Raw genomic sequence first — 72,089 nt, 5'->3', positions numbered from 1 at the left:
AAGAGATGCCCGTTGAGGTTAATCCCCGTGACATGAATAAGCATACGAGTCGAGTTAGGGTTGTTTAACGTGTGAACTCAAATTCTTAACCCGTTAACTTAATGCGTGGTATGTAAAATATGAAAAAAATTAAAAATAAACAATTGCTTAGATGCAAAAGTTTTTGTGGTGATATTGGGGCCACATTCATCCTGTGACCACCATTCCCAACTAATTTTATGTCATTGTCTGATTTTACTCTGGGCCAGAGTTGTGGCAATCACGAGTCTTTGCCGGAAAGATGGCATAACTTTGGATGCTCTACCAAAGTACCAAGTACCCATATCTATGTCTTTTGGAAGTAATATATTTTTATTACATTTATGATGTTTACTTTTATTTATTTATTTTTTTTTAATTTTTTTTTTGAGAAAATATTGATCCTTTTATATATAACACAAACCGAACTACATCTGGATAATGGGTAAGCGAGTAACAAGCTGCGCCGCTATCCCCTTTTGAATCGCAAAGCCTATTCTACTAAATATAAATCCTTGGTTCCTCGGGCTTTGCGAGTCACTGTGGACCACTTTCTGCACCCGCTCCAAGAAGCGAACCGCCTCAGGATTATATTTTTCAGAAAGGCTCAATATATTATTGTTATTTATTTTTCAGAAAGGCTTTCTTTTATCCCAAATGATTTATATTTTAAGTTTGTCAATATACAATACCATTATTTATTAAAACTAGGTTTGTAGTTTTTACCCGTTGTGTTATGACGGCGTATTAACGTGCATTCGGTTGATATGGGTTAACTTTAATAACGTGCATTCGGTTGATATGGGTTAACTTTAATATGATACTGACACTAAATTGAAAAAATTAATCCATCAAATCATTAACGCAGAAAACATTATCGACACTCATTTAACTTATAATAAATAAATTAACATATTAAACAAAACAAATATATTTTTTTATCAAAGCAACAAAAATTCGTTTGGTACCGGTAAGCTTTATTACGATATTAAAACTAAACACAAAAACTATATTAGTATACGCACAAAAAAATAGTAGATTTAGAACGACATTTATTCGGTCGGTAAAACTCGAAACGATTACAATTTAATTTACATTTAATGATTAATAACCAAAAAACTGAATGACGTGGCAGAAAGAAACGCCTTCACGTAGACCAATCAGGTTGTTGGGACACCAACCATTAGCTATATATATAGTTTGAAAAAGATCAATTTATTTAATATTTTGAAAACACTAACTTTATTTTATTATTCACAAGAAAGCTAAAGGAAAAAAGACTAACAAAAGTGTTCTTAATTGCTTTGTGTTTAGCACTTTATCAAATTGATCATTTACATGGGATGACCACACCACTTTTTTAAAGTTTCATTTTCCACAACTTAGTCAACACGTGTTTTTGGCTTGGTCAACGGCTGAATATTTCCTCCGAAATCACACGCTTTAAAACAAAATGTGGTTCGAAGAATCATTCAATGTAAGTCTTCCTTATAACTATGCGTGTGTTGGAATTTTGTGAGCGGACAAGGGTTTGTAAGGTAAGGTTGGAGGAGACGAGAGAGAAAGGAGTAGTGATTATGAGGTGGTGACGTCTAGATCTTCTAGAGATGCTCTAAATTACGAATTACAAAAATCATATGCGTGTATTAGATTTATTGTGTACAAATTAAAAAAAAATCATGTTTAATTAAACCCATCGTCTACCAGTAGGGGGGGGGGGGTGTATTTTAGAGAGAAACGTTTGTGAGCATGGCATGAGAGAAAGTGAGTGATGCAACGTTACAATACACATTTTTTTAACACATCACTCCTTTGGTGGGCTTATGGAGTAGTAGTTTCACAGTCGGTCAAACTCCTTTAAAAGTTGCTTCATGCAACGTGAATAAACATGGAAGGTGTGTGTTGACCACCAACATATATTACTCCTTTTACTTTTGACGCTTTTGGTTTCTTTGCGCCTGAAGTTGTGGAGTTACTTAGTCGAGTTCAACGGGTTATACATACTAATGTTATGTCCCCAAGATCAACCAATGTTGTTTTTAAAAGATTTTTGCAATTTCAAAAGGGGGTAGTGACGCAACTTGTTGCTCGTTTGCCTTCTATTTTTAATATAATCACAACTTTTAAGTCTAATTAAATTTGAAGTAAAAGGATCTTATCTTAATATCTTTGGATTAGGCTTTAGCCTCAAAGTAGATTGGGCCGGACTAGACTCCCAAATTTCTAAGCCATCATTGCTTTGGGCCGCTGCGACCACATGATGTAAATCAAGCATGCAGATTTTTATGAAATTACACCGATTTTAAATCCAAAAGTAGAATGAAAAAATCCTGCTAACGTTCTGATCAATGGCCCAATAATAATTATGCCAACAATTATGTTACACAATTACTCAGAATTTTATGTAGTTTACAAATTACAAATCTTTTTTTCTACAATCAAGTACGAAGAATGATCACGTGGCACATATTTTTGGGTATAACGAAGTTATCGGTCATTATAATGTCTATTGTCTAGAGCTTGTTGATGATCACGTGGTACATATTTTTTTTGGTCTTGTTGTGTCAGATTCGACTTGTTTAGCCATATTCACGAGAAATTGGAGTCTTGCACTCTTGCTTACATCTCATCAAAACCGAACTTGTCCAATGATTCGGATGGAATTAATACATTAAGATTCACTTTGCCGTGTAAAATTCAAGAGAAGAAAATTGTTTGTAGATTAGGAGAAATTAGACTATGTTTGGGGTAAAAAAAAATGGGGTTTACTTATAGAGTTCAAAAAAATATTTATATTTTTTAATGTTCAAACGGTCCCTCCTTAAATCAGCTTCCCATATCCGAAATACATAAATGAACCCCCTACATAATCGATGCAACAACGGTAATGTACCCGATGATACCAATCAACTTGAACCCCACCAACCAAAGAACAACCCGCTTACCCTAACAAACCAAAGTTGTTCAAACACTAGCCCAAGACCCAAGTGATTAACCTTAACAAAGTATTATTTTCCTAGGACAAGTAATTAAGATGCTAGGCCTTATCTCATGTTTTTTCCTCTTTTGTTTTTGTCCACATTTAAATCAATTGATTTGACCCAACTTATAATCAGGAAATCTAATCAATGGTTATCACATATTTTATTCGTTGCAATCACTTGAGGAATCCACTTGGTTGATTACTTGATTATCCAAACTGTGATTAGATTTTGTGGCATTTTGCACTTAAATAGTAATAGTAGTAAAATCCAAAAAACGTGCTTGGCTGAATAGATGTATCATCACTTCAACTGCATGCCACTTTCCATATATGTTCACAATATCATGTGTCCAATTTTATTTCTAATAAAAGGATTTTAAAAATAAACCAAAATTTATTATAGTTAAAAAAGTAACCACTTTTATCATATCATGTCGTATGTAATGGATGGTGTTGAAGGACACCTTACCCTCGCGCCCCCAGGCGCTAACACCACACCACCAGGGCGCTAACGCGAAAAACAATGCAGGCGTGAGCCGGTTAGCGAAAGAAGAGAGAGGGCTGCACAACTTTTGATGGTTTTTTGACCGTTGGGAGCCGAACAAACCAAAAAAAAAATATTTTTCCTATATAATTATACCCCATTTCACCCATTTTTATACCAAAACTTCAAACCTTCACCCAAAACCAATTCATCTTCTCAATTTTTAAAAAAAAAAAATGGCTGGAAATTGGTTCCCAAACCTTGATTCAGATTATCTTGACGATGATTTATGGTCGTCACCGCACCAACCGATGTTTTATTCGGAGCCGCAAGAATCATCCGGCTTTCAACCATCCAACACACAACCGTCTCCTAACTTTGTTGTTCCGGAGATACAAGAATCACACGGTGAAGCTACGGGACCAAAAAGACGCGTCCACCGGAAAAAACAAGTTGCAACGGATGGGTCGGGACCGGCTTCGACTCCGAGGACGAAACGGAAAGCCACTCCGTGGTCATCGGATGAGAAGGAAGCCTTGTGTCGGGCTTGGATAGTCATTTCTGAGGATCGGCGTTGCGGTAATTGTTTTAACGTTTTTTAAAAATGATTTTTAATAAAAAAGTTAAATGAAAATCTAATTTATTTAGTCATTTTGCAGCCGACTACCAAAAGAGCAAGATTTTTTGGACAAAGGTTAGGGAGACGTTCTAATGCTCGTTGGGAGTACAGAGCGGAACGCCGATATGATTTCGGGTCGATGGTCCGAAATCAGAAAATTTGTCGGCTTGTTTACTAATTTTTTCAACAGGAACAGCGGTCGTATGAGACCAAGTGGCAGTGATGATTTGGCGGTTTACAATTTCACGGTCGAAGAGTGGAAGCAGGAGTGTTTGCGGAGGTATGGGATGGTGAAGACGTGGGACGATTTAAAGTTGTGGGAGAGGTTGAAAAGGTGTTCCAAGTGGGTGAGCTGGTGGCGCCGGACTTTGATGCGGAAGTAAGGCCGAAACGGACTAAAACTAGTTCGTCTGGAGCGTATAGCACTTCAACCGGGTCGGATTGCCGCGTTGGATTCGACCTAAACATTGCGGAGGAGGAAACGTCTTCACCGCCGAGGAGGTGGCCATTGGGAAGGGACGCCAAGGGGAAAAAACCGGCTGAGGGGAAAGCCGTAAACATCGTCAATCTTGTTGAATCCCTCAATAAATTCAACAAAACCATGGAGGTGGTCTCTTATGACAAAAAGGAAAAAAGTCGAATGAGAGATTTGGACTTTCTTACTAGAGACTTTAGTAACCTAAATCCGGTCGATCAAATGCTAATGGAAAAGCAAAAGGAACGTATCCGAAAGAGGTTGATCGAAGAAGACCAAGCCGAAGAATAAGAAGAATGTTTTTTTTAGTACTTTAATTTTTATTTTATTTTTAGATATTAATTGTGTTTTTTTATTAATGTGTGTTTTTTTTAATAATTTATGAGTTTTTTTAATAATACGTTGTTTGAATATATTTATAAAAAAATAAAAAAAAAATCGCTGGAGCCCCTGCTGGAGCCCCTCCACACCAAGGCCAGAGACTTCAACGGGGGCTCCAACACCCCCCTTATCCAGTTTTTCTCTCTGCCACACATCATAATATTATGGGTTGGAGCCCCCATTAAAGCCCCCACACCCCTCAGCCTTATCTCATGTTTTTTCCTCTTTTGTTTTTGTCCACATTTAAATCAATTGATTTGACCCAACTTATAATCAGGAAATCTAATCAATGGTAATCACATATTTTATTCGTTGCAATCACTTGAGGAATCCACTTGGTTGATTACTTGATTATCCGTACTGTGATTAGATTTTGTGGCATTTTGCACTTAAATAGTAATAGTAGTAAAATCCAAAAAACGTGCTTGGCTGAATAGATGTATCATCACTTCAACTGCATGCCACTTTCCGTATATGTTCACAATATCATGTGTCCAATTTTATTTCTAATAAAAGGATTTTAAAAATAAACCAAAATTTATTAAAGTTAAAAAAGTAACCACTTTTATCATATCATGTCGTATGTAATGGATGGTGTTGAAGGACACCTTACCCTCTAGTTCACATTGGATACTCGTAAAGATAGTCACGGATGAGCATTCTCTTTCTTAAAGAGTTTATGGCTACTGTAGACGTATGCTATAAGAGTATGTCAGTGTTGGTGGACACTATACTACATATGATCTTAGCGTGCAAACAATATGATTCATTCCTAGGCTCGGGCTTGACACATGAGTAAGCCTCAAAATTAGGGATTGACTCGTTTATTGAATATGTTATTATGTTATATATAGAATTATAATGTATACACACAACATGATATATTAGTCCAATGATTTTTATCATAACCACGTATATATGATATATATATAATGTTAAACGTGTCCAACACCAAATCAGATTAAAGGCTCCTAGAATCTTGGAGAATAATTAATATAATAATTAGTTTATTATTATAAGATAAGTTAGTCTTATTTTATTTAATCCTATTTGTTTTGGATTCAAATTGTGTATTTGAGTTAGTATAGGATTAGAAGTGTGGGTTTATATATACCCTAGGTTCAATGTGTTAGGAATTATTAAATTTTTCACGTTTGTCGTTTTCTTAATAAAAGAGTTGTAGTGAGTTCTACAAATCCTCGGTATCAGAGCTTGGTGAAAGAGATTGCCGTTTTGAGAGTCGTAACGTGGAATACAGAAGGCAACAGCCTTTGGGCTGCCGCGTCAGTTCGTTAGGGCGGTGATCAAGGATAAAAAAAAGGGAACCGAAAGGGAGATCGGTTGGCGTTACTGGTCGAACGAAAAGAAATAATAGAAGAAAGACTGTTGCTATTTTGTGGGCATTGGAAACGAGTTGAAGGTTTTACTGGTTTTAAATTGTTGCGTTTAAGGTTGTATCCTGCTCCTTGTTCGTAACTAGTTATAAAGCTTGCAAGAATTATTACTTTCTTGGTCAAAGTCTACCTTTGAAGGCTTGAAGCAAATTGATTCGTGGCACTAGTCTCCAAGGAGGAAGAATTATTTGCAAGCTTATTTGTCTTGACTTGCAAATAGCTCTGGAGTATTGATTTATTAGTTTAGCAAAGAAAAGAAATAAAAAGTTGTAAAACAGCCACTGATAAGGAGGTGAAGAAACCGATTACGGTAAATTTCCAATCTAAGGTGTGTCCAGGTCCCCTTCGTGGTGAGTTTCTAATCGAAGGTGTTGAGGTTTCTATTGCAGTTTCCGATCGAATGTATCCAGGTTTCTATCAAGTAATTAGTTTTCGACTTAGGTGTTCACGTTTAGTTTGAAGTTGTTTTTGGGCGACGTATAACCTATTCACAACGGTTCAGCGGTGAGCTGGTGACATGAGGGAGTTGCAAGGTGGTTCGGGTTTGCCGGTATAACGAAGTGTAACAAGGTTGTGTGTCAACTTTGTTTTTGGTGTTTGTTGAGTTGAAGGTTTCACTGATGGTGTGCCATCACCGTCTGTCGGGATGGTCATATCTCCGTGTGTCGGGGCAGTGATGATGTATCATCACCATGTGTCGGGATGGTTAAATCTCCGTGTGTCGAGCAATGATGTTGTGCCATGATCGTGTGTCGGTATGGTTAAGTCTCCGTGTGTCCGGATGATAAAATCTCCGTGTGTTGGGTAGTTTAGTGGGTTGGATCAATGATCCAACAATCCCGAGTGATAGCGTTGTGGGGTTGTCTAAACGAGATAACAACATCAGATTTTTGGGTTTGATTTTATGATCAAATCATAGTGTATAGAGCTGCAACAATTCGAGGTGTTCGGAAGTTGCATGGAACCAATTACGGTGTTGTAATCGGTGGTCAGGTGGTACCAAAGAGTAGCGGTTTTGGGGCTGTCAAAATAGAAGACAGCGGGCTCGATGGTTTCGGTTTCAGTTTGTATGAACAGTGGGTTCGTAGGAGACCACCGAAGATAAGGCATGCAACATATGTGTTTGGAGGTGAGTTGAATGATGTCCTAGATGATTTTGTGTAGATCAAGGAGTAACGAACTAAGACGCAACTTCGTGTGAAGGCGTGTGATGAGTCCAAAAATCAAGTTCAAAGAGATACGGGTGTTGCGGGCTGTGAAATACCTTGGATGAAGAAGTATGAATCTAGAGGGAGTGTTGGAATTGAACACTTGAGCTTAAGCCAAAATACGTGACCTATTGTGTTGAGTCGCGGGTTGTTTCGAGTCGAGCTGCTTCGTGTGTGTCACGGTTAGAAGAAGTTTGGTGTTGAGAGGGAGTGTTAAACGTGTCCAACACCAAATCGGATTGAAGGCTCCTAGAATCTTGGAGAATAATTAGTTTATTATTATAAGATAAGTTAGCCTTATTTTATTTAATCCTATTTGTTTTGGATTTAAATTGTGTATTTGAGTTAGTATAGGATTAGAAGTGTGGGTTTATATACACCCTAGGTTCAATGTGTTAGGAATTATTAAGTTTTTCACGTTTGTCGTTTTCTTAATAAAAGAGTTGTAATGAGTTCTACAAATCCTCGTGTTCGTGTTCTTGATTCACCCGCTAAAAGTTTAACATCTAATGTCTATTATGTAATTATTTCTTATATTAAATAAAAAATAATATATTTATATGTGTCATTTATACTTGCAAGAGTGCAAGACTAGTTAAAGTTATTGCATATTTGTTAAACAAAAGGGGTTTTTGAGATTTCTTATAAAAACTCCTTAAAATTTTCAACAAGTTAATAAGTTATGAAAGTATAACTTATTAGCTTATTACTCTAACAGCAAAAGCAAACCAAACACCTTAATACTTTTCAATAAGTTAATAAGTTAAAATAAGCAAATCCCAAACACCCCCTGTAGAGGTAGGGTATCAAAAAGACCCAAATACCCTTAAGTACCACCTGCGGGTCACAGAGAATGTTCTTATAAGACACCCGCGGGACATACGGATCACCCGCATATTACGATAGAGGAGGAACGTCCTCATAACATGCGCGGAAGCATCCAGGCATCCTCAAAAGTCATCCGCAGGACAAGACATCTGTCCGCATAAAACAACTGGAGGATAATGCCAGCGGGACAACTGTTACCACTCAAGTACTCTCTAGAAGAAGGCTCATGATTCTTACTTGGGAAATACGTGACATATTAGCCAATGAACAAAGGACACCTGGCCAGGTTGTTATAACCGTGCACATGGACATGGCGCGATCCATCCTATCAGCTGGCGACGCGTGTCCAAGTTGTTATACTCATGCACATGAGACATATGGCCTAACCTATCACAAGAGGACACGTGTCCAGGCGGTTACCAAAGATCTTCTAGAAGAGGACAGCTGTCCCAATCATCTTCCATCATCCTTCGGCTATAAATACCTTGTCAATTGGTATGAGGTATTCATTCACTCACATATATTCTGACTGCACTTAGTTTATATACTTCAGTACTTTCTCCATTACGAAGGTCACTGATTCTCACGCCGGAGGGTGGTTATAGGAAGACCCCCCCCCTCTTGTCCTTCCTGTAACAAGACTCACGGTGTCTGTTTTGCAGGTTCCGGTCACTGGACTTTGGGAGGTTGTACTCATATCTTGGTTGTAATTACCGTATCCTACCTTGTGGACTCATTGGATCCAGGATCCATACCCGAGGAGTGGATCCGTGTTTCTTCACCCCCTAAATGGCTCTAATTTAGGTCTGATCGATGGTTTAAACTTGAACTTTGTACTTTCTGTCGATGGATCTCTTATAGTATATAAGTTACTCAACGTGTTAACCCGAGGCTCGATATATGGACGGTTGCTAGAAGATTTAATAGAATATATCATTTTCTGATAGTCAATATCATGCGATATAATTTCTGTAAAGACATGATTTTTTAAGATTTTTTAATTGTTATTAGTCATGTTACAGGCGATATGATTATTAGTTATGAAAAGAAAGATAAATGCAATTTGAAATGTTAATTATTTGTCATGCATGTTAGATCTCGTAATCCCCTCCAATGGAGTTGTCACCATCCACGTGGGACAAGAGAAAGTGATAGATCATAACAAACAACAATGTCTTCATATAAACGAATCATCATATATTGTTGAGTTGATTCTCTTTGTTGTTAATTGTAAGCCTTTTGTACATATTACTTTTGAAGATGGTCATGATAAAAGTTAGAACAAGTTGCATAAAATGGGACGTGCATAATAAAAGATGGAACTCGGAACTCGGGTCCAACGACAAATCCAACCGCCTATGGGCATTAGTAATCTAGATACGTAATTTGGCTCGTCGAGATCTTACCACCCACTACTTATAGGCTCCATAACTCCATTCATTGCCGGAGTTATGATATAATATGCATGCTTGAGCCTTATTCGCTCTGTTTTCCTCTATTTAGATGGACCAAGTGTGTGTTTGTTAACTCTACGATCAAAGCCGTATCATAAACCCTAACTCGTTAAATAAGCAATGGTTGTTTACTAATCAACATCTCTCAGGGATATCCAACTTAGTCCATACAAAACATCCTTGGTTAGAACTCACTAGCAAATTACAAACACACGCACACACAATTACAGGTTGAGTCCTTAATCATTATCAACTATATTGTATGTCCTTAAAACACTTTATGTTCGTTACATCTAACTGTGTTGGAATTTTCAGTTAATTTGATGTTAAATGATCAACGCGTTCTTACCCTTAGTTTAATTAAAAACATCACATATAGTTAATAAACATTAAAAAAGTAACATGGAAATGGGTATATATAGAAAGAGAAAATATCTAATACACTAATCCTTAACATACATTAACGTACGCTAATCCATTTTTCATGAATCGATCCATGAAATCACATCCAAACATCTCGGAATCGTCAATACATATCCAATCAATCATTTGTTCTCCGAAAAAAAAACATTTTTGGATGGTTAATCGATCAATTTTTCATTTTTTTCATGAAGACCGTTTTTTGAACATTTGTTGAGCGTTATAAGTTTTCTGAGCGTTTTAGGTTTTTACCTTTGAACGTCTCGCGTACCTACCGTACGTTAAGAACTGTACACTATATAGAAAAACAGTACACTAAAAAAATAGTGTTGTAAAATTCACTACCTTTTAAATTTGTTAAATCAAAGTACTAAAGCCTAACCGTGACAACTCATAATTAACATGTTAGAATAGTTGATACTGAAATTTAGGCATATACTGTTTAAGAAATATATTAGGCTGAGGGGTGTGGAGCGTGAGAAAGGGCGCAAGAGGACAGCCGCTCGCGCCCCGGGGCGCGAGCACCACACCACCGAGGCGCGAGAGGGGCGCGAGCGCGGAAAAAGAGGCAGGCGCAAGAGGGGTAGCGCTCGTGAACGGCATGGGAATGCGTAAATAGAGCCGTTGGGCTCTTTGTTTATTAAAAAAAAAAATTTGTGCATTATTATTATTGTAGCCGGCATCGGAGAAGTACTTGGTCTTCCGGCGAGCTTCCGACGAACAAAAGAAAACCACCAGTTCACATCTTTCAACTGGTCAAGACCCCTAATTTTCCCGAAAATGGCCACCACTGCGATTGCTTGGACCCATCAAATCAGATATGAAATTCTTGGTCGCGGCACCGGATTTGAATCAACAGTCAGGAAGTACGAGTACAGAAGTTTAGTGGTGATGTCGGTATTGGGGTTAAAGGGGTATGTGGAAAAATGGTTGGTCGAGGTTGGAGGGTTGCCGGAGAACAGATTGCCGGAGTTGGTGGTGTTCTTACCGGCAGAGCGGTGCTTGGTCGGGGAAGAAGGTCTACAGTTTGTAATACATTTTTTTAATAATACGTTTTTTTAATACATTTATAAAAACCGCTCGCGCCCCTCCACACCATGTCCCGGGGCGCGAGCACCACTACCAACACCCATCTTATCAAGTTTCTCTCTCTGCCACACGTCACAATATTATTGGCTGGCGCCCCCACTCGCGCCCCCCACACCCCTCAGCCTTAGTGAGAGAAACAAAAATTGCCTCCAACAACATCCAATCAAACAAGAAAAGATGTCAAGGATTACAATTTTCGAAGCTAATATTATAATTAGCCAGAGAAGATCACAAGTACTGAAGTACTCATTCTACTTGCTCCTAAAGCGGTCTCTCACACACACACATGTACCCCTAATATCCTTCAAACTTTTGACCTTGAATATTTTAGTCTAATCTTATTAATCATGAAGCTGTGAATTAAAACCAACTTTAATGAATGTGTGACTCAAGTGTGTACAAGCTAGTACACCATAAACAAAAAGGGCAAAATGGTATTTCACTTAGATTATGTGTTGCGAAGCATGCTTGGTTAATAAAAAGTGATACCATGTGACTATCACATAAATAACCATAAATTATGTTTAATGGAGGGGGGTATTAGTTAACTAAGTTATTAAAATACAAAAAGAACTATGTATATTCTTGTATCGAATCACGTACAACGGTCTAATAACTGGAAAAAGGAGAATTGGCCGGCGTCATTGGAATTTGTTTTATTTGGTTGGGTTTGGGTGGGGGGGTGGGGGGACTTGATAGAAATGGTGTTTGGTGCCTAGAATGCTTGTGTGGTCATGGAGTGGCGCCCTCAAAGACTCCGCAACACTATGTCTTAGACGCGCGAGGATCTTAGTTTATGATTTATATATAAATATTAGTTTTTCTAAATGTGTCCATATATGAACTTTTTAGCTCTTTAAAAATATTACTTCGTACAATTTTGATAGGAACTAAACAAGTTTACAAGTTTAAATGCCCACCATTAACCAAACCACCCTTGGACTTTGGTCTAGAAACAAGTGTACAAGAACCACAATAAAATAACCCTTTCTACCTTGAAACACTACCAAGGGCAAACTGGTAATTGACTAAAGTTTTATTAAAATGAATTTTGATTATAAGAATTAGGATATGTTAGTGTTGAGATGTCTACTTCACTTATAAATTTATAAATGTCCAATTACATTAACAAGGTCAAAATCGGTGTATCGCTTGGGTGTACCCAAATATATAATTCAAGTTATACCCAATTATTATAAGAATGACCCACTTAGGTTTCAAGTTAGTGTAAAACAATGATGAAGAGAAGAACTAGAATAAAATATAGGGTTGATAGATTGCTTCCATCCAAATTCAAAAGTTGTAAATGCGAACTGCCCAAACTACCCCTAAAAATTAGACGTTGAAACAATTGTGAAAAGACAGTAAAGACCAAATCCCCTCAACCACCAAATGCACCATGTACCAACAAGGGCATAGTTGGTATTTAGCTAGAATGTTAATAGAAAGATAACCATAAAGATTTTAAATCAACAACACCCATGGCCAAAATGTCCTAAATGGCTAGTGTGACTTGATCTTTGTCTTAATTATATGTTTTAAGCATTTTAAAGACATTAATGTAGGTGCTTATTTGTTTAAAATGGATGATAAAATGCAATGATTAAGAATATGACAACAAGAATGGATTAGGGTTGTGGGGCTTGCTTCAATCAAAATTCAAAGGTGTAAATGCCAACCACCACATTTAATTTGGTAGCAAGGCAAGTGTGTGTGCCCTGACATGCACATAACTTCACTGCAAAAAAAGGACCAAAGTCTCCATCAAGGAATCAAGATAGAAATTGGTTAATTCACTTCATTTTAGTTTCTTTACCATACCTTTAACACTTGGTCTACTTATTCAAAACTTCCTTTTTTTTATCAAAACTCATCAAGAGTTCATATTTCATATCCATAGGTTACACTAGAGGGGTCCCGGTCCATCTGACACAAGAAAGTTTAATTAAAATTAGCATTTACTCGTTTTCTTATAATTTGACCACATAACTTCTGATCTTAGCTGAACTAAGATCACTCAATGTATTTAATAAAAGGTTAGGTTTTGTAACCCGAAAAAGGCCATCTTGTTACCTGTTTGGCTTTTCTCTCAATATAAAATATATATGAAATCTTAATTTGATAGAATAATTGCATATATACTTGTTATGATAGCCATAAACAATTTATGTTTGCATGAATTATAATCAAAACCCTTTTAATTATTAAACCAACTCAAAGTTTATCCAATTATCACAAAATAGAAACAAAAAGAACCATACGGAGTATTAAATAACAAAAAAGGGCATTAGTAGAGAGAATAAATAACAATTTCTTGATAAATGGATAAAAATTTTAAGTTTTTATTAACCTTACTCTAAAACTCTTAATTAGCATTGTCATGACAAATTAAAACAAGATAATATAACACATAACACCAAAATTAACTTGAAGAACAAGAGCCATTATTAGAAACATGCAAATGAACACCACCACCACCATCATTTTCTTGATCATCACTACTATTAACTACTCTACCATTGTCATAAATATCAACACTTTTCACACCACCACCACCACCATCACTACCACACTTTTCTCCGGTGGCCGGAGAAGCCGGAGAAGTACTAGTTTCTTTATTATTGTTATTATTATTATTATTATCTTTGATCTTCCCAAAAGTGTTCTTATTATTATGCATCCACACTTTAAAAATCCCTCTTTTAATCCCAACTTCATTGCAAAAATCCATCACCACTTTATCATCACATCTTTGCATCTTCCATCCAACTTTCTCAGCAAAAACATGCATCTTCTCCTTCTGATCTTGACTAAACTTTGTCCTAAACCTCTTTCTCCCATTAGGGTTAGGGTTTTCAATCTTTTGATGATGATCACCTGCATTGAAAGATAACAACACATGCGGTGCATAAGTGTTGTACACTTCGTTTATATTATGTTCTCTCCTGTGGAAGTTACGGTGGCAGCCACAAGCAGCACATTTTAAAGATGTGGGTTCATGTGGATTAGTGGTTAATGATGGCATGTACTCACCACAACCGTCTAAAGCATGGCTGCCAATGGTGGCTGCATGGTTCTTTAAGCATTCTTTGTATGTAATTAGTTGTTGGTGGTGATGGTGGTTGTGGTGGTGGTTGTTTTTGTTAAAGGAGGAAAAGGGTTTGATTAGGTGGGAATGAATAAGGGTTTCGGTTTCGGGTTCGGTTTCTCCGTCGGTATTTGGGCTATTGGCAGCGACGATGGTGGTGGTGGTGGGTGGGTGTTTTAGGTCCATAATAATATTATTATGGCTAGAACACAAGGTTTTTGAAGGTTTAAGAACTTTTTTTTTTGGAGTTATGGTGATGTGTGTGTGTGGTGATTTATGATTTGAAATGATGAGGTATGTTCTTGACTCTTGTGACTTTATTTATATGCACAAAATGAAAAGCACCTTGGATAGTAAAAGGGGTTTTGGAGTCTTTGGAATTTCACACTTTTCTCACATATCATATTTTTATCTTTTGGAATATATATCTATATCTCAATTTGTATATATCAATATATTTTGTCCTATTAATTTAATGGTGTTAGTTTCACACAATATTATTGATCAATAATAATTCTAACTGAGTTTATCGTCATTGTTGGTCTCAAATTTAAAAATTGACTCTCAGTGCTCCCCGTTAAAAAAAACATAACGGCGTTAACTGTTTTCCAATTTCAAAATATTTTTTTAGGGTTTTTGATCGGAAGTAGAATACGAGTCAATTGATGCAAATTAGCTCCAAACGAGGCTCCAAACGACTTTTTTTTTTGTTAATTGGAAGTTCAAGCATTCGATTTGAAACACTAATCAGGCTATTTAAAGTATTGCTTCTAGCTATTATTTATATATCAATGAAATTAGTTGATACACTAGTCTATATTCAGGTATATTAAAAATGTTTTGTTATATACAGAATTGAAACACTTTTTAATTATTTGGTTTGTATGTGAATCATTTCATGTGATAACTTTATTTTCTTACATGGGCCCGTTTAGAACACTCAATAGACATCTTTTACAACACATGAATATAAGTGAATACGTGGAATTTAATTATGTATTTTATAAATTATAACCATATATATAGTTGAAACTTTGCATCTTATATACTGTGTCGAATTAATAGATCGATCACAGAGTTGCAATACGTGTTATGACTTTATATGAGCTAATATGCTACATTGAAAAAGTTTATAAATACTTTATCGATGAGATCTGATACAAACATATTTTTTAACGTTAAAAGCGTAAAAGTATAAATAAGCCTAATCAAACTACCACTCGTTCTCATATATTGTCGCACTTGTGTAAGGCCCCGTTACCGGTAACCCTACTTTCGTGTTAGATTTACTCATAAACACAGTTCTAAATGTCATAGTTAATTAAAACATTTACGCGGAATATAAAACTTTCATAAAACTTTACATAATTCATAACTTGTCTCAAAACATTTATTGTCTTTCACATTAAAGCATTAAAATTAATACATCATAGGTCTTCAGATGCCAGATTCTTGTTCAGTGCCATGTGTCTCCTCAAGCGAGCTGCCTCATCCTACTCACCTGCGTGCATACTAAAAGTCAGCTACGCTGAGTGAGTTCTAGATAATCACATAATCATACCATTCACATAACATTATATTCTTTCATTCATACTTTTATACTTTCATACTTTCATACTTTCATACATTCATACTTTCTTACTTTCATACTTTCTTACTTTCTTTTGTATTAACTTACTTTCATATCTTATGTTATAAAGAGCATTACGCCCTACATTCCTCGAGTATTATTAGGGCTCGGTACCCTCTTTTCTCGAGTATTATTAGGGCTCGGTACCCTCTTTCCTCGAGTATTATTAGGGCTCGGTACCCTCTCTCCTCGAGTATTATTAGGGCTCGGTACCCTCTCTCCTCGAGTATTATTAGGGCTCGGTACCCTCTTTCCTCGAGTATTATTAGGGCTCGGTACCCTTCTTCCTCGAATATTAGTAGGGTTCGGTTCCCTAGTTCTCGAATATTAGTAGGGTTCGATTCCCTCTTCGTTACCATACAACCATACATCATACCTGGAGTATTATTAGGGCTCGGTACCCTTTTCGTAACCATACAACCATACATTATCATTTCTTTCTTCTATTATCTCTATCATGTTCATACACATAAACATACATAACATACTTACCTTATACATAGCGTTACAACCTGACAGTACGTGCAATATCCGAAGATCGTTCACGTACCATCAAGCAATCATTCATACATTTCACATTATCCACATAAGGCATACACTTATCTCTTAGAATAAGTGTATTAACAAACATGTTGAGTATGCACACAGCCCCGAAAACATAACACATAAATGGGGCTAGAAACTCACCTGAACACGGTTACGTTCTCCGTTGATCGTAATCCCTTTCTTCAGTTGTGCACGGCTGACTGTATAACAAGTATACATATCAATTTAACTATCACTACTTATAACATCTTTCTAGTCTTAATTACTACCCACAACGAACGGGGGTCCGGGGGCAGCGCCCCTGGCAGCGGGGTCTAGGGGCGGCAGCCCCTAGCAGGGTCCAAGGGGCAGAGCCCCTGGCTGGGGTCGAGCTGCCAGGTCAGCTTGGAAAAATTTTATTTCCATTAACTGTCTTAACACATTTTTCATTAGATTTTAAATTTATTTTCTAAACGAACTTGGCTTTAGGCGAAGTTAAACCTCAGGCGAACTTAGCTTTAGGCGAAGTTAAACCTCAGGCGAACTTATCATCAGGCGAACTTAAACCTCAGGCGAACTTGTCATCAGGCGAACTTAGCTTGCAGGCGAAGTTCATCAGGCGAACTTAACTTGCAGGCGAAGTTCATCGCTTGAAGGCGAAGTTGCCCAGATGAAGGCGAAGTTGCCCAGATGTCCGCTGTTTCGGTTTCTGATCAACATTTCGGGCGATTTTAACACCCTTGTTAAGGTTCAATACTACCCACTACACTTCCCGACCATTTTCGGTCGTTTATACACTAAAAGCTCGGATCTTTAAACTTCAAGATCAAGAATCATACCTTTTGAGCTTGTTTGGATCTCGTTTATCTTGGTATCACCACTAATCTTTCTCTCTTACCCGGACCTCGCTCGATCCTTCCTTCTTTCTCGGCCCGGCCGGCGGCGGTTTTGGGTGTGCTTGGTGTGTGTGTATGTGTGTGTTTAGGAGAGTGGGGGAAAATGAAGATATTTTGGGATTTTGGGGGTATTTATATCCCTGAAATCCCATTCTCATTTAACCCATCTCAATTAATCCAAGTCCAAGACCCGCTCATTCCCCGACATTAATCAATTACGCGAAATCACTAAACATAACTTTCTTTATTCATCATTAAAATTTTAGGATGTTACAACTTGAGAGCCATAAAGCACATGTATGATGCCTCTTAGAGGGAGGTCCCGAATTCAAACCTATGCAATAGTGTATTAACATTTTACCTCCAAACAAATAGTTTTGAAATTCAAATTCAATTGTTATTTTTAGTTATGATTTCTAGTCAATTAGTATCATTCATTGCGGTAATTATTTATAATCGTTTCTTTGTATTTTAGAATCACCTCCTGTATATATATTATGCAAATCAATATAGACAAAATACTTTTGGCATTATAACATTTATATAGTGTACATAGTTTAGATTTACTGGTGTAAAATAAATATGAGTAACATTTGTAATTCTAAAGAAAAATAGGTAGAAGGGAATGTAAAGAGATATTAAGTTTATTGTTATCATATTACCACATTAGGATATCTGATTTGATTAATTTCTTTTGTAATTATCCGCATTTACTTGTGTATAGTTTATTAGTAACATACAATATACACATAGTTTTATTATTTTATAACCTTTATTGTTTTCAATGATTTTACAACCAAACTAGTCGAATTGGTGCTACGGTTTTCATAACCCAAATTAGGTAATAAATAATTGTAAAATAAACGAATAAATATATAACGAAATTAAATACATATAATATATTTGATGAGTTTGCAATATTAAAAATTATGAAGTCTAATGAATACATTATTATTTTTATGGTTTTGCAATATAATCTTTGATGGATTTGTAATATGTGATTGAAAAAAACATGAGGGGGTGTTTAAGATTGCTTATTTTAGCCTACTTATAACTTATTATGAAAGGATAAGTTTATGTGACTTACTAACTTATGGGAAAAAGTTATAAGGAGGTCAAATAAGGAATACCAAACACTCTTGAAATCTGATTTGAGTGTTTGGTATTCCCAAACCAATCGGTATCTTACTGGGTCAAATGAAAACGATTCAAATATACACTGGTTATTTTTTTGGCTTGCGGTTCAACCGGTTCCATTAGTAAGCTCATTTAATTAGATTTGTATATATGGTTAGGTACGTTGTGGCGGCAGGTTCGCTTTTAAGTTTGCTAAATCATATGTTATTCGTTACTAGATTTCAGTAATGATTCTTTTCCACTTTATTGGTGCTCAAAACGGATTAAAGAAGCAAACTACTTAAACTAACATAAACATTGTTTATATATTAATCTTGGGTTGTTGTTTCCGGTGTTTAAAGTTACTAAACCTATAAATATGTAATTACTTTTTTTCCTTATGAATTACAAGTTCGATCACATGCATGATGTTAATTATTTGCTGATATGGAAAATTGAAAATAACTCCCCCACAAAATAAAAAAGTATATATCCGGTTGCTATTAATCATCACATAAATACGAAAAATTTAAACCGCTCGGGTTACTAGAAATGGAAACAAGCAGTTTACTCGGTAATTCAAAACGATATCTGGTGTTTATGGAGAAACAGGAATGACATGGTATTCAACCGCAAGGATGTAAGTTTTGCTCATCTCTAGAAAGCGATTAGAGATTTCGGTCTTCTTTGGTTTAGGTTTAGAAACAGATCCAAGTCGTACGTTGTTACTTGGGACTAATGGTGTAATTTTGATATAACTTGTTAGGTATCTATATTTTGGTGTTGGTTAATTATTTATTGATTTATTGTTAGTCATTTCTTAAAAAAAATTTGTTAACAGTTAAAAAGAAAAATTTCAATGATTTTAACATATCAAAGTGATCTTTTACATAATATAATTTATAAAGTATTACTTCATCCGTCCCATTAAAAATGTTCATATTTTCTTTTTTGTATGTCACATTACAAATGTTCACTTTCAAAATTTATTAACTAATTTTCAAGTTTACTATTAAACACACACAACTAACATTAATAAACAATATTGATGGACCCAATTTTCAAAAGAGGGTATTATTGTCATTTGTTAAGCAAAAAAAGTAATCATACAATCCACCTTAAACATTTTGTTTTTCAAACCATGACATTTTTAATTAAACGGAGAGAGTATATTATAACTTATCTACAAACATAATAGATATTTATAAAAAACATAAAATTTACAATAAAGCTAAATCTAGATATGGAATAAACAATCATATTCTTAAAAAATATATATACTTTCTCATTTATTAATCATGAAAAAAGGGTAAGCTACTAGTGTTTTATTTTGAACACTATTACACAATAGTCGATGGTGCACACGAAAGCATAATACTCATTTGGTCAACCGTCCACCTCAATATTCTCATTTACATGCGTTTGATATTTCACCACCCTACCTATTATTGACATCCTATCTATTTTGGACTATTATTAACATGTTCTAAGTTATTTATATGGTATCTTAATTATTTATTTTAGGAAACTACTAAAAGTGATCAACTTTAAAAAGAACAATAGTGACATAACATTCTTTTATAGTATTGGCAAACTAACTGATATTTTCGCTTCGTTGTGGCTCAATACTTGTGACCCACTCGAATCAAACTGTTTGCTCATCTATATGCTCTTAGTTACGGTGTTGTTGGCTCATTGGTGCCAGCGACCCGCTCGCTTTCTAATAGCTTTAGGTGCTACCGTTTCATTAGCTCTAAATGACTTGTAACAAACATATTGCTTGTGTTGAGAAAATACATACTTTTATCCCGTGTTGGCATGTTATAAAGACTCTTGAAATAATTTGTATGCATTCATTCATGCATATACACACAAATATACCATTATATACATTTTTACATATGATTAACATAATGAAACTTATGACCGTGGTGTCGTACATATGTTTTTTTTTCTTAACTCCATATTAGAGTATTTACATTGGACTTTTTGTTTGTATCCATATTATTTAACTAAAAATATCCATTAAATGTATTCATATTTTTTGAACCCCACACATACATCCAATGCCTCATATTTATTCAATTAAATAATGTTTATCTTTTTAAAAATTATTTTATCTTTTTTACACTTGAAAAAACATATGAAATGAATGCATGGAGTAACCAGTGAAGTATCTAATTTGTTCATTAAACCACATTATAATCTCTTAATATTTTCTTACTATTGTTATTATTGTTAATGTTATAAAATATTCCTAACTATCAATTAATAATTATTATAAGAGACATCGATGTTTAGAAATGTATAAATTTCACTAAATATTTGCAGAATTAAGATTTAGAAGGACATATATTGATTCACACATAATAAAATAAAATGAATATAAAAGGTTTTAACAAAATAATTACACGTGTTGGTTCAAGCTATAACAGTTATAAACACAAGTTGGTAGTTGCATAATTAAAGCCAGAAAATTAGCTGAAAAATTAAGAGTGAAAAATGGCTTTAGTTGGTCATATGTAATAAAACACTATTATATGTGTTAAATAAAGTTACAACATGAGTAAAACACAACTTGAATGTTGATGTTGTAGTTTGATCAAATCAAAATTAAGAATTAAGTGATACGCGCGCGATCAATGGTATTAGATAGTCAACACTACTAGCAATGCGATTCAACAATAACTTGGTTTGTGATGATATAACCATCAGTTGGCACGCTCTTTCATGGAGTAGTTGTGTTTGTAACTAAACATTGGGATAGTTTTCATTATATAAATGGAACTTTGGTTATTTTGCACGGTGTTTTCACAACAGAAAGTGCATGCTCATTCTTGATCGACGTATAGATATTATCCGATTAACATTCTAACAATATTAACGAAAGATATTTAACTTGATAGGCATCAATGTATCATACACGATTCAAAAAGATTAGTCATGGCAGTCCTAAGTATATAACCAACATTTAAAATTTAGAGTGAGGTTTTGGAAGTACCATTATTTTATGACTATGTTGTAGGTGATTTTTTTTTTTTTGAGTGAATTGTTTATTTTATGAACAATTTTTGGTACTGGTTTCGAAATCTTTATATGAAAGATTTTTTATAGTCACAATTTCATGTTTTTAACCGGGTTTTTAATATTTTCGCAAGGAATTATGTTTACTAATCTTTTTTTAAATCAAGGTTTGATTATGTGATAAATTTATTTATCTTTTTCTAATCTTGATTTTGAATTTGTGAATTTTTGAATTGTCACACCCTATACATATGATGCGGGAACATCTATGGTCTTAGCCCTCGGGCTCATGAGTGTTAGTGGATCGGGCTCATAGGTGGACTCAGCAGGCTGACAGACATGATAATTAGTTGCGTGGGCCCGGGCGACGAGGAGAATGATTAGGGTAGGACCAGGCTAAGAAGTGAAGGATTATACACAAAGAACATTTGGACTTGTTATCTTGGAGGTATAACAAGGAAAAGGAGAAATATGGAAATTAAACCCGAAACCAAAGTCTTGGAAATTAAAGAGTCCAAAAAAAATTGAGACGCGCTAATGGAAGAAGTGATGGAAAAGAAAGTCGAGAACACACGAGTAATGTAAGAAGAAGTGAATGAATGATTGTGGAAGAAGTCGTGAGGACAAAATAAGTGCAATATGAAAGTTTCAGTGATGAAGATATTAGATATTGGTTTGGATGACTATAAAGACTTTGACGACTTTGTCCTCAAGGACGATAAACCCGCCGGCAACCAAAGGATGTTATATATCGAACTTAAATAGATTAAGGGGGAATGTTGAAAGTCAGATAAGTTATGTGCTTATTTAGTTCATCAATTATTTGGTTAATGGGCCAGACAATTTAATATGTATGTGCTTAAGTACTTATGGGCCGTGAAGTTTTATAAGCCCAGATTATGTTTATGGACTTGTATGTAAGTCCAGTATGTCCATAAGTTAAGTATGGTCAGTCAAAACAATTGTCAATTTGTAGATAATTCGGCTGTTTAAATTCTGTTGTGTTTGTTGTGTATATTGATCATGAAGAAGAATCCTCATTCGATCGATCCATGGGATGCCACTGTCATACAATATTCTCGTGTCTTTCCGTTTCGTGTTCTTGACTTTAATCGATTCCAGACTTGAGAGGCACTGTGACTAAATTAGTAAGCAGGGGAAGTGCATTCAGTAAAAATAATAGACAGTACGTTTAACACAACCTTTTCAAACTCTGAGAAGTATTCCGGTACAAGTTAAATAATATAACACACTTATCCAAGATTCCAGTTTGTATTGAAAAAGCAGTGTTTACATCGAAATAGAAAACATATGAGCAATAAGTGTCGCTACCCTTTTTTGAATTGCAAAACCAAATCTTAAAAAAAATAAAAAAGAACAGAGAATAAAAGAAAAATCTCATAAATTCTGATTATGCACATTCATCTTAAAATCTCATAAAATAGAACAAAAAAATTACATATTGTAAATTCACATTATGTTTTTCTTGCAAAAACTGTCACCTTGATTCATATTAAGCTTTGTTGTGGATGGGATCTGACCCTTTTCTAACAGTTCTCTTGCTTGCTTGATAATAATCAAATTCCTTGTGTACACTTGTAGGAGATGAATTTGCTTTATGGCCCTCCATGGCAACCGCCTTGAGCACCCGAACATTCAATCGTAGTTCCATCGCAATAACTCTAACACCATAAATCATATGTGGTTCGGTTGCGAATATTCCAATGAAGGTAAGAAATATGAATAACTTATGATTACCAAGAAACATAGTTCATATAGAAGATAGGAGGTTTTACTTGTTTTAAATGAATCTATGTAGTTTTGATAGTAGGGATGGCAAAAAAACCCAAACCCGATGGGGAAAACCGAAACCCGCCCCGAACGGGGCGGGTTCGGGGACACTTAATCGGGGACGGGTCCGGGTTCGGGTTTTCCCCGTTTAAGTTAATCGGGTTCGGGGCGGGTATGGTATAGCCTGTACCCGCCCCGTATACCCGTTTAAAACCCGTTTAATTAAATATAATTTTTATATTTATATATAATATATTATTTATTAAATATAATTTTATATTCGGGTATGACTTATTATTTACATTAATTTAACTTTATTCATTAATTGTATTAACTTTATTTATATATTAGGTGTCACAACGGAGCTTGATTTGTATCTACAAGAGAAAGTTTGGATAAAAGAAACTGATTTGTATCTACAAGAGGTAATACATATATATATGGTTTATCGTTTACATTTTAATATGGTTTAACATTGATTCTTATATAGTTTCCAATTAATATGTTAATGTTTGATTATCATAGCAATCCGGCGTGACAAGTGTTTGAATGGTTGAATGGGTGCGGTATGGACGTGTAAGAAGGATCAATCATGAAGTTAATTTCCGTTGTGATGGGAGAAATAAACATTTTTATGTATTAATAATGTCTTTTGTATGTGTAATGTGTTTGGATATTGAACTTTTTGTGTATTAATATTGTATTGTAATTTTGTATCATTTTCTTACAATCGGGTTTTAAACGGTGAACCCGACGGTTAAATGGGGATCCCCACGGGGAATTTAGCCCGTTTAAAAACCATTTATGCTAGACGGGTTCCCCGAATACCCGCGGTTTTCCCCGAATCCCCGATGGGGATTCCCCGTTTAGTCCCCGCGGGTTTTTAGACGGTTTTGGTAATGAGTTTTATAAACCGGGGCGGGTATGGGATTGGCATTCCCCGCCCCGAAACCGCCCCGTTGCCATCCCTATTTGATAGGAGGTTTTATATAAGAAATCAGGTGTGGGACCCACATGACATATATAACAAGTCTCATATTATCCCAATGTGCCAATCATAACCCTTTAATCTAATAAAATAATATGACTAGGATGACTAATAAGGAAAATGGAACAGTACCCTTGTTAAGCCAAGTATCTTTTCCTTAACCTCCACAAATTAAGGACCAAACCATTTTCTCGAGTTCCATGTCTCACCACAATTATCATTCTACAGGTGTAAATGAGCCATTCCGCTGGTGAGTTACTTGGAGTAGACTCGTTAAAAAATTGAATCAAATAAACTTTCAACGAGAGCTCAAACCTAAAAATAAACTTGTATAAAAAATGAGTCAGAACGCAAGCTTTACTTATCGAACTCAAGTAGCTAGGTTGGCCGGCCAAAATGATCCTATTATATATTTAATATATAATAAATATATTTTTTCATAATAAAAGTTATTATAAAATTATGATAAAATAACTAATTGTATATGTTGTGTTACATAAATTATTATACAAAGAACATTTTAACGTACAAAGCGTACAAAGTCTTATATGTAGGTCGTGTTATTGTTTGTCACACCCCACTTTAGGGCCTAGGCGTGTGACCACAAGTTGGTACCACTTTTGTAAATACATCAGAGTTGTGGGTTTTATTTCAGCGGAAGTCTTTAAATAAAATATTATTACTTTGAAAACTTATTAAACTCTCGGGTTATAATACCCGTTCAATTGTTTCAAATACATTTCTTTAGAAAACACAATTCTTTGTAATATTTTGAAATAAAATATCTGAGCCATCAGATAGCATCTAATGACTATACTCCAATATTTTATTCCTTCTTACTTATCTAACCTTTCTTGTTCCCTGTAACATGGGGGAAAATACGTCAGCACAAAGCTGGTGAATAACGTTGACTCTAAAATCTCTTTTCAATACCTTTGTGAAACCAACAATATTACCTTTGTGACTACTCATTAGGCACCCAACTAAATTGGGATCAAATTACCCTAAGTATCATGTACAATTAATTATATACACAATATCATTTCTCTGAACAGTTTCGTAGACCTTCAGAGGCATGTTGATGATATGCATGGCCTCGGGGAAATGCCGAGTCACCATGTATGTTTGGATCCAGACACATGTATACTCTTAATCAGAGTGTCCGTTTCTTATTATTGTACACAAAGTTTTTAAACCATTCAGACTCATTATAAAAGGTTTGGGGCGTATTCACATTTTCTGTTTATAATCAGTTTCTGTTACTGATTCCTGTTTTCTGATTCCTTCTTCTTGTTTTGTTACCTCGGACCTATAATACGAGAATAACCTTTATATAAATAACTAGATCATTGATCTAGCTTCAGACATTTAGTCCGTTTTGTATAGCTTTAACCTTGATAAAAAGCATTTGTTTATAAAACACTTGGACCTTTAGTCCCTTTCTTTATTTATCAATCATATGCTACGTTTCTTCTTGAAGAAGAAACGTCTATACATTATTCTTTGAATATCATATTTCTTAATAATAAAGAAATACTATTTATTATACCCTTGGTATATAATTACTTATGTTTCTTAGTCAAGAAGAAACTATATTTTTAACTATAACCTTTACTTAAGAAAAGTTATATAATTCTTAGTTGTAATCAACGTTTGGCTATAACTCGACTATGGTCTAAGCCATTTATAATAAAATAATAACTTAGGCAGAACCCCTTACCTCGCACGGGTATTCGGAGTTAGATATTTCTAAGTTTATACGAGCAGCACTACTACTCTATGCACGTCTATTGAGGCGTTCTTGATCCACCTTTCTTGGCACGCAAATCGAGGCAATGTTCGGTTGTCGGGTCGTGCACGTACTTCGAGGAAAACACCGGGTATTTGGCACGGATTACGATATGTTAATTGTCGGATCGGTAGCACGCAAAACGATGTTCGGCACGCAAACCGAGGTAGAGAGAGTGTAAATCTAGAGAGAGTGTGGGAGGTGTGAGGGAATGAGTCCATGGCCTCCCCTTTTATAGCTGATTTTGGGTCCCATCGCGATACGCGATGGGCCCCTTTCTCATGGTCATCGCGTATCGCGATGACACATGTTATCAGACGTTGCCACGTGTCGCCATGTGTGACACGTGTCCCGGCCTGCTGCCACGTGTCCCCAGAGTGTGACACGTGTCCCTGAGTCATCACAGCCCATCGCGTGTCACGATGGCTGTCTCCTTGGACTCATTGCGTAGCGCGATGGGTCCCTGAATAATATTTTTCACTTTTAGTCCCTCGTCTTTGATAACTTGTCATTTCTAGTCTAATTCTTGTTGTCCAAAAATACTAAGGCGGCTCTTAAAGCGGCTCGCGGCGATGCAATCGTGCGAATTGCTCCATCAAAGCGCCACATTGCGCCTAACACCCTTCGCCATCGTCCTCGTCCTCACCCAAGCCCGAGGGCTAGCGCGTTCGCTAGGACCACTTGGTGCATGATATTCATAAAAGAATATTATTATGGAAAATCTCTCCCTTATAAAGAGTTTCTATTTCTTTACTACTTTCCATGTGGGATGGATTCCATCTTCCTTATTTATACCTTAGTGGAATGCTTACACTTTCTTACATTTTCCAATGTGGAATGAAATTTCTTTCATGTAAGTAAACTTTAATTTAGGAAATATTTTTATTTCCTTATTTTTTTTTATATTTCCTTATTTAATATTTTCCCATGACTTGTCTTTAGATTATTTTTGATCCCTCAACTTTCCTAAGTTGTCAAATTTAGATCAAAATTTTAAGGATGTTACATTGTTATACGTCTCGCATAATTATTTTACTTAATCATAATTATGGCGTGAAAAGAAAATTCACAGTTTGTACGTTAAGCTGTTAATTAAGTGTCATTGTATATATTAATAAAAAGAAAATAGTCAAATTATTAATAAAAGTTAAAACAAGCCGAGCTCGAACTTGAGAAATTAATAACAACCTTCAGCTTTGACATGCAATTCTAATATATTATGAGGGTATTTTGGTAAACAAACATTACTTAGTTGGTAAGAAAAGAAAGAGTTGAGTGCAAAACTACCAAATGGGCTATAACATGTTTGGCTGGTCGGAAAGAAAAAAGAATTAAATAAAACCCTAATTAAACCCTTAAAAAAAAGTTGGCTTTATTTATACCCTTTGAAGATCTCACTTTAGAATTCCAAGCTCAGTTTTCCGTGTAACAAAAAAGAAGAGTCTCATAAGTTTCTTAATGTTAAATATATGTTTCTTTATGCTTTTGTTTTCTCTTTATTTTGGCCATATGTTCATAATCATCATGATCATCTAACATGAGATATACACTGTCTTTGTTTCTAGTTATCAAGTAGGAACAAGATTGGGACATTCTAAAGCTAGCTTCTATGCTTGTCCTTTATTATATGTTTTATATGTTATGTTATTTGATATGATGGCGATTGGAGCGTCAAGACAGGGTCAAGTCAACCTCATTTTAGACCGTAGATTCTAAAATCAGAGTCGATTTCACTAAGAAAAATATACAAAAATTTGGCTTAGGATTGTAATATTTTGGGATTACGATGATATATATTTTTAATACGATTTGTAAAAGACACACAATAACGCATATTAGAGTTGAGGCGAGTTTTAGTGAAAAGAATCCTTTAAGTACACCGATTCTTTGTTATGTATGTTAAAGTGACAAGGAACTTATCCAAGAGTTAGTAGAGTCCGATATGGACAAAGACAGTGTAAACGGAGCCAAAAGGACCCAAGTTTATAATTTGTGTAACTTTGTCTACATGTGGAATTTTGGGGCCAATTACTAGTCAACGTAAAGGTTTTGAAGAGCCGGACCTTGTGGCAAACCGCGCTGTCTGACCTAAGATCCATCTTTTAAGCCTTCAATTTCACCCAAGACTTTTCATTTAAGATTCGTAGCTTTTAAAAGCTTTTATAAATAAACTAGTTTGAGCCCCGTATCTTACACGATTAATTGATGAAAATACTTTAACAGTTAAGTGAAATATAGTTAACAAAATGATCATATATTTTATATAGACACAATTTACATTAAAATAACAGAAATTACATAACTAAGATTAAACAAATAACAGAAAAACATGATTATCCAAAAAAAATTAAGAAATAAATAAATTAAGAAGTCAGAAAGTTATTCAAGAATCTTTAACAGAACTTTGATGATATAGTCATCTTTATGATCTTTAGAGCTTGAAATTGATTGATCATGATAAATTTGTTGTCATTAATATTTTGTGTATGACAAATTTTTACTTGATTTTATATTTTACAATTGTATAATCAAGCAACATATAAAACCGGAAATTAGAATATAACAAAATGATTTTTTCATTTCATAGTAATGGAAAATGACAAAGACATACTAACATTAAAGTCATATTCAAATAAAAGTGATTATTCCGAGTTAGCAGAATATTTAAAGATTTAAAGTTGCATAAAGTGAAGGACTGAAGGTAGTGATTCTTATTTATAATAGTTGAAAGTATTGGATAAGAAATGTTTATATTTTGAATACTAATCACGTGTTATTAGTTAATATTATAGGAGTTGTTGGAATATTTAATTAATCGATATATATATATATATATAAATATATATATATATATATATATATATATATATATATATTTAGGGAGGGGTTATTCCAAAAATATGAGAGTGTCTAAAAAGTGTAGGAAGAAATATGGAGCATTGGATCTTAACAATCAACGGTTAAGATGGAAAGATTAGATAATTGAGAGTGTTTTTTATTTTAAAGGCATATAAAGATGTGTTAAAGGGCATAATAGTTTTAACACCAAAAATATTGTTCTTGACATAAACTAATAATAAAATCACAATAATAGCAGAAACACACCAATAATTATAATAACTAATAGTTCTCCAATAATAGCATATTGTAATATTAAAGAGGGGATATAGGAATTATAATAACTAATAGTTTTAATTTCCAAAAATAATAAAAAACTTATAGACAATCTTACCCCTATGTATTTTATTGAATCCAATGATTCAAATCTTTTCTTACACTTTTTAGGAAAAGTAAACTTCTTATTTTAACCTTGCTATATATATATATATAAGAAAAGGCCAAGATTTCGGATTTGTTGGAAGCATGGTAAATGTCTTTTAACCGGATTAACATTTTTTTAAAACAAATGTGAATATATGCATCTGAAACATTTTGGTCTAAGTTATAGAAGAAAATATTGAAAACTAAATACTTTATACTACACAAAAAAAAGTCATATAAATATATGACATATACTTCATATAATTATTAGTATAAATATAGATTATAATTATAATATTCAACTTTAATAATTTAATGCTAAACACTAAGATATATATAATAGGTATTCTCCATGTTTGAAATATTAATACAAAACGTTTGGAGAAAATTAAGAAATACACATTTTCCTGAGTTCAAATGCATATAAGAAAATTTTAAATCCAAATTTGAAACCAATCTTATTTAAAAGTTATGCACCGTTGCTCGAATCTCAGTTTAAAAAACAATTTTTAGTTTACCATACAAATCCAAATTATTCGACAATGATACACATTTATTTTCTTTAATTTGTAGTTATTCGTGACTTTAAAATTTATTCTAACAAGCCTACAACTTCAATTTTAATATTTTCTCATTTCACCATTAATGTTAATGAATGAATCGATTAAGATTTACATATAATAAGAACAAACTTGAATTCATAAATTGACATTACTTAAAAGATAATGACCATATATTGAAATAAGTGAAAAAAAATATGAGGAGGCTAAGAGGTTGATAAGTGACAAAAATAAGCAGTCTTTTATTAGAATAGATATATTGACACGTTTTATAGCACTCACCATTAATTTAGGCTGCTATTTAATATTTTTACTATGTTTTCCGATTGTTATTTTGTAATTTTAAAATTTTGGCATTATGTCAAAATTAGAAATCCCTGTATAAATGGCCCTCTAGTAATTGTTTGATCATTCTAAATTTAATAAAAACACATTTCTTCTTTAGAATTACTTTCTCTGCTTATTTTAAAAGATAGATTGGTTAGTTATTTGATTATTGATTTTGCGGGTATGATCTTCATACGAATAGTGATGATCAAGATTATGATCATGAATGCAGGAAGTGGGGTTTGCCGACTAAATGGTACATAAAAGGTTAGATTTAGATCATAAGATGTGATGTACTTATTAGATACACTTGCATCCTTACTTAAAGTAGAATCCCATGGCATGATTCAATAATCTTTACCATTTTAGCCAGCCAAATTTAAAGTGATATGTTATATTATTTTAACTATAATTCAAAAACTTGTGATATTGGCTTTGCAGCTTGTAGATTCTCAAGTCTGGTCTTAAAGAAAAAGCTTTTGTCAACTTTAATGCAATTCTTGGGTCCATGAAGGTTTGCATCAAAATACCCTCCACCAATATGTACCCATTTATCAAATAAAGATTGCTTTCTGTTAGAGCTCAAATTTATAGAGAAAATTATTTGTAAAAGAGAAAAATATTATATTTTATAAGTAGATTAGTATTAAGTCATTTTATTTTTGAAGAAAGATAAAGTTTGAAGAGTCACATTTTTTTCTAGTATTGAAGCTCTTTCATTGAACAATTTAAAAAGATAAGTAAAGTTTAAAAGAGATCATATATATTTAAATTTATGGATCATAAGTTAGATAAAAAAAAAACTTACTAAGAACTTTAATGAATAATTTACGTTAAAGAAAGTAAAAAAAAACGGTGTCTTTATATCCTTAAACTATGTGTAATGGTTGATGTTAAAAGAGCATGTCAACGTCACTATCATACGTAGACAGTGATGCTTTAACTAATATGACTTTAACAATTGTGTAGTGGTTTTAATTAACTAAATGTTATGTTAAGGAAAACAAATTAAAAAAATAAAATAAAATGTGTGTTTTGGTTGATTAGGGATGGACCCAACCTCCCACACCCCTCACCTCCATTAGTATATATGATAAAACACAACTTTGGTGTCGTAAGTATCTGATTGGGCTACTTGGCGGCACCTTAGTGATGGATGACATTTTATTTATTTATCTATTTTTTCAGTACACTGAACAAATGTCATTTTTTTTAAGTTCCAACACCATAACGAACGTGACGGAAAACGACCTAATTCGCGGTGACTCACCGCATTTTATTTTATTTCCGATACCGTAACAAACATAACGAAAAGAGGCCGAATGCCAATTTTGTTTTTTTGTTTTGTTGTGTTTTAGTTCTGGTACCGTAACTATACCATATTTAAAAGGACAAGCGTTTGTAAGTATAAATGAGATATACGAGTGGCTGCAGACGCGCACGTAAACATTATTTGAAAACATGCATTAACTGCTGTTTATTTGTAAACGTACATAAATTTAGAATACCCACACGTAAATATTTATGTAAACATACATAACTTGTGCTATGAAAATATGTATATAAATAGAGTTGTTTTTTCATTATAACTATAAGATATGACTCATCATTCACAATTTTATTATGTCAATGACATCTTGTATAATGGTGATGCTTGTGGAATCATACGCTGCTGGTGTGTTATAGGTGAAGAAGATATAGGTAACACGACGGTATTACGTAACGTTTTTAATTAACTAATGTTATACATATATGAGAGTGGATAAAGACAATGTTTTCATAACCGGACCGGACACCGAACCGGATGGCCTACCGGTTCACCGGTTCAACCGGTTGAACCGGTCGGACCGGCCGAACAAATTTGGTCAAAAAATGACGGATCAAGCTTAAAAAATGATTTTTTCAAAAAAAAAAATTCTTAGAAAACCGGTTCAACCGGTCCAGTTTTCCGGTTCGACCGGCCAGTTCCCTGTCAGCCGAGCGAACTCGGACCGGTCGGTGGACCGAATCCGGGTTGGACCGGTTCGACCGGCCGGTCCGGTCAGGTTTCAACAACATTGGATAAAGAGAGAACTTTTTTTAAAGAGAAAAGTAATAAAGAAATTATGAAAACTTAGTTTAAAAAATATTTTTAAATCTCTTTTTATTTCATTCTTTTCGTATGCTATGTTTCAACAAAAAAAAATAAAAGAAAGAGAAATTGTCGATCACTATATTACAGATATGTAATACACCAATATTGTGATGTTATGTATACACAATACAACACTGTTGTATATATGCAATACAATGCTATTGCATATATGCAATACAACACTGTTGCATATAGCAATTTATGTAATATCGAGATCGATTTTTTTAGATAGGCAAATTTTATATCAAAGTGTTCGTCTTTCCTACCTATAAATTCAAAATTGAGAATATGTATATGATGACAACTCCAACACCAGAATGTGATTTTACAAGTCTCATCATTGTACAATGTCTCATTGAGATGATATAATTGCTACTTAATAAATAATCATAAAAGCGGTGAAAGGGGATAGGGTGTTAAACGCTATACTTGAAGGGGACTATTAACATTTTTACATACGAATAACACTAAAAAAATAATTAATGTGGGCGGCTACCTCCTGTTTATAAGCTAAGCCTGTCCCTGGTTCTTATACTCTTCATGAGTTAACGTACAATAATCGGTTAACGTACATTGGGTACGTGAATCACACTCAAGGTTAAAATACTAAGATGCTAAAATTATATTCCAAAACCTAATATTTTCAAGATTAAAACCTAAAACGTTCAAGGTTAAAACCTAATAAGTACTTTAAAGGTTAAAACCAATTATTTTTAAGTCCAAATTGATGTTTATTCTATTGAAAATCCCAATATGTTTGTTTAGATGAATTGATGATCAATTGGTTATAGTCTTATAGATTATGATTTTGAGATCATGTAATCTCATTGATCAATTTCAAAAGGTTAACTTGTTGTTTTCCATTCTGATGATTGAGGCACGAATCGAACATCACAGAACATAATCTGGATATGGAAACAGATCGATTACCTTGAGAATTAGTTCAATACTTGAACGATGGTGATAAATTTCAACCCTAGGCGAGGAGAGGACAACGATGATGAAGTTCATGGGTCGTGTGTTTTTTTGACATCGATGGGAGGTAGTCCCGTACGTATCATATGATAAGGGACTATTGTATAACATTTATATATTTTTAATTGTATCTTTCAGTTACTTCTTGTTAACATACAAACTTAAGGTTTTTCAATTCGTTTTTGATTTTAGGACGAATATTTTGATCGAACAACTAAGGAATACGAAGCAGGATTCGAACATTATATCAATCTAAATCCTGCAACTTATAGAGGAAGAGGTAACCCTTATGGTAGAGAATCTATAAAGAAGGTACACAAGCTTATAAAAGATTTATGCCAAAGTTGGTTTTCAAGACAACAATAGGAATGTGAACATAGTCTATGATAAAGATTAAAGATGATTGCTTTGTTGGTTACTTTAAATAATATTCCCTCATAGGTATTATACCAATACATGTTCTTTCATAGCAACCGATAGCAAAAAACCGAGTAACCTTAGCGTGGGCGAGAAATCTCTCGATGAATATCTAAAACAACCCGTTCACAAAACAAGACCACTTCACCACCATAACAATGATTGAATTATTTAAATCCAACAAAAAGCAAAATTCTTACACATGATAAAGGTTACAATATGTAATGAATCAAGTACAAATCGCATCAACCGAAAACATGGCTCTGAATAACATATTAAACAGAAAACTTCACACCTTCATCATCTGTTGAAGTGCCCTTAAAGATTGCAAGCTTTCCCTTGTTTTCCAAAAGTTTAAGCGCTCTCATTAGAACACCTCGGTCCATTCCATGAATATCTAAAACAAACCGTTCATAAAAAAAAATTATAAAACGAAACATCGATTTAGATATTGGAGAAAGTGCATCGTTTACCTGTTCCCTGTGACTCGATTCCTGTACGGATCTCCTCAACCGTCATCACACTGTCTTCTAATCCATTCTCCTTAACCTGATCAAGAACCGAGTCAATAGTCATTAAAAAACCAAGTGGTAAATTTGATAAATTTAAATTACATAAATATATAAAGGGTGTTTTTTTGTTACTTACAAAGTGCAATATAATGTCTGCCCAATCTTTTATTCGATGCCATAGCATAAGACATTGCCTATGATTCTTGTCCATCCATTCTGCTCGTCCTGCTCATGAACATTTTGAAAGCGCATTTTGAAATTGATTATCTGCTAAACGGTTTTTTCGTGTTTAGATAATGGATTCTGATTTTGATTAATTAAGAGTCAAATAAGTAGTTTCATAAAGCTGCAACAAAACTGATATCTAAGTGTAGAAAAAATCAAATACACTTTTTCATTCAGATTGATCGGACATTCTCATATCTTATTGTTATGACATTAAACATCAACCACTATAATTTGACAATACATTTTATTACAGATGATTATAACAAAAGTGATGAGATAAATGAAGAATTACAAACCATCCAAGACTATAGCAGACAAGAAAGCTTCTCTAGCTTCATAATTCAAAGACCCTGCATTACCAATGATAGACGATTTATTTGATAGTCAATAACTTTTAGTCAAAGGGTCAACAGAGTAAGTCAACATACTTTCAATTGCAGGATTAGAGAACAGAGGAAAGTCTTCTTCCAATCCAATAATAAAAACCTTTTGTACCCGACAATAATCGAGAATAAGTTCTTTCCAGAGTTGTATTTGCTTCTCTCTGGTTTCTCTCACAGGCTGCAACCTGATATGAAACTGATATAGCTATTCAATGATTTTAAAGTCAATATCTTCTAGCTCAATACTTTCTTTGTAAATACTAGGGGTGCAAACGAGCCAAGCCGCTCGCGAGCAACTCAATATCGGATCAATAAAAAGCTCGAAACGAGACGGGCTTGAGCCTCAACCTCATATAAAGCTCGTTTAGTTATCGAGCCCGAGCTCGAGCTTTGTATGGGAAGATCGTTTAGGCTCTTTGATTGTTAACAATCCTTATTTATTTTTAAGTTATAACTCTTTTGGACTTCTAAGTATTTATTTCACATTGCACAGCCGAGCTCGAGCCAAACTTTGGCTCTTCTAAGGAACCTCACATGAGCTCGAGCCCAGCTTAGGCCCGTTTAAGTTTTTCCTCAAATATATAGAAACTATTAAAAATGTACATAAATAATTAATAAGGGGTAGCGACGCAGCTGGTAGCCCGTTTGCCTTCTGTTTCGACGTAATCACTACTTTTCTGTTTTATAAAATAAAAATAATAAATAACAGACTAGCCGAGCCGGAGCTTGAGAAAAAACTCACAAGCCGAGCTCGAACCTAACTTAGGCTCGTTTAAGGTTTCTCTCAACACATATATATAAATTAATTAAAAATAACAAATTAGCCTAGCCCAAGGATGAAAAAACAACTAACGAACCAAGCTCGGAAACAAGCCAAGCTCGAGCTTGAGCTCCCGTAAGTCAAAGAGATTAAATGAGCCAAGCTCGAGCTCGGCTCATCTCGTTTGCACCCCTTGAGCTAAATACTGATAAATGTGTATTGTGTTCTGATCTTAGATATAAAAGCTTTGTTTTGTTGAATCTAACATTCAAAATTAGGGCTAGATAATATTCAGTTGCATATATAAACCTACAAAACTTGAATCTAACAGTATAATAATAAGCATGCAATTACGTGAAGTAAGGCGGATAATTAAAGAAGTGAGGCAACTTATGTTCACCAAGTGTCTGCATCTTCTCCACAAACTTTTATTAGATTAATAATTCAGATAACCTGTGTAATGCTATAAATCAATAGAATAATTAATTAATCTACAATCGATAAACTAAATTAAGTCAAATAAAACGAATTTTATAAACTTTCGAGATCTTACCGATCAGATTAAGAACTTTTGAGCTGGATTTTGATTCCAATTGGATCGCAAATTGTTGAACAGTATGATCGGACTGTACGAAACTACTACTAATTAGACGAGTGAATTTGCCCTAATTTTACAAATTCCCCCAATTCGGTTTGGAAAACCGGAACGCTTAGTATAAAAGGTTTTGTTCCGGTTAGGTACGTGTACGGGTTCGGGTCAAGACGGGGTGTTATTAGTGTTTTAAAAATCTCGAATAGGCACCGATTAATCGGTATTATCACTTCACTGATTAATTTACTAGTCGGCCAATTAATCGGCCAAAATATAATTTATGGGCTTATTTTCCGTGGGCTCTCACGTTTTTTGGGATTTCAATAGACGACCCTTGTTTTAAGGCAATGAATTTACCCTTTTTAAGGTCGAGCCATTTTCAATTTGCCATTTGATATACTGGAGAAACGTTGTTATATAACAAAAAAATTAGGTACCGTTTTAGCAAAATGTTTAAAAAACAACAACCCCCCCCCCCCCCCTCTCATTCTACAATAATAATAATAAAAATAATAATAAATTGCAAAAAGTATGACATGGAAACCGCCATCTATCAAAGTTATTTGCAACGACTAAAGCCTTTAAATACCCATCACTAATCTACCTATTATTTAGCCTTCCTACATTTCTAGATTGGTTACAAATTTAGACAACACACGACATAAGTAAATCTCAAAAGAAAACAAGCCACTTTTTAGAAAGAACATGTCTCCATGAGCTTGACAAATTCATCAAAATCAATGACTCCATCTCCATTAATATCAAGACCTTTGATCATATTCCTACATTCCTCCAACTTTGCCACTTCAGTTAATCCAAGATTGCACAACATTCTTTGCAACTCAAACTCATCAATGAACCCATCCGAGTTCACATCAAACACATCAAAAGCTACCTTAACTTCACCCAAACTAGGTTCCTCGTCATCAAACAAAGACAAAACGTCGATACTGCCATCAAGACCACAACGTGGCTGGATCCCTAGTTGACCCATAACCATGTTTATCTCCTCAACGGTCACAAACTCTTCGTTGATGGTTTCTTTCAGAGTAGGTGGTGTGGGAGTGGTCCTTAACTTGTTCCATGTGACTAAAAAGAGGGTCAATACTGAGTGAGCCGAAGCTTGAAGGGATTGCAACAAAACCTCACAAGTGTTGATTTTACTAAACACGATTTTGAAGGCTAAAAGCGTAGAAAATGATTTGTTATTCATGAGTGTCGCCTCCATCTTAAGGTGTTTGAACAAGAATAAGAACTTGGATAATTGTTTGACGTGGGATGTGGAATGTTATGGATTGTATGATTTATAGGAATATATTGTGAGCATATGCCATATGTCACATTATTTTACCGCTCCAACTTGCAACAAAATTTCTTTGAAATTATGTAGGAAAAAGAGGACAACAACTAAATTAATCTTTTGAAGTGGTGGTCTCGATACTTAAAACAAAGGGAACAACGGTAAAGCCATAAATGATATTGAGTTAACGTTGACTTACAACATGACTTGCAAGTCAACTAGAAGGTCACTTGTGTTTTCTATGAAATTGAGTGAAAACTTGAACAATAAATTAACACCATGCCACACGCCTAACTTAACTTGTGATATTGGTTTAGCACTTTAAATATATACACAGTTTTATTTTATTTTTTTAATTATTGGAAAATTAGAGATATATGGAAGGAAAAGATAAAATTGAGATTTCAAGTTTCAACTCATATGTTAGTTACTCTCTTCGGTAAATATTATTTTGTCAAGTTTTCAAAACTTAAGTACCTTTATTTCATTAATTTAAAAAAATTATAGAATAAACTTAATAATTATATTATCTTTAATTTATATTCTTTAAAGTGAGCATAACATTAATATTGTTTATTCTTTTTGCATATATGCGTAAATGTGTTTTACATTAATATTGTTTATTCTTTTTGCATTTTTGCGTAAATGTGTTTTACGTACGTTAGAAACATACATAAAGAGACGCACATACCCTCACCACCAATAAATCCATACAAGTTATTAAGTTAAATCGCTTTTGGTGTCGATAGTATATTCATTTTAATCGATACATTCTCAACGAGTTCTAATAGATTACCTTCAAATCATGTTTTTTTAACATCAAATTAATCTACTTCTAATAATACTAAACTAGTGTACAGTGTATACCACCAAAATACCATTAGGCACTAATTCTTTCCTTAGTATGCATCAAAATTTAACTTAAATCGCAATTTCAACAACCCTTAACGAAAAAACAAATAACATTTCCTCTATACCAAAGATTTCTTATTAACTAAAAAACCTGCTCGCCTTCTAATTCAATATAAACACTACGCTTTAACAAATGAAATACAAAGTCACACGACTCAACTCTCACGATTCAGATTCTCCTTCAGCGTCACTCATCGATTCCTGATTACCAGTCACAACCACAACCGTCACCCAAATCTCCCTCCTCCCACCCCTAATTTTATTTACCAAACCATCATCCACATCCATCTTATACCTACAAACAGGACAAGACCCATGAATCTTAAGCCATGTTTCCAAACACCCACAATGAAACTTATGCTGACATGGCATAACTTTCGCCACGTCACCAACCCCCCACTCTTCCAAACAAATCACACATTCACCCCCTAAACTTTCAACTTCTTCACTTTTCACCTTCAATTCCGGCAAACCGCCGATCGCCGCCTCCGACGCCGGCGGCTGGCCTTCGTGATTCATCAGCTCACTCAAAACGGAGTCGAAGTCCGTACTGGTTACTCCGATCACCATCATATGTTGCGTTAATGGATCGATAACAATAATTCGATCAAGCGGTTGACTGTCCGTTGACTCGTGATCGGAATCGTGTGGTTGTAAAGCCATTTGAAGATGTTAGGGTTTGCAGGTGTGTTGCTATTGTACGCTTAACGGTTTGGATATTATGCGTAGCCGGCGTAGAAGATAGATATTTATGGGAGGAATTGATCCTAATCCAATAATCTTAAAGTGAATTTTATTAAGAAACATAGATATTACATAAACATAGCAGGTATGCGGACAACAAGCTGCGCCGTTACCCCGTTTTGAATTGTAAACCCTAACCTGCTAAAGACATACCCTGCCCCTTTGGAGTCGACACATTGCTATATATTAATTTCTTTAATCCGATAACCTTATAATTTAACTAGTGTTTTTCCCCGCGCAAAACCTAAGCGTTAATACGGTAAGTCGAAACGAATTTGGTCGGTCTCGGTTATGTGTGTTAATGTACAGATTCTAAAACAAAAAATTATAAAAAAATTGGGGTCATCCAATGACGTGGTGTGGCGTCGGTAAAACTCGATCATTGGTGAAACTCAATTGTTATCGATCACGAGCGTAGAAGTGGTTGAGTATACGTGAATTCAGTCGGTTTTCGTCATATTCCTTACGGTAACGGAACTAAAAAAAACATTTTGTTGGTTTTCGTTATGGTACTGGAACTAAAACAAAACGCGGTGAGCTGACGCGAATTCGGTCGGTTTTCGTCGTGTTCGGAACCATACCGTAACTAAAACAAAATAATAAAAAATGAACAAAAATAAAATTCTTATTCGGTAGATTTTCATTGCGTTCATTACGGGTCGAAACTAAAAAAAAAAACACTACTACTACTGATAGGGGATCGCAAAGTGGTCCAATAGGGGCTTTGAATCACCAAACTTGTAAATTATTTATATAATTAGTTTTGTAATATTTACACTATGGGGATTTGCTAGTTTGGTTGTGTTTTGTGACGAGTTTCTATCGATGTCAGTTTAATTCGTTAAATACTGATGTGACATCGAACAAAAAATTGATTTTTAATGATATTTATAGTAGATATATTTTATAATTTAACCCACTACACACCCCTAATAAACGCATACTCACAGAGCAATGTGCTAGGACATCGATAATCATATTTTACTAGAGTGTCTCAATTAAAAAGTGTAAGGTAGCGTTTGGTATGCAGTAATCACAGAGGGAATGAAATAATTTATTGCTTGGGAATGAAAAAAGTGGTGTTTGGTTGCTCAATGGAATGGAATCATCCATTTCACATGAAATCTCATTCCATCAAAATCATTCCTTCTCACCTCTTCTTTTTTTCATTTCATTCATGCTTCTCCATATTTTCTCAACAACATCACCACCTAACAACAACAACCACCACCATTACCATAGACGCTACCACATGCCGCCACCGCCTTCGTATCCACCACCACCTTCGCCACCACCGCCGCCGCCACCACCTTACCACTTGCGCTACCCTCGCCACCATCGCCGCCACCATTGTCACCGTAACCACCCCAACCATTGTCATCGTAACCACCGCCTTCATTATCACTGCCGCTGCCTGATCATCACCACCACCTTACCTCAACCACCGTCACCGCCACCCTAACATCGCCATCACTACCAATGCTACCATCGCTTGACCACCGCCACCCCTCCCACCACCACCATAACCACCGCCCTTGACGCCTGACTGCCACTACCACCACCGTCGCCATCACCATTTTTGTCACCGGAGCTATCACCACCACCACCGTCGCCATTGCAAGTTTTTTTTTTTTTGTAAAAAATTTACCTTGAGGAAAAAATGTTTTTATTAATTCTATTTCATTCCTACAATTTTTTTAGATTCCAAACAACATTAACTAATAATTCATTTCATTTTCATATGTTAACCAAACAAGACAAAGAAATGATAATGATCTATTTCATTCCCTTGTTCATTCCAATCCTTCTTCCATTATATTCCCCCTTCATTTCATTACCTCCAACCAAACATACCCTAAGTTAGTTGTCATGTATAAAAGCATAAAAAAGATATGCATAGGAAGATGCAGTTAATATATTTCACAAAGAAAATATTTCGTAACAACTATTTTCCTACTATCACTCGTTTAACCACTAAACCATCACTCGTAAAAACTACCAGTCTAACATGTCGATCCAATCCGGTTCTAACAACATTAGTGAGCAATCAAGTATAAGGACCAAATCATTATATATAAAAAATGAAAAGTTTGGTGTCGCATGACCATAATTGGTCCACGTGGTATTTTAATTTATTTTTGTTTTTCTAAATTTGATAAATAAACGGTTATTCACGTTGACTCGTCGGGATAACGTTCGGGATCGACAACGTTCGAGTTTCACTAACGACCGGGTTTTACCAACCTTTTTTGTTTTAGTTTGGGTACCGTCACAAATGTAATCGCAACCGACCGAATTTTGATATACTCACCGCGTTTTGTTTTAGTTTCGACACCGTAACTAAAACCAACCGAATGCCGATTTTTTAGTTATGGTATCATAACAAACGTGACAGAAACTGACCAAATTCGTGTAGAATCACCGGCTCAACGCCCGAAATCAACAGTGGCTGGTTTACCAGCACTTGAGTTTTACTGACCGACGGCACACCCATTTGTCCATCTCAACTTTATATATTGTTTTTTGTTTTACAACGCACCTAACCGAAACTAACTGATTTCACGTCGACGTACCGCTTCAATATTTGAGACCGACAACGCTTGACTTTTACTGGCGTCTGAGTTTTACTGACCTCTAATTAGTCTACAAAACAACTCAAGTGCAAAGTTAAAACATTTGGTAATAAGTAATAATAAAATAAGTAATAACCGACAGTTAACCGCTAATGCTAAATTCAAATCTACGGTTAATTACATACCACCTTAAAATCTCCAAACTCATTCAACATTCTACAAAACAACCTCAAGATGGAACCACCAACCGACGATACCGGCATCAGAGTGTACACCCCATCACCATCACAAACCACCACCACCACCACCATACCAACCACCCGCCGAAAACTAACCCGAAAAGCCCTATCAAAATCCGTACAAAAAACCCTATCAAAAACCTCATTACTTGTCAACTTTCTTCCTACCGGAACATTATTAACATTCGAAATGGTCTTGCCGTCGATATACGGCAAAGGCCAGTGCACTGGTGTTTCTACACTCATGATCAACTTCCTTTTGGCCATTTGCACGTGTTCATGCTTCTTTTTTCACTTTACGGATAGCTTTCATGGCCCTGATGGGAAGGTTTACTATGGGTTTGTGACGCCGTCCGGGTTGAAAGTGTTTAAACCGAGTGCGGAGATTGAGGTGCCCAATGATGATAGGTTTGTTCGGTTTTTCTTTAATCTGGTTTTGAGTTTTTTGCGTTGGGTTATTCTGGTTTTATGCTTTAAGGGTTTATTTGGGTTAATTGGTATTCGGGTTTTTGGGTAAAAACGTAAAATCATAATGTTCACAACGAAAAAGTCATATATGTTTACATATAAACAACAAAAACTAAACAAGGGAGGAAAAGTAGACATTTTTTTAAAATCCTTGTACGTGGATTAACTTTTTCTAAACCTGTTACCAGTGCTGGCACGTGGGCTTACGAAATCAAATAAGGGCTTTAGGTCTGTACTTAGTTACTTAGTTAATGTCTTTAAATAAAATAAAAACTATTATTATAAAGTAATATTATAATGAACAAAATAAACTGAAAGTTATGTACATTGGTTGTGATAAATTTGGTTATTAAGTCGTAGGTCATGAGTTTCTGATATGTAATAAGCATGTTTTTTTTTATATCTTTTATTTATTATTCACAATATGTTCATGAAAGGGCCACGGAATCTCATTCCGATTTAGGCCTCCAAAATCGTTGAGCCAGTCTTTGCCAATTACCGAGACAAATACTATCTTCCAGTTTTGGGTTCCATATTAATCGGGTTTGGGTTCGGGTTCGGTATTCGGGTTCAAGTAAAAACGACACCTCTAGGTAAGTTAGCCCATTGGGCTAATTCACGAACTCGTGATATGGGTCGGGATGTTGGGGCCGGTTTCGAGTTAATGAATATCGAGTCCATATTTAAATGTTCAATTGGAGATAAATATCTTATTAGTTTATCTAGTATCAGGTTAGGAGTTTGATATGGTTTGGTTTCTAATTGTAACAAAGGCTCAATAAAACATTATAAATGGATCGAAATTATCGAGATTATGGTTAGGACTTAGGGTTATGAGAGTTTGATCTAGTTTTATGTTATTTTATGGAGTAATTAAATTATAGAGTTCATTCCAAAATTGTGTGTTTTTCAATTATTGTTTACAATTTTTGATTATCAATTCACCTTGGTGAAGGTATAAAGTTGGAATAACGGATTTCATACACGCATTGATGTCATCCATGGTGTTTATGGCGATTGCGTTTTCTGATCATCGGATTACGAATTGTTTGTTTCCCGGGCATGGGAAGGAGATGGATGAAGTGATGCAGAGTTTCCCGTTGATGGTTGGGACTGTGTGTAGTAGTTTGTTTTTGATGTTTCCTAATACTAGGTATGGGATTGGGTGTTTGTCGGCTTGATTGACAATTGTTGTTTTGTTTTTGGTTGTGTAGGTTTTATATGTTTGTCTTTGACCATGATTTGTTGTTCACAACTCGGTTTTTATTTTAGGGTGTGATGTTATTATTGAATGTGATTAGAATGTATTAAAGGTCAATAAGTATATGTTATAGAGGTAATATATACTTATTATGTACTCAAGAGAAATGTTAATATTTTGGCGAGGCGAGTTATATATGTTTGGACGCACATTTCCCGTCTTTCAAGTCTCCGATTGATCTTTTGTGCTTGGACTCAAGTAGCGTGTCTAACTCGAAGAAAAAAGTGGCGGGGGCTATTGTTAGCTTGACGTAATGGATGTGTTGTGATGACTTCAGAACGACATTGTCTATCATAAGAATATTTTTTATGTCATTGTGGATTACTCGTATCTATGATTCATATGGTTTGTCAATATGATCGTTAAAGAGTCAAAGCTCGGTTTCTTTAGTCGTTCCTGATAACGGTCGATTTCATCACGATTCGTTAAAAAGACCATTGTAAAGGTGTTTAGCTAGCTAACATTAACAACATTGATGATGCATGCCAAAAATGGGGCCAGTCTCATGTAAGTATGTAACGTATTTCTGTTATGTTCCCACAGAAACATATGTTTGATGATGACAATGTTGTTACTTGCATGCCCACTCCCATGTGAATAACATGAACAATCACACCTGCGAAGATTCTGCTGAGGAAAGGATTTTTGGCCGTTACTCCTATTTGATAATAATATATACATAATATATACTTCACAATAATAATACTAAATAATACGGATGGTCACTATGGTAAATTCAGATTTAGATTGTTCTCGCCTTTTAGAAATGACACTTTTAATCTCAAGTGTTTATCTTAGATACATATATATTTTATATAATACCCAATATATGTTAGATTATAATATTTATAGTTACGGAAGTACAATTTTTTTTAATAATAAAAGTAACTTGGTATATATTAAATAATTGTGATGATATGGATAGCAGATTAGCATGTAGAGGTTTGGTATTGTGGAAAAGATAGTTATGAGTTTGGTGTTACTGTGTTAGAGATGCTGTAATCGATGGTTATGGAACCAATATTTTACTACACTTCTAGCATTTCTTTTTTTATAACTTCAGTAATTCCAAACTTATAACAAAGTCAAAATACTATTTATTATACTTTTTAAAGATTAAATAATATATTAACATAAGGCATCACCTACTACCATACATGTATCAACTCTTAACATACATGTCACAAACAAGTGAAATTTTTGAAAATTAACCAATGCCATATATCTCAATAGTCCTTTCATTACTCATCCCGAATATTTCACAATCGAATTCTTTTTGGCTTTTATTTATTTACACTTCTAAGACATTTTTTAAAGTTCACAAGATGCAAAATAAACAAGTTAAATAAAGAAACAAAAAGAGAGTGATTAATCAATAAATTGACAGCTAATTTTTGCATCAACTAAACAAGGTTAAAAAAAAGGCAACAAAAAAAAAGAAGGTAAATAAAAAAATTTACTAAACATGAAATTTCAATTTCAAGTGGCTCCAACTCCAAGGAAGTCTATAAGTGGTGGTGAAATGTCGATATTAGCCTCAGGAAACTGCTGGCTTTGTGAAACTTGTGGTGCTGGTGATACTGAAGGGGTAGTACTAACATTATGTACACCTGAGCTGCTGCTGCTTCTGTTGTAAACATGATCATGGTAATACTGATGATTCATCATCAATGGTATTGCATGTTGTTCATGATCATGATGATGATGATGATGATGATGATAATCATAGAAGTTGGAACCATTCATCCATGATGTGTTCTTGCTACTGAAGATGTCCACCAACTTCATAATCTGAGTATTATTATTCTTGCCACCTGAAATAGTAAGATGTATCTTTTACGCTATACTATAACATGGGTCCATGTACTTTCAAACTTTAATAGTTTGTAGCATCATATATTTGATAAATTATAACCATATGTCAATTTAGTCTTTTCATCCTTTTAAAGTGTGTGTACTCAAATGAGTGTATAGTGAAAGTTATTAAGAAAGCACCTGACTTGACACGTAAATAATTAAATATAGATAAAATATATAGTGACCCAATTGTTTTTTAATTAATACTTGACGAGATTTTTAATAAACCAGATTCTGTCACGTGTCAAAAAACCGTTGGGTCGTTATTTTTTTTTAATTTGTCGGAGCCAACGGGATTATTTAGGCGTTAGACAAGATTATTTTGGCTTCCGATGAGAGATATTTTTGCCAAGATTTATTTTGGTTGCCAACGGGATTTTTTTAGACAACTAGCAGAATCTAGTTGGTTAAAATCCCGTAATGATTAAAAGGGGATCGAGTCGACACGTTTTAGACATTTTTTCAACAGTGACCGGACAAATGGACATTTTGGTCATTATCCCTAAAAAGTAAAACTAACCGACAAGCCCAAACGGTGGCGGTGGTGGTGGTGGTGGTGGCGGCGGCGGTGTGTCTGATCTTGAACCAGTTTGGATTTGACTTTGACCAAGCATTCTTCTTTTTCTATGAGCATTTGATTGTTCTCTATATTTTCTTGCCATGATTACATGCCAATGATTCTTGACAGCATTATCAGTTCTACCAGGAAAAAGCCTTGCAATCAAAGCCCATTTGTTTCCATACATTCTGTGAGCAGTCATTAGTCTTTCTTCTTCTTCATCACTAAAGGCTTTTCTGTTAATTCTTGGATCTAGTTGGTTAAACCATCTTAATCTGCAACTCTTCCCTAAAGTTTTCAAAAACAAAACTCATTAGAAGATATTAATCTAAATTAGTTATTGATGTAATTAATTTACGCGATTTATTTAAAGGGTTAGTGACCAAAATGTCCGTTCGACTAGTCAAATTAATAAAATGTAAACTGTCCATTTGTCCGACTAGTCATATTTACTTAACCATATTCTACCACTTGTCCTATAACAAAAGAGATTGTTTTGGTTTACAAGATTATTTTGTCGGATGAGATTATTCTGAACAAGTGGCAAAATTTGATTGGCTAAAATTCTCAAATTAAAGGTTTATCAAACGAACATTTTCTTGATGTTAGACTATATTCAAATGACATTTTTATCCTTATCCCATATTAAAATTCAAACTTGTTCAAGACTTATAGGGCCTTATTATTTTTATTTTAGTTTTAAGTTAAAATTAAAAAAATGAAAGAAATAAACTGTAAATACTTTTAAAATAATCTATTTTCGTAAATTATTTTTCCTCTCACCCCATTTTAGTAAAAACTCTAATTTAAGTGCCATTTGGAATTTTGAAAATTAGGAAATAGATGCTATAAATTTAGAAATTTATAGCTAGACCAATCATTTAGTTTTATAAAAAGACACATACAAAAAATATAGTTAAAAAGTATAAATTTAAATGGTTTCTAAATGAAGTACCAGATCTTCCTTGAAGTTTCTCAGCAATAAGGTTCCAGTTTTGTGGACCATAAAGAGCCACAAGCTCTTTAAGTTTAGCATCTTCAGCTGGTCTCCAATGGCCTCTTGCACATGTCTTTGTTGGTCTCATAATATTATTTCTGCCACTCATGAGATTAAGATCAAGTTCTTCTGGTTCTTCTTCAATATCCTCTTCATCTTCATTGTTGGTGAATATCCTAACTGGGATATGATCTAGTGAAGAAGATGAAGAAGAAGAAGATGATGATGAATGGATGTAATGGTTAATTATATTAGTGTTGTGAGTGTTGAGAGAGAGTGAACGAAAAGAGTCTGAGAAAACCATAGTCAATAGTTTAGTTTCTTGGTGGTTGTGGTTTAATAAGTTTGGTATATATATAAAGCAGATACCTTGATGTATGTATATGTATATGTGTGTGTGTGTGTGAGAGAGAGAGAGAGAGAGACGTACGTGTGGGTACTGCTACAAAAACGTCATATGCTTGTTAAAGAAATCTTGAACTAGAGAGATAATATTGTGTGTGTGAGAGAGAGAGAGAGAGTGGATTTGGAGCAACAAGTAGAAACAGGAAAAGCATTCTTAACAGAAGTCTCAATAATCTCTGCACACACTCGTGGGGTGGGTTCAAAGAGAAGAGATCATGTGAGTAAAAATTGTCATACGAAAAGATAAAAGTATTTTAGTTCATCATTTTAGGACAACTCTGAGGACACACATAGTGGGCTCGTTTAGGGCTCCACAAAGAGCCAAACACTGGCCGGACCCTTGTTTTTGTCATTGTTTTGTTGGGGTTCGTTGTATTTACAACGCCCGTTTTGCATGGTGGTGAGGCCGTGCACTCGTTTTGCAGCGTTATTTACCTCCCACCACTACTTGTATTTACAACGTTCGTTGTCATTTAGGTTGTGAGTTGTTTTAAATTTTTTATAAGTTTGGTTTAACTTGAATGCAAGCCATTATAAAGTCAAATATAGTAGGATAATTATGAGATCCAAGTGTTTGATGACCGTATTTATTTAGTGTATGCTTCAATGCTTGTTTTACAAAGTTACCGGCTAGCTCGGCTAATTTTTATCGGAAAAATTTTAGTGATATATAATGTGTAAGTGCTTGCTTATCTAATGTACCAGTAGTAGTCGAGAGTTGTGGTTGCTCTCATGATACATTCGAAAGTAACAAACCAGTGACCATTATTGCAAGTGAGGCGAAACAACTTGCTGGATCCTGACATCGAAAGACAACATGGTGATAGGTGGTGGCAGAGCGATTCATTAATACTCGGATAATTTGCAATGATCAATTATTCAAATGCTCTTTAAAGATGCATAAACAACGGTGATGAGGGAATAGCACGTTCGTTGGTTTGACGAGCGATGCTTGAAGACAGCGTCGAATGTCAAATAGTAATAATAATCAAACGCACCTCGAAATAGTGCTCCAAACGACGAAATGGTGTTCCAATTCATGTGTTTAAAGTTACAATTAACAAAAATCAAGCTATTTTAAAGACATTTCGAGGTCAGTTTTACATTAATCGACTCGCATCCTCATTACGATCAAAAAACTTAAAACCCCAATTTGAAATTAGGAAAAAAAACTTAAGGGCGTTAAGGTTTTTTTAAAACAGACTACAAAGATCCTTTTTTTGGGGTGTTGGGTGGGGGGGATGGAGAGGGTGGGAAACGTCCACTAGGTCTTAGAAATAACTTGGTCTCATTACCAAAAGATCCTTGTTTTTGTTTTCCCTTTGAGCTTTCCTAATATACTTGGTAAAGTTATGTGTATAATCCTTAATTGTATCTAGTTCATTGGTTACTTAATTAAAAAAGAAAAAAAGTTTAACCCAATCCTTAACTTAACTATACATATTTAACCAAATTAGTGTATTGGACCATAAAAAAAACATAAACAAAACCATGAGGGTTCAAGTCTATTTGTTTTAAAGTTTAAGAACTGCAAAGGTTTGATTAAACCACAAATGAAATCTAGTAAATCGTTGATTGTGTTGGGTTTAGCAAGTGATCTACAAGAGCTTGTGGTACGAAATCAATGAAAGCAAGGTTCGAACTTCAGATCTCTTCTAGAGAGAAATCATGTGCGCGTATATGGTCCTCAAAGAACGATTACTAGTTAAATGAAATTGTTTCAAACCCGATATAATTACTTATTCCCTAGGATTGCTTGTGAGGACATGTTAGAGTTTATTTGGATCACGTCTCCAGTGTCTCATTCTCTTTCGCCCACGTCGAACCAAGCGACTCTTTAGACTTTCGAAGATGGTCTTGTAATATTATTAGGGATGCCAAAATTATATAAGGCTATGTATATTGGCACACTTTATTTTTCTATTTACACATCAATATGGTCCATATTGGTCATATATGGGCCATATTACTCAACACCAAACCAACAAAATATACTCCATATTAATCAATATATAGCATATTGAGGGTGTGTAAATAAATAAAGGGTGTGTCAATATCATGACCTTGTCTTGAAATTTCTTTTCGGATGTTGTAATGGACATGACAATATGTTGGTACTATTCACAGAAAGATATATAACCCAATGCATGGTAGCTAGCTAGCCTAGGTAGGTCTATTGATATTCTACAAAAACTTGGACAACATCATTTAGTACGGTACAATCAAAACCTGCCCAGTCACGAGGGGTGGAGAGTGAAAGAAAGAAAGATTGATTGATAAGTGTAATCTATCCAAACACACGAGCTGATGGATCTTGTAGCTTCAAATATGCCATAAATAGATACTTAATTTAATAAACAAATAAAAGGTATTCAATGTTTTTAACAACTATTAATGTTATGCCATCCTACAAGCCTACTAACTAATCCAGTCAATTAAGTAAACCACTTATTAGAATATACATTTAATAAGAAAAATATACATGATTTAAATTATTGTTTAATCGTGATAATGAACAAGAAAAAACAACAAACGATAGTGATTATCGTCAACAAGGCCGAGAAGGTCGTGGATGGTATACTGAAGTTAGGGAAGAGGAAGGGCCGTGAGTGTCGACCCAGATCAAGCAATGACCAACGAGAACTGGCGGAAGGACGAAACAAGTCAAGAGTCCAATGTTATCGATGTAGAGAGTATGGTCATCAATCGACTCGTATCCTCCTTCAAATCAAAAGCCCTAAAAAATCAGTTTGGAATTCTATTAAAAACTTATCAGTGACCGTTGAGAGCCATTTTTTAAAAAACTTCAGGACCATTAGTAGCAATAAACTATGTTGGGATTATTATCGACCAATAACACTTAGGTGGATTATTAAAATCCTATTTGCCTTGTTTGTTTTGCGTATATCTAAGTACTTTGCCTAGCTTACTCGTTACATGTATGCCTTCTATTTCCCTTATTCGGATCTCATTTAAGTTTCTATTTCTGCATTTTTACTTTATATGGTTACCACTTTAATTAGACATCATTTTGTAGCCTTTTGTAACCTTGGTTAGCAAAAAATATATATATCTTCATATACTAGGTAATCATACTTATGGCTATAATCATGCAAGTATGTGACCATAAAGAAAATACTAATAGACCCGATAAGTAAAAGAATTTCGATACCCTGCCCGACAATAACATTTGTTTTTATAGACATTCAAAATTATGTGAAAACGATTAACTAATAAAATGTTAATGATGGTTATGAACGTAACAAAGACTTATAATTCTTACTGTGTTTATCTACAAAAATGATGCATGAGACATGTTATTTAACATGCATACAAACATGCATGTGATTGGATATATGGTATTAATTAATGAACACCCACGTTTAGTTATATATACTGTAATTAGGTTGACACTGTGCAAGGCCGTTTTAGGAAGTTTGCCAACTTACTATTTATCGATCTTCAAAGCTCCGATAACCGTGATAGAACAGTTGGAACGGGTTCGAAGATGGTTCCTTTGGAAAAATATTCGGAATAATTCGAAGATAGCTTGGGTCGCGTGGGACAAGGTTCTTGCTCCAAAAAGTTTTGGAGGGTGCGGTCTCGGTAGTATTAGAGCGGCGAATCTTGCACTTCTTACAAAATGGCGTTGGCGTTTCCGAACAGAAAAAAAATAGATTATGGGCCCGAGTCGTTTCGGCGATCCATAGTGGTACTAGAAGTTGGAAATCCATCCCGGTGAAGGCTTCGATCCCGGGTGTGTGGAATAATATTTCAAAGGTTAATGATGATTTAGCAAATGTATCAATCGACGTGGATGGTTATTTTATACCACGAATAATGCACACTATTTTTTGGGGTTTGGAAGATAACCTTAAGAACTTGTTTCCAACTTTGTTTGCCTTGGAATATAACAAATTCTGCACGATAGAGGAGAGACTAAACTTAGTTCAGTAGTCCCATGGAAACGAGATTTGAATATGGTAGAAAGACAACTCCTTCAAGTTTGTTGGGGTCGGGTTCAACAACTGGTCTCTGTTTCGTTTGAGGATGGGGGCTGGTTCTGGGCCAAGGATGGTTGTAATGCGTTTTCTACCAAAGGGATACTGAATCTCTTATGTTTGGACAAGAAAATTATGTGCATCAATGGCTGAAGTGGGTACCAATTAAGATCAACGCATTCATATGGCGAGCGGTTGTTAATAAAATCCCGACTAAGGAGTCGTTAACTAAAAGGGGCATTCAATTACCAGATGTGATGTGCAAAAGATGTGGGAGGTCAAATGAGGATATAGACCATCTATTCTTCGAGTGCAGTATATCAAGAAGAGTTTGGGCTGGTATTCATCAATGGACTGGCTTCAAGGTGGATGAATGCAACTCGCTTAACCAAGTGGTTTCTTTTCCGTTTGCAATGCCAATTGATGGTAAGTCAAGGAACTTGGTCTACGCGATTATTTTATCTACGTGTTGGTGGATATGGAAGGCCCGAAACGCAAAGGTTTTTAGAAGCGAAAATATTGGAGCGGAGAAGATATTGGACAACATTAAAATCAGCTCGTTCACGTGGCTCAAACACCGTGCTAAGATGGCTACTGTTGAATGGTCTAGTTGGTGTTATTTTGACTGGTCCTGGTCGTCTTAGTTGCTGTATGTTAGCATTCTGTTTGTTGTTTTTGTTGGCTCCCATTTGTGCTCTGTACTTTGTTTTGGGCTTAGCTATTTGCTAGTGCCTTTTAATATTATTGCTGTTCAAAAAAAAATATACTGTAATTATAGCAACAAAAAATTGTTGAATTAATATGTTTTAATTCCCATGTGTAATATTGACACGTACACACCTGATGCTATATATGGTTTGGCTTTTCTTGTGTTTGTTATGAGTTGGTACGAAGATGTTAACAACACATGAACTATGCAGACCCACAATCATCCTTATTTCCGAATCTTTCAAAAGATATAACCCCACCTAGGGTGCAAACGAGTCGAGCTGCTCGAGCTCGGAACGATAAAAAAACTCGAAACGAGCTGAGTATTTTCGAGTTGAGCCCAAGCCTCAAATTAAGCTTGTTTAATTACCGAACCCAAGCTCGAGCCTTGTATGGCAAACTCGTTTATGCTCGTCGAGCCTTAATAAGCCTTGAGACGTATTTTTTATGTTTTACCAATTATGGATTCTTATGTACTATTTAATTTTACACTGCATAGTTGCGCTCCAGCCGAGCTTTGTTTTGTTTAAGGTACTACACGAGCTCGAGCCGAGCTTACACTTGTTTCAGGTTTTCTCAAAATATATAAAAATAATTAAAAACTTATATATGTTAATTAATAAATAAAAGAGTCGAGCAGAAGCTTGAAAAACAACTAACAAGCCGAGCTCGAGCTTTAGAAAAATTGCTTAGAACAAGTTAAGGGCTCTCGTAGCTCGGGCTCGGCTCGTTTACACCCTCAACCCACGTTGTTATATACAGTCAATGAGTCAAAATTGTACAATTGAAGCAGGCCTGATAGGTGAATTAGGATGGAAAAATACAAAAAACATGTAGGGGTAGTTATGTAATTTCAGATGAGTGGTTGCATGAGATGATGAGAGGGCCTGTGTTGACTAGTGAATGCTGAGCGGTTGACTAGTGTTTGTCAGTATCTGTTGAATATGATTTAATGTTATAATATTTATATATAGGTTACGTGTGTTGTGAAAAAGAGAAAGGACAATCTTATATTGGTTCAGTGCAGTGATTGGTGGAGAAAATGTTTGGGTTACATTTGTGTTTGGATTATTCAGATTTGGACAATTTGTGAACTGTCTAGAGTGTGTGTGCACACGCACACCCCTTGCCTTGTTATCAAACTAAAACCCTAAAAAGACATCAAATTTGATAAAAAAAAATGATTACAAATATATATACTATAAAAATACTATTTGGTATCCTGGCCACGAAGACCGTATATTTTCTTACAAGAGTTTGACGGGTCGTGAACAATAAGTTTTTGGCATCTAAGAGACTAAGATCTAAAGTTTCGTTTTTAGTAAGATCAGCTTTGTTATTCAAAAGAAGGTTATTTCACAACATGTTGCTTGTTTCCCTACCAAATTTATTGTAATGGTTTAAGTTAAGCGATAAAACCCAACTTTAGTTTGTAAAAAAAACAAGAAAAAAGAAACTATAGTTTTAATGCTCTAGCAATGTAGTGATCTTGATCTTTATGAATAACATCCCTTTTCCCAATCTCTAAACCTATAATTACACAAAAAATACTGTAATTACATTTTCCCTCTCAATTTCTAATAATATTTTTTTATACATTTATCATTACATTTTACTCTATTCCACACACAATCATTTTTTAAAAAAATTAAAAATTATAGGGTGTTATAAAAACTTTTTAAATATACAAAAATTCACAACGTACATTTTCAATCTCTTTCACGCACAACACCTTAAACCACTTTCTATGTTAAAAAAACTTCACTTGTATAAAATGGTTAACGGATTGTGAACACTCAAAATTGTCATTTAGTTTTATCATCTTAGCTGCTAAAGGCAAAGGTTTTAGACTTTTAGTCCTTACATTTTTTAAGGCATGGTCAAGTGTCAACCACTAAACATTTGAGAACCATCAAAACATTAAATATTTGAATACAATACAAAAGAATATAACTATGGTTCTAGTTATTCATAAATAATGTTATACTCTAGTTTCTACAATTATATAGTGTTCATATAACTCTATTTCAATGATGAAGCTATATAGTGTACGCAAGCTGTTGAGTGCCAGTATGGGTGTTAATAATTAACAGTTAATAAAGTTAATAACAATTCATCATGTGGTCAAAGATTTGGTTGTTGTAGTCAGGTGGTGCGAGTGTATATAGGCAATGGACCATTGATTTGGTTGTTGTTATAATTAATATATATATATATATATATATATATATATATAATGTGTTCAAGATGTATGCACCATGTAGTACTCTCACTTGTTTAATTTTTTATAACGCCAACAAATACAGAATTGTCTAGTACTATGTTTGAGGTGTAAACTGGCTCAACCTAGCTACACGGATCGAGCCCTTAAGCTCCTCTAAATTATCTCCAGTTCTAGGAAAAACCTACCCGCCCAAATACCCATTGGTGGTATAACCCAGACGCCATCAGGATCGAACCGGAGATCACAAAGATCTCAGTCTTCCCTCTTTGAGCTACCCTACCAATATACTTTTTTTTAACAACCAACAAACCGAGAATTGCCTAGGTATTTCGTACGGGATGGCCTAATGACAAAAGACCATCGTCAGCTGCCCCAACCCAGCCGTACGATTGTAATAAAAACACATGAAAAAACATGTGGTTTGGTTGTTGGTCAACTTAAATGACATGTGTGTGCTTGAAATTGTCATTTATCTTATTAATAGAAAAGGTTGCCAAAGAAAAAAAAATCAAGGGAAGTATTAACCTTATATTGTTTCCTAGTATGAAATGTGGTGCTAAAGTTAACGTGAAAGTTATTCTTTCTTTGATGGTGAGCGTGGATGAGTCTAAAAAAATCACTATTGACGATTGACATCTTATCTCAGAAAAATTCGCTCGGGTATTGAGAATAGTTTGAAATGTTATTAAAAAAACTTGTTCCAAATTAAAGACTAGATAACTTGTGAGTGGTGGTGATTGATTGTGCGTGTGTTAAGGCACCCACGCAATCCAAGTAGATCATTTTTGCCCATCACTTCGCTCGGTGTTCTGTTTGGCTGAACATCTGACTTAAGTACAGTTTTAAGGCCGGGGTTTCATCCCTGAAAAATTGAATGTTAGTAACCTGTCTCGGCCCATTCGGGCCCACTCTTGTTATGACATTGTAATCATGTCCAGCTTGAACCATTCTTGAGTTTAGAGTTTGACATACCCAAGAGAACCGAAAGGCGAAAAAACTAACCAAACGTACCCGTTAACGATGGTGTGGGACGTGGGTTGTGACGGCTAGGCTAGCAAATAGCTACAATCAATCAAGATCTTCCAAATACATAAAATGCGCTTATAAACGCTTGTAATACACACGGTAAACAACTAGTTTATTATCGCCCACTGCTAAAACCCTCAAAGATACAACAATATGGTTTATGGTAATCACCAACATGATCAACTGCTCCCAAAGATAATACAATATAGTTTATGCTTTATAGTAATGCTATGCATCATAATATCAATCCTTAGAATAACTAATCAATCACAACGGGCGGTTTCTTGATCTTTATCGTCATTATCCATGTCCGCGTTACCACCTTCTACCATCAAAAAATAAAAAATTAAAATTAAAACTTTGTTTCGAAAATTTTGTTTAAAAATCGATAATGATACCTTCGCCTTCACCAGCGGGAGCATAAGCCGAGCGCCTTGAACGCGACTATTGTTGTGGTGTTGGCTGATTAAACAAAATGCATATCTCATAAGAAACAAATTCATTCCATTTATATTTCAAAATGATTATTTTTTCAAGTAATTTTGGCAATTAGATGATCATTCATTAACGTATATGTGGACGTTATGTATTTATAATTTTAAACGGTATAAATACATACATAACTACCACATATACGTTAATGACGAAAGTATCAAATACCTGTAATTTGGGACGGAGTGCTTCTAACGGTCCTTTGCTCTTCTGTCCTTGCTGATGCACAAATAATAAGTTATTAATAACCAATATGTAACCGAGAAAACCCCAAAAAAATAAAAAATCGAAGCAAAATAACCAAACCCAAACAAAAACCGACAGTTTCGTTTAATGCTTTTGTAAAACCGAACTTTTGGTTCGGTTTTGGTTTCGGTTTTGCATGTAATAAGAACTGAACCAAATTTATGGATTCAATTTTAAACTGAACTTTAAATTAATTTATAAAAATTTAATAAATAGTGTTACCCAAATAAACGTATAAAAATCAATAAAATATTAATTAACAAAAGGTTTCAAACCCAAGTTCATTACTTTGGGCCTTTTATTCCTCAAAAATTTCAAGCCAAAAAGATAAAAACCAAAAGCGAACCAAACCGAACCCATACAGAAAACCGAAACACCGAAACAGAACGGTTTTGAAAAACTCGTTTTTTGGTTCGCCTACAATCCAAAATTGACCAAAACCGACAAGTGCACACCCCTAACGAGTTCTCACGATCATAAAAAAAAGTACAACTAGTTACCTTTCCAAGTGCCCAATCAGCAGAATCAAAGAAAGCCCAATCATGATCCTGTTCAATAATAACCAAGAAACATGTCAAAATCTAGACTTTAACGCTCATTTCGCTTCCCAACAGCAAGAAAATTAAATAAAATCCAATATTTACCTTTGAGATTAACGGGTTTTTCTTCGGTAACAACCCACCATACTTTTTCTTGATCACAGCTTCCTACACAACACATCAAGAACATATAACATTGTTTTTTTTTTCTAAATGTGAATAATTAGAACATAATGTTTTTGAGTCTATAATATACCTCTTGCTCCTTAGAGGGCATGGAGTTGACTTCATTAGTTTCAGCCATTTGGTGCTTACTATGTTTGACTGAAACCTATGAACAACACAACATTTAGCAACAATAAATTAAAAAAAAGTAAAAAAAAAAAAAAAAACACCGAAACATGAAAGAACCCTTGATTCCATGTCTATAAAAGATTATGCTCAAGCTCGACTCGTCTCCAGCTTTGTTTCTAAAGCTCAAACTGGGCTCGTGAGTAGTTGTTCAAGCTCGGCCCGACCTCGACTCGTTTATTATTTATTTACACTTATTTATAATAACTTTTAGATACATTTTTATTTATAACTTTGAATATAACATAATATATATAATTAGTTATTGTTAGCATAATTTGACATGAAACAATAATTACTAAATAAATACATATATAAAACATAAAAGTTATATCAATAATGGGCCCCGGCTTCAGCTCGATAACCGAAGCTCTGGCTCATTTATCAATTAAACAAGATTATTTATAGGCTCAAGCTCGTTTAAGCTTGGCTCAATTCGAGCTTTTTGTGAGCTGATCTCGAGTAGCGCGCTAGTAGCTTGACTCGTTTACATCCCAATAAACGAACACGGGTTCCATGACACGTGTACAGGCACATCACACAAGATCCATACCAGATCCCCAATGCCAACATCACGTATATTCTTGTAACCTAGGCATTCAATTCGATCAACCTAACTGACATATTAACTAAAAGCTTAAGAAAAACAAAACAAAATCATAATATTAATATGATCAAATCAAAATAACTAATATTTAGAGCTTAATTACCACTAAGTTATTAAAAACTTTTAAAGATGATTTTTTTTGGCATTTTGAATCACATTCTTCAACTTTTTATTTGTTTAATATTCTCACTTATCCACATACATCCTTGTCTTAAAAGCTCTCAGCCTGGGCCTTGTTTGAATAAAGCTCACTCAAGATTGGCTCGTTTTCAAACGTGTCAGCCCTAGCCAAGGTAAGTTCGCTCATTAGCCGGCCTGTTTAAATTAAAACCAACATTTTAATATTATGTGAATTTTAAGCCAAGCTTTTATATAATAAATTTTTTAGTTTATTAATATGTGTAAATTTACAAAAGATAAACTAGTTTGCTAGACAAGTCACAAGCTGACTCGTGCTAAACATTTCTATTCAGTATGATAAACAAGCCGAGTCTATCAACTCGTTTGTAAACACGCTAAGCCTGAGCCCACTCTTGCTCGAGCTGCTTGAGTCTTAGAAAAGTCTATGCGAGTTCAGTTGGTATTTGAGTTATATTTCCCATTATCATAATTTCTTATATCTATTTAAAAATTCTTTAATTTATTTAAAGAATACAAAAGGACCAACAAAAGTAATGGAGCCAGTGAAGATACATACCTCAGCCATGTTATCAACCAACTCATTAGCAACTTTAACATACGAACTCTTCATGGTATCCGGTACAATCGACATCGCATCCTTCAAATCCTGCGAAAGATAAGCCGCCTTTAACCTTATATAAAACAACACATACCTCCAAGACATTGTCTCCAACATGTTCCTAATACTATGCAACCCTTCCCTAGTTTGCTTAATTCTAGCCACCGCGTCTTCCGGTGACAACCCTGGCTCGAAAAACCGCTCTTTAATGAACGACCGAGTGCCCCAATTTTCGGCTAATGCAACATGTGAATTAAAAGTGTTTAATCCTAGTAATGAAATGGACGTGGCAATGAGTAACCTACGGGTGAGGGAATGTGGTTCGTGACCGGGTAATGTGGCTCGTATAGGTGGAATATGGTTGCGGTGATGGCGGGTGGTGGTGGTGGTTATGGGGTGGAAGAGGGTGGTGGGATTGGTGATATTGGTCATGGTTGTTTAAGGATATGGTGGGAGTTGAGGTATGATGTGAACATTTGTGAAATTTGTTGATGAGGTTTTTCGGGCAGGTTTTTAGTTGCTGCCCGTGATCCAACATGGACCTTAGGTTTTTGATGATGTGGAGTTTGTTATCTTTAGTATGTTTTGAATCTTGGTTGTATGATAATGTTTTCAAATGTTACATCCAAAAGTTGTTCCAAATTATAAATTACTTTACTTTGATTAAATCAAGACTTTTAACATGAAAAGCTTTAATATATTAAGGTTGGCCAGCAAAGTTTTTTACACATTCAGATTTTTTACTTTTCAACTTTGATTACAAAATTTTAGCTTTTTTATTTCAATCGGCTTTACTTTTACCTTCCAAGTTAATATATTGATCCGTGAAATACTTTAGTCTTTCATAAATTTTTCACCTTTGAACTTTGATCATAAAATTTTATAATTTTAATTTCTATTTTCTTTACTTTTACCTTCCAAGTTAATATTTACTGATCCGTAAAGTACTTTAGTCTTTCATATTTATTTCATACTCTATTATTTTTATATATTGTAAGTTCATAGTATAAATAGTTTTATACTTTGTTTTAAATTATATACATAATATTTATATATATAATTTAAAACAAAGTTTTAACTAGTGAAAACAATTTCTTAAGATCATGTGTAGTGGGGCGCTTTCCCACCCAAAAAGCCCCTAAAAGCGTCGGGAACACGTACCGCCCTCTGGGGCGCTTTGGGGGGGGGGGGGGGGGGGCTCCCCACACAGCGTCGGATTGGGGAGGAAAGGAGGAAGATGATTGGTTGTTTATTTTCTTTTTCTTTTTAATATAAAAATAATTATAAAATATTAATGATAAAATTATTTAAATGAGTTTCATCCACTACACCACTTTAAAAAAACTCTATTATGACGTTGCGTCACATGACGTAAAACGTCTTCATAAGGGATCCATCCACAACACATGGTTTAATAATCTTAGGTGATGTAAACTCTTTCCAAACAAGACTTAATCCCAATTAAAAGTTAACACTTACACCAATACTTTATTTTAATTGGTCCACACCTACTATACCAATTCACCAATTAATTCCATTTAAACTATCCATATTTGTCTAATTCATACCAAAACAAACACGATACATGCAAACGTATGGTTGAAAGTGGTCTTTGATATTTTACTTTTATACCTATCCACATTAATATCACAAATATCTAGCGCCTCCTTTAATTAGTGTATTATACGTGTTATTTTATATAACAGGATGATAAGACTGGTCAAATAATAATAAGTGAAGCACAATTTCAATTAGAATTTGTTATTGTAATAATTGACGTGTTCTCTGATTTTACATTAACACATACGAGTTTTTATATGTTCCATGATTTACAATGAAAGTAATATTCAAGTTTTCTAATTAGGTTAGTTATTTCAAATGAGTTTGGGGTTATTCTAAATAGCTCAATAAAGGGCATCTTTTAAATACTAGAAAATTGAATATGTATTGAAATAGTGTCAAAGAACTCAAGACTTAAGATGCAAATCATAAGTATGATGGTTGCCGGGAATACTTGATAACCACTACGAAGGCACAACGCCTAGTCGCCTCGGCTAGAGTTCATATGGGATTTGGGCTTGGGCTTGGTTTGGCCCGGTGTTATGTCGGTTCTGCAAGCTTAAGTTAAAAAAGAAAAGAAAATGTACTTTTACGGCTATTATATAAGCAACTTACCAACTTTACGTGATTATAAAGATATTTCAGAATAAGTATTCATTCAAAGATATCTTAAGTTTATTCATGAACATAACCCCATCATATAGATCAAATGAACCATAAATTAGAATCATTATGTATATACTAATTCATGCTACAATTATTTATGTGTGTTTTTTCAAGTCATAGTTTCCAAAACGCTAAAATTTCAAAACATGTTATAACCATTGTTTATATATATGGATTTTTCAACCATATTATAATCATTATTTACATACTTATTAGTTTTGCTTCATCAATATTACCAAACCATATTTTATTAGGCCCAAGCTATCATACATTACATCACTAATTAATTGGAAACTAAAGAATTAAACCATTTGAAGTTAACAACTATTGATGATGACAAAATGAACCCCCACCCCAGCACACACCATTTTAATATGTATCAAACTAACATTTTCTTTTATATATGTCAATTCCATTAACATAATCATTGGAAGTGAAGCATTGGATTGTAAAAACTTGTTTGGTTCAAGTAAGCATTCGGATTATCGTCTTCAAACTTGATGACATGAGGTTCCAAGAATCTTGTTTCATGGAACAAAGTTGACGATTGTGGCACTGTGGATCCGATATTATTGTCATAGTTCGTGTTGTGGTCGCCTAGAATATGAGAGATTGAGCCTAAAGTTTCCAACTCCCATAAGTGAGCAAGTGAAAATGTCCTTGGAATTTTCTTTGGTTGTATCTCCATGGCATTGTGATCATCACTAGGGCTGTCTTGAGTGCTTATATGTACTTCTCTTTGTTCCAAAGGTTTTTCGAAACTTTTCTTCTTGTAAATTCGGCATAAGACCCAATCATCCAACTGAAAACCATGTATGGTTAGGTAAGTCTTATGTTCAACTAATTAATTCACCAAAAAAATAAAACGTATATAAAAAAGTGTATATACCCTCATGGATCCAATTTTCTTAATGGGTTGTGATCTTGACTCGTTCAGTCGATATTCATGCATGATCCAGTCAGTCTTAGTACCCTTTGGTGGCCTACCTATGTAGAACACCAAGGATTTCTTTACACCAACATACTTTGATCCGCTATAGATAGTTTTATCTGTCCCTGTGGCCTTCCAATAGCCTGAAACAGCCGCCCTATTTGGGCGTGCCCCATTAGGGTACTTTCTGTCACGTGGAGTAAAGAAATACCATTCTTTTTCTTCGGATTTTGTTTTCTCTACATGTCACAATTTAAAACTATTAACATAACTACATAACTCGTTTACACAACAAGTTATACTATCTATAACTTTGTTTAAATTACTAACCAGGTAACTCCCATGGATCAAACTTGTAAATATCAACCTCCGGGATTATAGAAACCGGACAAGGTTTAGATGACGCTTTGTTCTTTAAGCAAAACATGATTAGCTCCTCATCGGTCGGGTGAAACCGAAAGCCCGGAGGGAGATTAGAGTTATCATTTCTCACCATAATAAAAGGTTATGGAAAGGGTGCTAGAAAAATTTGCTGTGAGAATAAAATAGAAGATAAGTGTGTGCGTTTGAAATGTTTGCTAAGAGAGGTGATGAGAATTTATTTGTGTAAGTTTTTGTCCATTTGTGAAGACTAGAGATTGCTTCATTCTTGATTTTGATTGGTTTTGACTTCTGACTTTTTTATATACATAAAAACAGAGACTTGGCATGTGCAAGATTAGGTTACACACACAACACACAAGTATTATTTTAATATGAATCAGCCATTCCCATATGGGAATATTTCCTTTTCTTTTTTCTTATTTGTGGTGCTTTAACAAACTACTTTTGTATGGGCATACTGAATTAGAAGTCTAAATTAAGATATACATACTTGTTGAAATAATTACCAACATAAGGTAATTAGGATAAATAGTTTTCATGAGAATATGATTTAAGCTCTTGTTGACACTAACAAGGATACCGCAAATGATTAAAATAATTGTATACACATCTTTAGTTGATATAAAAAATAAATATTTCATACGTTGTTGGATGACATAATCTGGTTGAACCAACTAGAGGTGCTAAAATATAGTTAGTTCATCTCTTGATTTTGTGTTGAATGTTGGATTGTTTGTTGATGTTAAGCGTTGTAGAATACGTGTTTGTAACATGTTCGAGTTTTAATTAAAAAATTTGAGATAAAGAAAAAGGAAGTAATATTAGTTAAAAGACTTTAAGAAGCACATAGTAATACTTCATTATAGAGACCAAACTCTCATCTCTTATTTAGATGATGCACAAACAACGTCAGACTAAAGCCTTTGGTAGAGTTATTTAATAACTAAATAAAAAAAATTGAAAATCTTAAGATAGTGATTAAATAATATTATCTTATGGGTTATGATTTGATTATTAAGATTCCTAAGTTGAATAAATGAATGCATACTTTAAGTGGTTGGTTACAATGTAGACTTTTCTAGTCTATCAAGATCATGCCCATCTACCATGTTCTAGTATTAGTAATATATATTATATAAAATTCAAACATAGATAAAAGGTTATTTTTCTATGCTAAGTATAGGAAGTAGAATTTGGATATTGTTAAATTGTTAAAATGTGATGAAATAATATAAAATTTCAAAACCTTAAGCTGTTGGTCCGAGGTTATTGATGAACTGTTATATAAATAGTGTGTATAAGTTAGTTATTACGGTGTCTATAACAATTAACAACAATGTTGCGTTAAAGTGGTTCACATCTATAGCACATGAATACACCATGTGATTACGATGATATGTTCAAATCATTCTTGTCCTAAAAGGCATATTTGTCAATGTTTGTATGAAAAATCACATGTAACTATAATAGCTAGATATTTATAACTTATATATGACTTCAGAGTGATGCTTAAGTGATAACCAATATAAACTTATAACTTAAAAATATGGCTTTTCTCTTTTTATAACTAACGATCATATTGTGACATGTTTAATATTTCAAGAACGCATATACTCACTTTCTACTGAATCATTTGGGTTTATTGGTTTCTCTCTCACATCGTATCCAGAAAAGCCTCGATGATTAAGGAAACATGTGCATCAGAACTGCTTGCACTTCCCATGTACCACTAGGCAAGAGTTAAGTCACTCCTCTAATTATGAGTGTAAATGTGTCAAGTCAACCATGAGCTGTGTTCGAGCTTGTTTTAGTTTGACTTGATTCAATGTTTAGAAAGCTAATCTAAATAACTGACAAACAGCTTTGCTCGTTTACACGCTATGAGTGCCTGAGAAAACAAAACGAGTAAGCCATGCCAAATAAACAAAGCATGGGATAAATATGGGTCCTCATAGGCGGCCCCATACTATTTTTAAAGATTTAATAAATATTTATTCCCACCACTTCTAAAGTATTATTTGATATCTACTATATACGAAACATGTTTGATATCGACTAAAAATAAATAATATGTGATTTCTTTACTCAAGTGGATAAACATTGAGGTAAAAAATAAAAATAAAAACAATAAGAGAAAATTCTCAAAATAGCCCATTTATAGGATGTGGTTTCAAGTTTGTCCCCTCAAATTCAAGTTTCCAACTTTGTTTCTTTGGTATCTCGTCGCGGGCGACATGTTAGCGAACATCGACGATGTCTTAACATAACATAGGGTTGACAATGCGTTATGTTGCTAATATAAGGTAGCAGCGATACGTTAATGTTTAAATCAGGGGTTCCACGATGCGTTAGCTGATAACGCATCGCTGCTACCCTATGTTAGCACCATAAACGTATCTCGTCGCCGGCGACATGTTAACGAACACCAACGATGTGTTAACATAACATAGGGTTGACGATGCGTTTATGTTGCTAACGTAGGGTAGCAACGATGCGTTATCAACTAACGCATCGATGCTACCCTACGTTAGCAACATAACACATCGCCGCTACCCTACGTTAGCAACATAACGCATTGTCAACATAGATTCCGGCCACGTGTCGTTATCCTATTTGTTTTAGTAACGCATCGTCGGTGTTCCCTATCATGTCGTCAGCGACGAGATACCAAAGAGACAGTTAGAATCTTGAATTATGAGAATTTTCCCAAACAATAATACGTTTGTAGAGTTATCCTGCCACGTCATATGTATGAGTTCCTATTGGATGATGCAGTGCCACATGTCGAACCTGATTTCAATCACCTTTTCCACGTGGCGTGACAAGATTGCCAATCTCAATGTACGAGATAAAGATAAAGAAGAACATTACAGCATACCAATCCAATAGTTTGGTGTAAAGGTACGAGAATAAAAATAAAAGAGTAAGATTAATAATATTATGATATTTATTTTATAAAAGTTATCACCAATTGGATAGAAGAAATTATTTTTTCTTCTAAAGTAGTGAGTGAATTGTCAAGGCTTGCAATATATTCTTCTTTATTTTATATATTCGATACTTCTGAGCAAATATTAGAATACTAGTGAAGAGGTAGGTCCCAGCAGAGCCCAGTTGGACCCGCAAGACACCTTAAACAGGGACGTCTGCGCAGAGACCAACTGGATCCGCAGGACCAACCATGCTCAGAGACGTGACGTCCTTACGCGCAGTATGCAAGCTGGTCCCGCAGGAAATGCCTCCCATGGTGAAGGACTCCGCCTGTTCCCGCAGCCTCGGATACAAGCCATGAGGGAAGGCCACCCGCGCAGCATGGCTACACGCACTAGGTACTTAGCTCTCGATCATTCAGTGTCACCTGAAGGAATGAGCAAAGCCGGGAGCAATCCCGCACAGAGGCGGGAGGGGGAATACTCCCGCCCAAATAAGCCAGTCTATACTGAAGGACCTTTTACTATACCTGACGAGGTATGGGCGAAAGATCTGATCAGGGATACGACAGCTCACTGATACAGTATGGCGAGCAGCATGCTACTGTACTGTATCACTATTAAGCCGCTGCCTACTCACCAACTACTGTCATACCACGTGCGTAGCCGGCAGTTGGTGGAAAGGGAATAGTATACAGCAGGCCTGGTCGCTATCAGCCGCTGCCTACCCACCAACTACCAGCAGGGCACGTGCGTAGGCTACTGTTGATGAACAGGAACACTGTTGCAGCCGGCCATACCTCCTTGGAAACCTACCTTCGGCTATAAATACCCCAAATGGTATGATCATCTAAACAGAACATATCTTACTACATTATCATCATATTATACCTGATATCTGCTCTAGCAATCTCTTAATATACTTTTTTATTTAAAGAGCAATCTAGTCTGATTCTCACGCCGGAGGGTGGTCACAAGGAGGAACCCCCCCCCCCTTCTCAGTGACGAGCTCACGGTGTCTGTTTTGCAGGTTATCAGAAGAACCATCTTCCAAGGGTCTAACCCCTCGTGGGAAACAGCTATCCAACCCCCAGGTTACTAGTAATCTGCCCGGGGTCCGGTTAGTGTTTCTTCATTGGCGCCATCCGTGCATAAAGCTAGAACTTTATTTTTCTCCAGTTTTTTCAAACTTCTACAAAGATGGTTAGAGAAACTCCGGTAACCATAACCCCTGCTACTAGGGGGAATACCGGCAACACAGTTTTTACGAACACTACCCCGGCTACCGAAGCCGGGGCAAGTGAAGTAAATTTTACGAACACTACCCCACTTACCAAAGCTGGGGCAAGTGTAGTAAATGATCGCCTACTGGGATCCACCGATACCCAGTTTGAGAAACGAAGACTCCCCCGCCAGACTCTCGATGAAATTAAGGCATGGGCGGAGGCACGACAAAATGAATTCCAGGCTGAGTTGGACGAACGCTTGCGTTCCGTACAACAGGCCGACGAATTCGAATACTGGGAGGATGACTCGGAGGAATCCGACTCCGACGCGAACCCTCGCCATAGGGCAAAAGGGAAGCGTAAGGAAACGGAATCCCAACCGAAAAGGCATTTTGGACAAGCCTTCAAACCAAAAAGCACAGGTGGAAGTCCACGAGACTTCTCTAAAACGTTCAGACCAAACGTTGCAAATGCAGGAACGTCCAAATTTGCAAGGGACATTGCTGAAGCAATCGCCCAAAGAGTGCCAAACAAATGCCCAACATAGGCACATATGACGGTATATCTGATCCAGACGATCATTTGAACAGGTTCATAGCAGGGGCAACCGTCAGCAATTGGACGGAACCCACGTGGTGTTACATGTTCCAAATGACGCTGGTTGGGGCTGCTAGAGCATGGTTCGATCGTCTACCGGTCAACCACATCTACGACTGGGCAGACTTCCAACAGAAGTTTAGCCAACACTTCAGCCAGCAACGGAAGTATACCGAGGAGCAATGGACAATCCTCAAATGCATACGAGAGGAAGACGAATCTCTGCCAAACTTCATCACTCGCTTCAACTCAAAGAAGCTAAGTTTGGGCAATATCAGTGAAGATCTTGTTCGCGCTGCCTTCATCCAGGGCGCACATGACCCAGAGCTCATCCGCACCCTAACGGGTAAAGATGGCATGCCATCCACATGGGATGGCATCATGACAGCGGTAAAACGCTATGCGGAAACAGAGAAGCAACTGGGTAGAGATCTCCCACAGAGCACAAACCTCTACACCCAGAGGACGAGAGAAGACAACGTCCTCACCGCCCGACTAAATAAAAAACGAAAGCTAGGCATCTGGCAGTCAAGGGTAAACTTTGACACCTCATCCGGCTTGCAAAATCGGTTGGGCGGAAGGGATAATGTACAGTCGCACCGGAACTCCAGATGGACGCCACTCACCAAAAGCGTCACTGAGATATTCGCCACTGAAGGGCTCCCATGGCCAAAACCGCCAATAATCCGACATCGTCACGATGCAGATCGGAGCAAATACTGTGACTTTCACAAGACAAAGGGCCACAACACTGAAGAATGCATAGATGTAAAAGATATGGTCGAAGCATTTGTCAGAGATGGGACGCTCGCGCACCTCGTGGCGTAATAAAGGCTGAGCAAGCGGGTGCGTATAGAACCCCAGCTGGGGAAAACACGAATCAATTCCAGCTTCAAAATCGAGACTACATGCTGCGTAAAGAACGAGATCCCGAACCAGGTGCGTATCGGCTCGATGGCACTCCCATCCCAACAAGGAAGGGAGCTCATTTACACAGTTTGCATGTAAATCAATTCCAATTTGTAAAGAAAAGGCCAAGAGCCACTTCTAATGGAAATGATTCTCTTTTAAGAATATCGAAGCTGATGATTTTACATTTATACTTTTCTGGACACTAATATGCCGGTTTTCACCGCATAATTACGTGAAGACATTGCATGGGAAGGCGGTCCTACCCGCACGAACCCAATAACGTGATAAACCTTCACGCAGGTCAGTTGAAGGGGAAAAAGTTCAGCACCCAAAAATGAAAGTGCCGGTCTATCCGCATGAATCATTAACGAAACTGAATAATAACCTATCAACAACCGCGCGTCGAACGGTTAAAACTATCCAACACTGGTGACGGCATTCACATTGCGTGAAGTCGTTGCGTGGGAAGGCGGTCTTACCCGCACGAACCCAATAACGTGGCAAACCTTCACGCAGGTCAGTTGAAGGAGTTCAATTATCCCATTAAATGAAAGTGTCGGTCTATCCGCATGAATCATGAAAGGAAAATGAACACTAACCTATCGACAACCGCGCGTCGAACGGTTCAAAACAAAATTCTTAAAAAGGATAAGGAAAACCTACACGCAGGTCAGGTAAGGGTAAAGTTTTGCCATCCTACTAAGTGCAAGTGACGGTTCTACCCGCACAATCACGAAAGAGGAAGCAAAACTTCACACCTATTATCAACCACGTTCAAAGGTTAACTTATCCTCGAAAGGTAAGAAAAACCTACACGCAGGTCAGATAAGGGTAAAGTTTTTCCATCCTACTAAGTGCAAGTGACGGTTCTACCCGCACAATCACGAAAGAGGAAGCAAAACTTCACACCTATTATCAACCACGTTCAAAGGGTAACTTATCCTCAAAAGGTAAGAAAAACCTACACGCAGGTTAGATAAAAGTTAAAGTTTAGCCATCTCACCAAGTGCAAGTGACGGTTCTACCCGCACAATCACGAAGGAAGAAGCGAAACTTTAACCCACTATCAACCACGTTCAAAGGTTAACTTATCCTAAATACTTAGAAATGAGGAAAACCTGCACGCAGGTCAGATAAAGGTTAAAGTTTAGCCATCCTACCAAGTGCAAGTGACGGTTCTACCCGCACAATCACGAAAGAGGAAGCGAAACTTTAACCCATCATCAACCACGTTCAAGAGGTTAACTTATTCTAGAACACTTGGAAAATTGCTAACTTAAACTAAGTATGCAAGTCATGAGTTTATAAAGCAAGGAATCCAAAGAAGGAAATAACAATCTTATACGCAAAAAAGATTTATATTTCAATAATATATTACAAGAATGGCCGGGTTACTACCCGCCTAGAAGAGAATCTATACAAGTTTAAGCAATGGAAAGGGATCTTCGGGGTCAAGCTTCAGGGCCGCCTCCACTAGGACCCGCTCCGTCAGAAGAACGGGGTGGTTCGAGGAAAGCTTTGAGGACAGCTAACCCATCATCAGCAACAGCTACTTCATCCACCTTTTCCACCACTGGATGCGGGAAGGCGGCGTATTGGTTCAATGCTTGGTCGTAAATGGCTTCGGTATCCACATCGAACAAAGGGAAGTTGGAAGGCGGGACGCCTTTCTCAACAAACCCTAGACCAAGCATGAAGCCGGCCTTTTCCCCATCATCATGAGAAGCGTTGAGGGCTGCGGTCATAGCATCATCGTAGGAGGTCTCTGAAAAGACCCGACGCACAACCTACAGAAAAAAATACATTAGAACCTTTTCTTACAAAAGAAATGCGTGAAGATAAATCTAAACATACCTGAGGCAACGCTTCTCGAAGAAGCCATCGGAGGGCAGCTTGAGCTTCGGTATGGGCGCGTTCGGCTTCGCTCTTGTTAAGGTTGGCAAGTAAAACTTCCTTAGCGGCAGCCTCTTCGACGCCCTTAAGCTTCCGCTGGGTCTGGTCAAGCACCCCCCTTTGGTCCAGGATTTCCTGGAGTTTCTTGGCATCTTCCATTGCCAAGGCATCATGAGCGCGTTGGAGAGCCTCTAATTTGGCCTTGAGCTCCTCATTCTCCACACGCAAAGGCTCAGCAACGGCTTCAGCCTTGGCAGCCCTCTCGGTTGCGTTTCGCGCAGTCTCCCTGGCCAGCCGAAGCTGTTCATTCACAGCTTGGGCAGCCTTGGAGCGGGCCTCGAGTCGCGCCTGAACTTCAACCTCGAGGGCCTTGAAGGCCTTCTCCTTGTCGGCGGCAGCTGCCGCCAGCTGTTGGTTCTCCTCCCGAAGAGCACGCGCCTCAGATTTGTCCTTGGCGTGAGCTGCTTTCAACTTGTCGTTTTCACGACAAAGCAGCTCGACGCGCGGCTGCATCCGGGCCTGGAGAACCCGAAGCTCATTAGTTAGCCTACCCTCCTGGTAGCTAACCATGGCTTCCCCCAACGCACCCGGAGGAGCAGCGTGGCGAGCCCAGTCCACGCACTCCACGGGTGTGCGAAGGGTTGTTCCTCGGCGTATGTTCCATCGAGGAACATACACTTCATTGGAATCCGACACTGCAAAAGAAACAAAAGCAGTAAGGAAAAGATGATGAAAAACATAAGGGAAAAAGAAAGGAACCCTACGCACCTGTAGGGTCAATGACAGGCCGATAGCCGCCAAACCCATCACCTGAACCTAAAGGAAATCCATCCAACAGGTCAGGCAGACGGGAAGGTGGCAAAGATCGGCGTGAAGCCCTGCGCGTACCTGATGGTCCGGCCATCGGTGCCGGTGGCGCGGGCATGGTGGCAGCCGCCGTGGTCGCCGTCGTGGTCTCCGCCGCGGTCGCCGCCTCCTTAAAAGCAGCAGTAACCGCCGGTTCCGTGAAGGATGCTGTAAAAATCGCACTCACGGCCGGCGGTGACGTCATCTCGGCCGGAACAGTTGGCTCGACGGAACGAGCAACTGGACCAGCGGATGCAGGCGCAGGCGACTGGGTCGACGCCTCAGGAAGGCTGACCGAGCCTACCGTCATTGGCGAGGAGGTACTCCCCTGCGTTTCACCCAGGATTGCGTCAACATCCACGCCTGCACAAAGAAGAAAGTGAAAAGAAAATTATGAAGTGACAAATCTACAAAGGCATTATGATTATACTTACGGGTTTTCTTGACCCTGAACGTACGGACGGGCGGGGAGGAACCCGATGGAGCCGGCCTCTTGGTACCGGTCACCGTCGTCTTCGTTGGTTCTCCGGAGGTAACGGTCGTAGCCTCCGGAGCAGTGGTCTTCTCACCACCGGGCTTCCCCGCCACCTCTTCACTATCTGACTCCGTGTCAGATAGAACCACTGGATCAGCTGTGGCCTTCTCCTTCCCCTTCACGCCGGCAGCAGTCTTCTTCTTCCGCACAAGGGGATGACCATCTGCGGTTTCCTCAGAAGACAGGATGTAAGGATTTTCAGCAACGGGTACAGCATTGAGGGGTTCAGGATAGAATATCTCCTTACCTGGCCGCCGGTGGCTCAGGATCTCTTGGCCCGGCGGATAGACCTCCACAAACCTATCCGCCGTTTGCTCCAGGATGGGCAACTCATTGTCATCCAGAGCACGAGTGCCTACCCGCACAGGACTGTCAGCTTCCCGCGGGAACAGGAGCGACTCCAAATTATTCCCCTCTGAAAGAAAAAGAAACAGTTAGAAAATTAACTAATATCAGCAAGAAAGACAAGACATACCATAAGGAATAGAGTTCAAACCATATTCAAGAAGGATGGGAAACCGGGACGCATCCTTCCATACCCGGCTCATCCCCAGCAGCACCATCCCGGACTCCGCAAACCGGTAAACCGGAGATTGGACCCGGGATATCTTCGCGAACCATTCCGCCTCCTGGTAGCTGGAAGCGTGAAGGCTCGGAAGCGCTTGACCCTTCTTGAACTTCATAGCAATGGGGATGGCGCGGGCAGAGATGTAGAAGAACTCCCGCTTCCACGATCGGAGACTGCGCTCGGTCACGCAGATCTTCAAACCCTTAATACGGGTTGTCAGGGTGTACCACCCCTGGACGCACCTCCAAGTATAGAAGGTCATCAGGCGGTCCACGTAGGGCTCAATACCCAGAATCCGGCACACCCACTCGAAGTGCCGGACCTTGGCAATCGCCATCGGATGCACCTCGGTCAGGTGCACACCGTGCCTCTCCAGGACACGATACATAAACTTTGTCAATGGAAACCTAAGGTTCCCATAAACAAAGAATGCAGCATATACCC

At 36.0% G+C, this 72,089-nt stretch overlaps 4 protein-coding genes, 1 long non-coding RNA gene and 2 pseudogenes across 6 annotated transcripts; 1 reads left to right on the top strand and 6 right to left on the bottom strand.

Moving 5' to 3' along the window:
* Positions 1-13,736: 13,736 nt before the first annotated feature.
* LOC143554368 (zinc-finger homeodomain protein 11 pseudogene) lies at positions 13,737-14,904 on the bottom strand (annotated as a pseudogene).
* Positions 14,905-33,998: 19,094 nt separating this feature from the next.
* LOC143554367 (vacuolar protein sorting-associated protein 25-like) lies at positions 33,999-36,466 on the bottom strand. 2 transcript variants are annotated; one of them, XM_077044135.1, is made up of 7 exons: positions 36,311-36,466; positions 36,112-36,210; positions 35,043-35,182; positions 34,911-34,964; positions 34,523-34,611; positions 34,348-34,423; positions 33,999-34,271 (listed from the first exon to the last, which is right to left on the bottom strand). In XM_077044135.1, the coding sequence occupies exons 2-7, from the start codon at positions 36,168-36,170 to the stop codon at positions 34,150-34,152; spliced, it is 540 nt and encodes a 179-aa protein (XP_076900250.1). In that variant the 5' UTR covers positions 36,171-36,210; positions 36,311-36,466; the 3' UTR covers positions 33,999-34,149. The 2 variants fall into 2 exon arrangements, with proteins under 2 accessions (XP_076900250.1, XP_076900249.1); XM_077044134.1 differs by having other exon boundaries at positions 34,000-34,271; positions 36,112-36,220.
* Positions 36,467-42,070: 5,604 nt separating this feature from the next.
* LOC143554366 (protein DMP9-like) lies at positions 42,071-43,984 on the top strand. The gene is made up of 2 exons (XM_077044133.1): positions 42,071-42,525; positions 43,541-43,984. Exons 1-2 carry the CDS (start codon positions 42,113-42,115, stop codon positions 43,764-43,766), a joined length of 639 nt encoding a protein of 212 aa, XP_076900248.1. The 5' UTR covers positions 42,071-42,112; the 3' UTR covers positions 43,767-43,984.
* A 1,341-nt stretch (positions 43,985-45,325) lies between these two features.
* On the bottom strand, positions 45,326-47,640 carry LOC143554380 (uncharacterized). The gene is made up of 3 exons (XM_077044148.1): positions 47,218-47,640; positions 46,224-46,550; positions 45,326-45,660 (listed from the first exon to the last, which is right to left on the bottom strand). Exons 1-3 carry the CDS (start codon positions 47,561-47,563, stop codon positions 45,326-45,328), a joined length of 1,008 nt encoding a protein of 335 aa, XP_076900263.1. The 5' UTR covers positions 47,564-47,640.
* Positions 47,641-55,724: 8,084 nt separating this feature from the next.
* Positions 55,725-57,267, bottom strand: LOC143554365 (uncharacterized). The gene is made up of 6 exons (XR_013139006.1): positions 57,157-57,267; positions 57,006-57,068; positions 56,862-56,909; positions 56,284-56,334; positions 56,022-56,085; positions 55,725-55,948 (listed from the first exon to the last, which is right to left on the bottom strand). It is a non-coding gene; the product is annotated as an uncharacterized LOC143554365 (long non-coding RNA).
* Positions 57,268-58,483: 1,216 nt separating this feature from the next.
* On the bottom strand, positions 58,484-59,164 carry LOC143554364 (photosynthetic NDH subunit of lumenal location 2, chloroplastic pseudogene; annotated as a pseudogene).
* Positions 59,165-61,047: 1,883 nt separating this feature from the next.
* Positions 61,048-62,446, bottom strand: LOC143554363 (NAC domain-containing protein 2-like). The gene is made up of 3 exons (XM_077044132.1): positions 62,085-62,446; positions 61,713-61,993; positions 61,048-61,625 (listed from the first exon to the last, which is right to left on the bottom strand). Exons 1-3 carry the CDS (start codon positions 62,248-62,250, stop codon positions 61,248-61,250), a joined length of 825 nt encoding a protein of 274 aa, XP_076900247.1. The 5' UTR covers positions 62,251-62,446; the 3' UTR covers positions 61,048-61,247.
* Positions 62,447-72,089: the final 9,643 nt, after the last annotated feature.

The sequence above is a fragment of the Bidens hawaiensis genome, unplaced genomic scaffold, assembly GCF_021521415.1.
Source record: "Bidens hawaiensis isolate Kalapana, Puna unplaced genomic scaffold, B.hawaiensis_p1.1 tig00017670_1, whole genome shotgun sequence".
Classification (NCBI taxonomy): domain Eukaryota; kingdom Viridiplantae; phylum Streptophyta; class Magnoliopsida; order Asterales; family Asteraceae; genus Bidens; species Bidens hawaiensis.
Note: the sequence above shows the minus strand (reverse complement) of the source record. Positions and strands in the feature narration are given on the sequence as shown.

Coding starts and splice junctions, on each gene's coding strand:
- LOC143554363 (XM_077044132.1), bottom strand. CDS start 62,250: ATGGTGAGAAATGATAACTCTAATCTCCCTCCGGGCTTTCGGTTTCAC. Junction 61,994..62,084: donor TGATCCATGGGAGTTACCTG/GTTAGTAATTTA, acceptor TGTGACATGTAG/AGAAAACAAAATCCGAAGAA. Junction 61,626..61,712: donor AGAAAATTGGATCCATGAGG/GTATATACACTT, acceptor CATGGTTTTCAG/TTGGATGATTGGGTCTTATG.
- LOC143554366 (XM_077044133.1), top strand. CDS start 42,113: ATGGAACCACCAACCGACGATACCGGCATCAGAGTGTACACCCCATCA. Junction 42,526..43,540: donor GAGGTGCCCAATGATGATAG/GTTTGTTCGGTT, acceptor ACCTTGGTGAAG/GTATAAAGTTGGAATAACGG.
- LOC143554367 (XM_077044135.1), bottom strand. CDS start 36,170: ATGCAGACACTTGGTGAACATAAGTTGCCTCACTTCTTTAATTATCCG. Junction 34,612..34,910: donor GTCTGCTATAGTCTTGGATG/GTTTGTAATTCT, acceptor GTTCATGAGCAG/GACGAGCAGAATGGATGGAC. Junction 34,272..34,347: donor AATCGAGTCACAGGGAACAG/GTAAACGATGCA, acceptor GGTTTGTTTTAG/ATATTCATGGAATGGACCGA.
- LOC143554380 (XM_077044148.1), bottom strand. CDS start 47,563: ATGGTTTTCTCAGACTCTTTTCGTTCACTCTCTCTCAACACTCACAAC. Junction 46,551..47,217: donor GAAACTTCAAGGAAGATCTG/GTACTTCATTTA, acceptor TGAAAACTTTAG/GGAAGAGTTGCAGATTAAGA. Junction 45,661..46,223: donor GCCACCGTTTGGGCTTGTCG/GTTAGTTTTACT, acceptor TTACTATTTCAG/GTGGCAAGAATAATAATACT.